The sequence below is a fragment of the Myodes glareolus genome, chromosome 13 (genome assembly GCF_982192425.1).
Source record: "Myodes glareolus chromosome 13, mMyoGla1.1, whole genome shotgun sequence".
NCBI classification, from domain to species: Eukaryota; Metazoa; Chordata; class Mammalia; order Rodentia; family Cricetidae; genus Myodes; species Myodes glareolus.
Genome location: NC_142038.1, coordinates 4,364,643 through 4,416,424, shown reverse-complemented (window position 1 = coordinate 4,416,424; position 51,782 = coordinate 4,364,643). Strand labels below are relative to the sequence as shown.

General features: G+C 45.0%; 1 protein-coding gene across 1 annotated transcript; it reads left to right on the top strand.

The window, feature by feature from the left end:
- The first annotated feature begins 12,281 nt into the window (after nucleotides 1–12,281).
- On the top strand, nucleotides 12,282–42,707 carry Cyb5a (cytochrome b5 type A). Its single transcript, XM_048419035.3, has 5 exons — nucleotides 12,282–12,512; nucleotides 34,499–34,627; nucleotides 36,136–36,165; nucleotides 41,173–41,207; nucleotides 42,340–42,707. Exons 1-5 carry the CDS (start codon nucleotides 12,384–12,386, stop codon nucleotides 42,419–42,421), a joined length of 405 nt encoding a protein of 134 aa, XP_048274992.1. The 5' UTR covers nucleotides 12,282–12,383; the 3' UTR covers nucleotides 42,422–42,707.
- The last annotated feature ends 9,075 nt before the right edge of the window (nucleotides 42,708–51,782 follow it).

Genomic DNA, 51,782 nt, shown 5'->3' with positions numbered 1-51,782 from the left:
GCCCTGGAATCTGAAGTGTTGGTGGACTTTACTCTGGTCACATCAACCAAATGCCTTCGGTTGTCGTTTGAGGAATGCTGGCCCTGAACTTTGGCTTGAACAAACATAACGTACTTAAACCACTTAAAATTTTCTTCAGTTCTGGATTCACTTATGCTTCCCATAAGTGAGTTCACAATAAGTTTCCTCCCCTCCTTAGGCTCCACTTTCTCAGTGACAGCAATACCTCTGAAGCCTTTAAAAACAAATTTAAGGTACTTCTAGGCATTTCTAATGCTCTAAAAATTGAAGCAAATGACACTGTTTTAACAGAATAATCATCTTTTCCTGGCCCTTAAGCTATCCCAGCAAACCCAACACGGGTTGTTTAACTCCGGGGTCTTCAGTCTGGTTCTTGGAAAGCAGCGCCCCAATTTTCTCAGGACGATCATGGCGGTCTCGCTCGACGGGCGATTCTGACCTCCTTCCTCCTCTCTCTTTCCTTGCTTCCTAATGATGTGGCGCCTCTGAGAAGCTCTTTCTCGGGAGGTGAGGAAGGCCAGGCTGGCATCAAAGCCGCCTGCAGCGGGTCCTCTCTTACCTCAGTCTGTCTGTCAGCCAGTCTCTGTGCTCTCCTCAGCCTCCGTGCTCACCTCAGCCTCTGTTCTCAGCCTCTGTGCTCACCTCAGCCTCTGTGCTCTCCTCAGCCTCTGTTCTCCTCAGCCTCCGTGTTCTCCTCAGCCTCCGTGCTGTCCTCAGTCTGTCAGCCTCCGTGCTCTCCTCAGCCTTTGCACTCTTCTCAGTTGGTCCTCGCGGACTACTAGGATACTACAGGAGCTAGTAGGATGCTCAAGCCTCGAGTTCCCCCCGTCAGAACCTGCTCGCCTCACACCTACCTCCTGTCGAGTCCCGCGCTCGAACTCCCATCAGGCCCTGTGCTCTGGGCTCCTGGGAACTCCCATGATGCCTTGGGCTCTGTGGTCCGGTCTTGTGCTCCTGGTCCTTCCACGCTCCTGTTACATCATTGACTCCCGTCAGCCCCTGGAGCTCCTGTCAGCCCTCTATCCCTGCAGGGTCTGCCCTGGGGTCCGGCCCCAGTTGGCCTAGTCCTCCACTCAGCCCGGCAGCCCCCACCTCACATCCTTGCCAGCCCAGCAGGAGGCTCCCATCAAGTCTCCCATCGGGTCCGGAGCTCCCAGAGGCCTGTGCTTCTCAGTGCCACCTTATGAGCCCTGGCAGCTGCCCCGCACAGTGCCCTCCACCGACAGATGCCATGGTACCTTGTCTGCACAGGGAGCCGATTTCAGCAAGGCCTTCTGTGTCACATGTCCGGAGGTGTCGGTTCCACCGTGCAATACATGCAGTACCTTCTGTCACCTCCCCAGCACGATCCATGGGCTTTTCCTGAGAAAATGAGAGTTTGCTTAGCACCTGGCAGGTCACCCAAACGCCCAAGTGCAGGTGGTTCCCGGGTCAGCGCGCAAGGGCTGTGTGAAGCCGCAGGCCACACAGTTGACTGAGATGAGTGAACCGCAGGCTGCTGACAGGAACCGTTTCTGCTCAGATTCTGGTTGCTCTATGCAACTTCCAGAACTCCTCCGTGGTGATGAGGCTCCACCGCTGTGATGCGCTCCTCGTACTCATTTGACAGGTAGTTATTAAGCACACGCCGCACTTAGGTGCTTTGCTAGGCGTTTGGCTATGAAGCATTAAACAGCATTTTCTACCACAGCAGGACTTACTTGGAGCAGGAAAAGTTACTGATCCCGAAGTGAACTCATTCTTGTCAGACCCACAGAAAACGAGAGTTGGGAAGTAACAAGAGTCGTTTCCTGTGTGTGATCAGCTCTTTCGCAAGATTCCAAGGAGCATTCTCCTTGCAGATGTGCAGGTTCCTGTGACAAAGCTCACCTATAATATTCTTCAAAACTGCAGCCATTCGGACACGATGTGCTTATTAGACCCTTTGTCCATCAACAGATGCTCCACTAGCGAGCTCACCCTAATTGCTGATTAAGGCCTCCGGTGCTAGTGAATTTTGTGTAGCAGTAGCTCACATGGAGTACTTCCGTTTTGCCATCAGGTAATCCTTTTCCTCGAGCCTCTTAAATAGGTCATCATGTACCATAACTCTGAATGGAAACAAATGCGCCTCAGAAGACTTTCGTGTGGCTGGCCCTGTTTTCTAAGCAAAGACAAACAATTCATTGGTGATGGCTTTGATTCTGAGGATTGCCTAGACAATTCCTTAACTCCTAGCCCGAGAGGCACCATCACCTCTACATCCTGGGACTGTCAAGGACCCTGAATGGTTTGCACAGTTATGTATAGTACCTGGATCTTTCCCATTCATATTATTTAAGCATTGTTCTTGCTAGTTGCAAGAGTTTCTGTGACCACCATAGCCAGCAGAGTGACAAGCCACCATAGGTAAGAAGGCAATGGTTTGGTTCAAACCGACTCAGTGGCTGGTGTTCAGACTTGTGGAGTCTGACATCAGCTAATTTATTTTAGGAAAAAGCACAGCACAATCCGGTGAAAACTAACTCTGATGATAATTAACTCAAATCCGTGTTTTATGTTGTGAACACTTATGTTCACAACAGAACGTACATAAATCTTTGTTACTCATTGTAAAGTCCACAAAGAGAGTTTCTATAGATTGAGAACAGCAAGCTTACAATAAGGGTCCAGGGGAATATCCAGTTCCAGAAAAGTCTCTAGCCACAGAGATGGAGCAGTGGTCAGCAGGCCAGTAAGCACATTTGTTTAAGCCTTTTGGGTGGATAATGGGTCTAGCATTTCTTCCTTTGAGAAACAACCCTGTGTGCTTAACACTACAGGTTTTCATAGTGCATATCTGTGAGCACAAAAACGCGTGTGTGACTCTTCAGATTATGCTGAATTCAGACAGAAGAATTGTAAAATAAATTTAGCACTTAAACTGTTCCCTATAACCGTTCATTACTTTTACTGTCCTAACCCTTCACGACGCACACACAGGCAAACATGGTAAAGATGGTTCTTAGGGTTTGAGACTGAAATGTTCACCATTGACTCCTGTGCAGTTGGCCCTCGATTGTCATGTAAACTTTAGTATTGTGAGCCTACCTGGAGGAAGTAGAACAGTGAGGACATGATTTTGGGCATTAGACCCCGGGCCCCAGTTCTTTCCTCTGTGCTTGATGCCTCTCATGAGCTGAGTAACCTCTGCCACACACTCCTGTCCTGTGATGTTTGGTTCAAAAGTGCAAGGGGCCATGTGATCATGTGTTGGCCTGTTTGAAACCGTGAGCTAAAATCAGTAACTCTCCTGAAGTATTTGGTTATTCTGTTGCAACTATGCAAAATTAACTAATATGAATGAATTGATAGCAAGATGTCCTGTATAAATTAACTTGCCATTGTCTGAAGTTATTGTCATAAATGGCTCTATGTTAACAATGAATTCCAGATGATTTTTACAAAGTTGTTTATTTTTGAGATTGTAATTTAATTACAATGTTTCTTCCTCCCCCCCCCTAAACCCTTTCTTATACCCATCTCTGCTCTCCTTCAAACTTTTTTCATTGGTTGTTATTAGGAACACATAAACCTAAATATAACCAGCTCAGTCCATATCATGTGACTTGTATGCATGTTTTCAGGGCTGACCATTTGGGATTGGACAACCGATCAGTGTACTCTTCCCAAGCAAAGACCAGATGCTTTTATTAGCTGTATAGCCAGATACGACAGGCTTGTTGCATTCCATTCCTCGTTCTGCACCTGAAAGAATCTCAGTAGCAACACTGGTATTTAACAATAGTCATGGGGTAAAACCACATCAAACCACAGAGAGATGCCTTATTCTTAAGCAGATGGATAACTGTTTAGATTTAACTAAATATGCACAAGAGACACAGACAGATATTTCTGGAAAGGAAAAGCTGTTCTGCATTAACATGATATTCAAAGGCCCAAATAGGATGTAGATTTCCCCATATCTAAAGTGGAGTCTTTTTGCAGAAAAGTTTATTTGATAAGGAAAGGAGAGAGAGAGAGAGAGAGAGAGAGAGAGAAGGAGAGAGAGAGAGAGAGACAGAAAGAGGGGAAGTTAGACATAGAATTGATATTCTCAATGCTTATTACAATGTCCCTGCTGTGGAAGTTAGGCGGCATTTGTAATATTTGTGTACTTTTAATTTCTTGGGTTTCTGTGTCTGTATTTGCCTGTTGGCATTAGCTTGTCGGGTAGGTTGCTTCCTCATACCTGGGTTTTAGAATAAGGAGAATAAGGAAGTCTTACTGAGTAATAATAACAATTGCTCTAGGTAAACTTGACTGGTTTCTCTATGCTAAACCCAGTGCTAAGCATGAGTTAATGCCCAGTTGCTAACTGGGCCATCATCATACCCTTGATCACACCGCTGATAAAATTAAAGATAGGATTCAGGTCGCCAATACAAACAAAATGGTTTTGTTTCTGCATGTGTATGTGTACTGGCGGCCATGCAGGTGTGTGCACTTGTGTGCCGAGGCCTGTGGTTGACATTACATGTCTTCTTCAATTGTTCTCCACCTTATTTATTGCAGTGAGCTTGCCCATTGAACCCAAGCTTGCCAGTCTGGCTTTGCTCAAGGGATTTTCTGTCTCTGCCTCTATGCCTCCTTTGAGCTGAGATTACAGAAGGACGGCCATACCCACCCAGGTTTTCAGTGGATTCCAGGGCTTCACCCTCCCATTCTCATGCTGGCACAGAACGTGTTTTGCCTGGTGATATAGCTGCCCAGCTCAAAGCTTTGTTTTGAAATCCATTGGGAGTTATTTGGAACCAAGGTCATTGGATTATAGAGGTTGCCATGACTTCAAGAGAAGGCTCTGCTGGAGGTCATAGGTCATTTAGTAGTCCTAGGGTGTCAAAGAAAAAGGTACATTATGGTTCACTTGTCAGTTTTTACTAAATCTCGATTGCTTGATTTCACCAATAAAGACTTGGGAGTCAGATGCTGGGGTGAAAGACAGCTTGCTGGCTCAGAGAGGCAGAGATCTCACCCAGCTGACCTTCCCTCCTAAGGTCCTGTATTATAATATTTCCCATCATTAATATGGGAAAGACTTTTCCCTTTAATATTACTTAATTTCTTCCTTGAGAATTTTCCAGGTGTCTTACCAAATCTGATGGCTTCTCAGTTTGTCCACAGCTGGCATGATTGCTCAGACTGTGTGACTGTGCCATGTGTTGGAACACCAAATATTGTTTTTAGCAAAATTTCAATTGTTTGATTTTACCAATAAAGACTTGGAAGCCAGATGCTGGGGTAAAAGCCCGCTAGCTCAGAGGGGGAGAGAAATCACCCATCTGACCTTCCTCCTCCTCCAGTGACCCAGAAAAAGACCTTTCTCCTACACTGTCTCAAACAAGAGTCTTCCAACTCAATGTTCTTCCCCTTCTGTGTCCTGCCCTCTTGACCCCCTCTTGCTCTCTGTGATTTTCTTCTTGTTCACTTCCTGTCCACTGGCTGCCTGCTCTGTCTCTTGATCTTTGGTTAACTTCATTTAATCCTGTTTATAATAAACAGAAATCTCTGGGATTAAAGGTGTGTGCTGGGGCCGAGTCACACTACAAGTATAAATGGTTTTTTTTCCCCAGTAAATAATGAAATCTCGGGGTTCACAGTGTGATCAAATATTCTGCAGCATTCACTAAATGCATCTATTTGAAGAAAGGAAAAGTCAGAAGTCAAAAACTAAAGGGGGGATAAAATAAGAAGAAAGTTATATAAAGATGCTTTTTTAAATCAATGAAATTCTAAGAGTGAGAGGAAAAGAAACTAAAGTTGATTGTTAGTCCTTTTGTCAAAATTAGAAAAACCTACAAACTTCTAGAAAAACTGAGAAACAAAAAGAACAACAAACCTATAACTAATGTCAAGCATTCAACAGAGGATGTAACTACAAGCCCTATATCGTTAAGAAGGCTCATAAGAGACTAATATGAGCAGGTCCACATACAGTGATTGACAACATACATTAAACGTTTAACTGGGGCTTGGATGATAACCCAGTAGTTAGAACACTTACAGCACACACCTGAGGACCAGAATCCAGAAGCCCCAGTCCCGTATCAAGCCACAAACAGGGATGCAAGTCCATAATCCCTGCTCTACCATGAGGAGATGGGTGTCGGAGACAGGGCAGTCTGCAGCTTTCAGACCCAAGCCAGGTAGCCTGGCTTACACAGAGGTGAATGCTGGGAGACGCTGCCTTGAAACAAGGTGAAGGGGAAGAGGAAAACCCAAGGTTGTCTTCTGGTGGCACATGGTATACCTGAATTCACACACACATGACTTACATACCTACCTCTCTCTCTCTCTCTCTCTCTCTCTCTCTCTCTCTCTCTCTCTCAAATGATCATAACTCACCCAGTATGAAAAATCCATCAAATATTCCTTTATCTAGTTAGAAAAGAACAAAACAAATAAACAAAAACAACCTCAAAAAAGAAGTCTGTTGACCCATAGTAGACCCATATTGTTTCACTAGGAATTCCAAGAAAACTTAGAATAAAAGTAATACACATTTTACCAATTACCCTCCCAGAAAGATATAAAAGAAGGCAAAAGGTCCAACATGCTATATGAAGTTATATTCCTTTAATATTAAATCTAGAAAACTATCATACCCAATATGAAATATGATAATGAGATAGCATCATATCTCGTAAATATAGACACACAATTCTAAGCAAAACATTATAAATAAGATCCAGCAGTGTATACAAAAAATTAAATACCACAAATAAATGAGGTTTATTCTACAAGCACAATGCTAGTTCAATATTTAAAACTCAATATTGACAGACATTTCTGTCCTGCCTGGTTCCACAGCCATTCAGTCCCAAAGAAACACACAGAGGCCTACATTAGTTGTAAAGTGATTGGCCTATTAGCTCAGGATTCTTATTAACTCTTACATTTTTCATTAACCCATAATTCTTGTCTGTGTTAGCCACATGGCTTGGTACCTTTTATCAGTGCGACATTCTCATCTTGCTTCCTCTGCATCTGGGTGATGATTGCAGACTGACTCTTTTCCTCTTCCCAGAAGTCTCCTGTTCTGGTCACTATGCCTATACTTCCTGCTTGGCTACTAGTCAATCAGCATTTTATTAAAACAATACAAGTGACAAATCTTTACAGGGTATAAGACCATTGTCCCACAGCAACTCAATGTATTCTATCATTGGAAAAGGTTAAAGAGGGGAAACCACATGACCATTTCTACAGATTTAAACAAGATTGAAGCCCTATGTTCCTTGTGTTAGGACCTGTCAGAAAGCTGGTGAACACTGAAAAGCAATTCAACTTACTAAGGGACATCCACAAAAATAATCAATCACCACCTACAGTGATCATTCTTAATTGTCCACTCCATGGTATTTGGAGTCACCTGGGAAGGAAGCTTCTGACAATGTCTGTGTGGGTTTCTCTGGACTAGTCTAATTGAAGGAGGAAGACCTGCCTGTTCCATGGCCTTGGGTCCTGGGCTGAATGAAAAAGAGAAGACCAGGTGAGCACCAGTGTTACGTCTGTTGGCTTTTCTTAAATTGCCTTTATTTGTATGTACAATGTCTTGTCTGCCTGTGTGTATGTGCCCCACATGCATGCCTGGTGCCTGTGGAGAGGGAAAAGAGTGTTGGATTTCCTGGAACTGGAGTTACAGATGGTTGTGAGCTACCACATGGGTGCTGGGAACTGAACCCTGGTCCTCCACAAGAGCAAGCGGTGCTCTTGACTGCTGAGCCATCTCTCCAGCCATTCTTCTGAGTTCTTACCTGCAGATACAACATGACCATCTGCCGGAAACCCCTGCAGCCATTACTTCGACAGTAGGTTGGACTGTACCCTCAAACTGTCAGCCAGAAAATCCTGCCCTTCTCTAAAGCGTTTTTTCCCAGTTTTTATTGCAGCGACAATCAAGAACCTGATCTAGTAATACAGCCACCTTTGAACATGGTTCAGTCAATGTGATAAGGGATTTATATATTAAAAAAAGAGGAAATGAAAGGGGTAGGTAATTATCAGGTGACATAATAGCCTATAAGACATTCTCAGCACACATGCAAAGAAGCTGAGTTACGAAAGTATAGACTCAAGGAAAGTGTAAAAATTAGCTAAGTAATTACATGTTGAAATGAATATGGGGTGGTATACAAGAAAATACAATACCATTTATAATTACTAAAAACTAATGTTTAGAACCAGCAAGATGCCTTGGTAGTAAAAAGCACTTGTCCAGCCTGGAGATGTGAGGTAAATGCCTCAAACCTATACAGAGGTGGAAAGAGGGTAGTGAAATTGTCTCTGACCTTCACAGTCATGCCATTGACATGTGCAAGCCACCCACATCACACACACAATAATGATAATGAATACCTAAAGTTTATGTAAAAACATTTAGATGTATATCCAATGAAGCATATAAAATTTGTGTGCTAAAATTGAAACAGCTGGTGGAAAATATCTAAGAAAAATCTCTGTGCTCATATCTTAGAAGGAGCAGCAGTATACAGTTTTTCTTAGATTAGCATATAGCTTTAATGAAAAACTGTCTTTAAAAAATGTGTATATGTGTGCATCTCTTTGTCCGTATGTGTGCAACTTACGGACAAATGGAGGTGACATTTGAGACCAGAGAGAGCTTCTGGAATTGGAATTACAAAAATTACAGTTATGAGCCAATCCCTATGAGTGCTGGGAACTGAACCCAGGTCCTTTGCAAGAGCAGCCCTTGCTGTCAGCCAGCTCTCCCGTCTCTTAGGGAATTCCTATTAAACTCTCAACAATACATTTGTAGACATTGTGGTGGTCTGAACGAGAAATGTTGCCTATGATCTTGGGCATTTCAATATCTGGCCTCCCCTGGTGGTGCTGGGGGTTTAGGGGTATGGCCTTGTTAGAGGGAGCACAGCCCTGGAGATATCTTTAATTTAAAGACCCATGACATTTCCAGTTCTCTCTCTGCTTTGTCCGTCTTTGTCATGGTTCTGTTGCTGTGAAAGCTGTAACTCTTACAAAGGGAAGCCCGCAAATGGGTAATCAGCATGACAGGAAGCATGGCAACATTCCAGCAGATATTATATAGCTGGGGAAGTAGCTGAGACTTCTCATCAGGGTCTGCAGGCAGTAGGAAGAGAGAGCCACTGGGCCTGGCTCAGATTTTTGACACCTCAAAGCCCACCTCTAGTGACAGGCCACACTTCCTTGGTGACTAAGCATCCAAATATATGAGTCTATGGGGAGAGGGATTCTTATTCAAATTACCACAGTGCTTTGGGTTCAAGATGTGAGCTCTCTGCTTCTTGCTTCAACCCCCATTCTGCTTCTTGCCCCAGCAGCCATGCCTCCCTTTGCTAATAGACTCTCATCCCACTGCAACCACAAGCCTGAATAAACTCTTTCTGCTGTAAGTTGCTCTGGTCATGGTGTTTTATCACAGTAATAGAAAAGTGACTGGGACTGACCTAAACATTAGCTACGTTTTTGTGTATGCGGCAAGACAAAGGAATGAGATTATCTGAAGCAGTTTTAGAGAAGGAAATAAAGCAGGTGTTGTGGAATATTCTTTTTGGGGCACTGTGAAAATGTGTCTCTGTTACTGGCTTAATAAAAAACTGAATAGCCAACAGCTAGGCAGGATTTCCAGGCATAAGGATGCTGGGAAGAAGAAAGGAGTCACGAGGAGTTACCAGCCAGAGTGAGAGGGAGCAAGACAGGAAGGAGGACAGGCAAATGCCAGGAGTCTCATGACAACTTGTAAGTGAATAAAAGTTTAAGTTATAAGAGCTAACGATAAATAAACCTAAGATATCGACTGAGCTTTCATAATTAATATGTCTCCATGTCATGATTTGGGAGCTGGTTGATGGGACATAAAAATCTACCTACAAGCAGGAGGACTCATTCTACCTGATCTCAGGAATTATTCCATAGTTACTGTTGTCAAGACTGTATCATATTGGTGGAAGCATAGACATATGGATTAGTGGAAAAGAGTATACAATTCAGAATTAATTCCACTAACTAATATTTTATAAATAAGCCAAAAGAATTTACTAAAGACTGGCTATGGCAGGAGTTTGGGACTTGTCTCCAATCATGTGGCCCTGACAGAGTGGTTATTTCAAGCTGAAACCTTACCTTTCTAACAGCAGGGGTAAAAACAGCCTTGCTCACTAAGTATTGTTGAGGGCAGCCATAAACCCACACAGATAAGTTCTTCACTTGACCTTTGCCTTCCTCTAGCACTTACCTTCATCCCATCTGTCTCCCAACGACCTCCCTTGAACTTACCAGCATAGCTCAGAGTCTGTCATTTCCTCACGAGTTGATTGTTCTTTATCTAAAACATATAAAAGCATCGTGCTTTGATTGTATTTTTACGTTTAGTCTCTCATAAAGATCTCCATGTGCACATACAGCTAACACTACTTCTGTGCTTTCTCGTGCTAACCAGCTCCTGTATTTGGTTGTTAGGTACAGTTAACCAATCCACACATGTATTACTGTATGGTATGCACAGGGTATTTTTGACTCCGTTCCTTTTCCTTTCAAGTCTCCTCAACAAATAATGCTTGAGGAATTTGATACAAGGAAAAGGAACTCCAATGTTAGTCTTTTACTTTACACAAAGAAAAGGGAGCTTGGAATGCATTGCAATTGGGACATAGTGGGGGTGTTCTGTAGTCCATGCTACTCAAGAATCAGGGACAGAAAGACCTCTCCAGAGAGGATTTTGAAGCCAGTGTAGGCTACACAGTAAGATCCCAGCCAGACTGGACCACACAGTAAGACACTGTCTTAGAAAACGTCAAAACAAACACAAAGAACCAAGCAAAAATGGGATGTCTTCAAAATTAAAACTGTTTACTATGTAGTCCAAGCTGACTTCAGGCCCATTGTCCTCTGTCTCCACTGTCTGAGTCAGAGTCTGCAGGTGTGGGCTGCCTTTCTTTTTCTTGTATTGTATAGGTGCATTATTATATTGCCGGGTGAGGGATACAGAGAATCTATCGTTACATATTTGAATCTTCCCATGAAGCTAAAAACTCCACTGAACTTCTTGGAAATTGTTCCTACTTTATATTTTAGTTGGTTAATATAAAATAAAATCCACACATGTTGTATGTGAATTAAACAGATTGCTGTCCTAATACAAACAATTTACCTTAGAAATACTTCTGAGTTACAATCGGAAATGTTTTCTTTTGGTTAAAAGAAGGAAACAAGGAGAATAGTTTGGAGTACTTTCCAGTGCTTTCTTCCCAGTGAGTAGGTCTTCCTGGAGAAGGTAAAGGAGAAGGAACTTACCTCCAAGCACCTACTGTGTTCAGGACCTTCCTACTCCCCTGGAAATCACGGATGTGGACAATCACTAATGTCATTTATTTATATTTATTCTTGGAGTTCATTACCATTGTTGAAAAGACTTAAATAAACCACTAAGGGCTTTTTAAATTAGAGTCTTTGTGCCCCTGCTGTCTTATATGGTATTTACTCCCTGTCAAAAGGACAGGGGAGTGCCAGGCAGGGGGATGTGGGGTACTCTTCACAGTGTACATCTCTGTTCCTTATTTAGGACTTAAATTGACAACATTGTGGAGGGTAAGAGAAAGTCCTTGCCATTTCGGGGTGTCCTGGCACAGAAGCTGTTTCAGGTTACAGAAATTATTGTATGCTTCTAATTTTTATGTAGTAATTTCCTTAGATTCTTTGTTTGCATGTTAGATGAGCCATCCCTAAAGGATCAGCCAAGTAAAATGCATGACTCGTTATTTGGTGCCACATATTCAATTCGAGGGTTTAAGCTGTGACACTTGCGTAAGAGACTCTTTCCTATCTTCTTACAGTCACTTTGTGGACTTGAACCACTGCAATTTTTGTTCTAATTGATTACCAGGACGCAGGGCCGGTTTGAGTAGTAAACACGCAAGGAATTAGCGTGGAGGTCAGGGCCTAAGGCTGGGGATGGAGTTTGCCCCGGCCCCACCGCTTCCTCTTCAGTTTGGTGTTTAGACCTCTGATCTTGCCTCATCATCACCCGGTGACCCCACCCGCTGCCTCCGCGCAGACTCAGAAAAGCCTCTCCCCGTCTTCCGCGCAGGCGGCGGGTGATTGTGAAGGGCATCTCTTGTAGCCAATCAATACCCGCATCCTGAGCTGAGGGGCGTGATTGGACCGAAGGAGGGCGTCGACCGAGGGCGGGAGCACCATATTCGCCAATCTCTGGAGGCCATGCGGTCCCTGCCCAGTTTGAGGCACGGTCCTGGGCACGGGTCCCGGTAAGGCTGGGAATGTCCCGGGCGGAGGCAACTCAGACTTGAGTAGCGCACCACCCTGCACAGGAGGCTCACAGTTCCGAGATGGCCGGACAGGGAAACAAGGGTGTGAAGTACTACACCCTGGAAGAGATTCAGAAGCACAAAGACAGCAAGAGCACCTGGGTGATCCTGCACCACAAGGTGTACGATCTGACCAAGTTTCTGGAAGAGGTGAGCTGGGCACGCGCGCTCCAGTAGGGGAGCGGGGAGGGTGAGCCCGGGCTTTGGGTCTCCCCGGCGTGACCTGGGACCGATGTCTGAATAGGCGTTATCTGTGAGTACGCATTTGTTTGCGTACGTTTAGGAGGGCCCTCCGCGTCTGCACACTTTTGTTCGCTTCTGAGCATGCTCACCTGCGTGTGCACACCTGTGTCTGTGCTCCTGAGCGCCTTGGGTTTGCACACCTGGGCATGGCTCCGGGAGGTCGAGAAGCATCCTAGCCGTTGTGAGCGGTTTTTGCAGGCTGCTGCGGGTATAGTACTTCCGGGCCAGAGCTGGGTTCCTAAAAGTGTTCAGGAGGGCCCTGAATAAATGAGGGTCCTGAATAAATGCTACCCACTTACTAAGAGAGGGCATAACCGCATACGGATTTTAAAAGATCCCCTTTTCTTTTTATTCCTTCTTGTGTTTGCATATAAGGCTGTCTCCTTGTAGAACAGAGATTTATGAATGGACTTCTTATACCAGCGGGTTGGAGACCGCTGGTCTGAAGAGGTGTGGGTTTCCAGAAGGTTCGTTAGGGTCGGAAGTCCAGTAGGGGACACCCCGGGGCCATTCTGAAGTCCAGACCTCTATGTTCACCAGTGTACAGTCAGCAGAGACTGAATGTTGACCACCTTACTGCAGTATGACTTGGGGCCCAGCGCCTGATTGGTGGGCATCCAGAAGACTCCCTAGCCTGCCCTTTGAGCACAAGGGTAGGCAGGTAGGCAGCACGGTAAAGCCAGAAAACTGGAGCTTCATCCTTAAGCTACTTCGGAAGTTTTAAATGGCTTAAAATAAATGGCTTAAATTTCCTTGGGCAATGCTGGTCTCAAGGTTGTGCATTTTGTAGTTTTAATCTTTATTGCCTCCGGACGCACATTTGCTTTGAGTCACAACACAACATTTACGCCCCACTTATTCCCAATTAAATAAGAATTCTGGTTGATGGGGATGGTTTGCCTGTGTTTTGCATTGTTTTGGTTGTGGACTAGGCAAAAGGAGAGGCTCAGTTTTAGATTATAATTTAAATCAAGAGACTTTTTTTTTTGCAAACAATGTTCAACACAGGGAAAGCGTGCAAGTTTGGAAGTTGGTGTCTCCTAGTAAAATACTTGACTGTTAAGGATAAAATGGGGGTGGAAATGGAGTGCAGGGTGGACTCATCTGCCTCCCTTCTGCTGAGCCCAGAGGAAATTTGCATCCTGGCTTCTCAAACTGACCTGCCTGCCTGACATTAGGAGCCCAGGCCCAAGTGACTGCCTCTTCACATGGAACTGTCCCTTTAACCCCTTCCCATGCCATGATATCTGTAATCATACAATGTGCCTTTTGACTTCATGCGTGCACACATGTGTGTGCGTGTAATAAAGTGTAGCATTTGTACAAAACAAAACATTGGGATATTTTATACTATGAAGCCGTTTTAACTTGTCCTGTTGTCCTCTCAAACACTGTCTTTAGATCTTGGTCCTGTTGACCTAGCTGTCCTAAGTACCCCGTCCTAACAATGACAACCAACACTGTCTCCAGATCCTGCCAAATGTCCCACAGGCCATGCAGATTCTCCTAGTGGATACATTGTGTATGACTTTTAAAAGTAGATCTTTGAAGTAGATAACAAGGAAGACATTATTAGATCCCGTTCAAAACTGTTTATTCTCTTGTTTTATTCTCACGAGGCAGGAAATGGGGGAGAGGATTCTGCAGGTTTTCTGGGCTCAGTTGGGAAAGAAGCTGGAAAGCAAACCCTTTGTTCTCTTGAAGTTATCAACACTCTGTCTTTGAGAATTGCTCGGGAAGAACACTTCTTGAGCAACATGCTCCCCAGAAGTCAGTCAGCTAGGGAGATGATGACGAGAATTGAGTTTGGAAATACACAACGGTTGGGTCCTGTTGACTTGAGGGGTAGAGGAACTGAGGTACCTGCCTGCCTTTCTTACCCCTGCTCTCACTGTGTATGAATGTTCTAGCATGTTGGAATGGAGCAGGAGCATTTCCTGTGACTTCTCAATATGTCCAGATTCTGCCTGGTGTCGACAGGTTTTTCCTCTTGACATCTTTGTAGCTTGCTTTTCCTAAGTGTGAGTTTGTTTCACACAGTGTCCTAATCATTGGCTTTTCACCCCCAGGGTAGTGTTGCCCTTACGTTCTCTGTGTGCACGGCATTGTATGGTCCCTGAAGACGATTGTGTCCGTTCGGGTTGCAGCTTCTCACACATCTCCTCCAGCCGTGCTGCGAAGACATGCCGCCAGACGGCTTTTCTCCTTCCTAGGTCGCTCCAGTTTCAGTTATCTTTGTTAGGTCTATGCAGTTATCACAGGCTTTGGCTTAAAACAGAAATATTTTACAAGACCAGAGTGTCTGGCTGTCTGACCCACTTTCTTGACCTTTCCCTCCATTCGTCTACATTTCAAGGCCTCAGAACTTTCATGAAGCAGGTGAACTGAAGACTAGTCTATCCTTGCTAATTTACAAATGGAAAAGGTGGGGGGGGCAGCCTCCTTACCCCAAATGGAACTTTCTGTCACCTGCAGCTGTGTCTCCAAAGCTCTGGATTCACCCCTCCATGCAGCCATGCTCTCCTGAGGTGGTTTTCTCCCTTTTAAAGAATCCCTCATTTCTGTTGGAGAAGCGTGTGTTGTGATGTTGGTGGGTTCCTGCTCTGCTCTCTGCCTTCTTCTGTGCCTTCGATCCCTACATGTATAGGGGAGACCGTGGCAGTGCCTGCCTGCCGCTGACACAGGACCTGAAGCATGACTGGTGTAATGTGCATGCATGTAATCTCAGCACTTCCAGAACTCAAGAGTCAGAGGCAGGAGAATTGCCAAGAGTGAAAGAGGCTAGCCTGGGCAACAGTGACAATCCATCTCCAGAAACCAAAACTAGAAGGAAAAACAAAACAAGACGTACAAACAAACGAACAGAACCCACTGTTTGCTAACCACAGAGCCGGGTGAGTGCCTGTGCATTTGTCAGCTGCAGACTTGGGCTGCGGTTTCCTCTTCGCATCGCCATGTGTGGTTGAGTGCTTGAGGTGTGTTTCTAGGTAATATGTAAATCCAGAAGGTAATCTTGAAATGGGAGAGTATTCGGAAAAATTATCTTTCTGGTCAAGAACACAGATTGAAGGTTACTTGTGCAATGTGAACTCTGTCTTGCTGGAATAAAGTTTAGAGGTTCAAAGGATGGGTAGAAACCCAAGAGGGAGGGGGGCAGGCCGATTGCAAAGGCGATCTAAACAGCCACAGGTGTTTGCTTCCTAGCTGGTGCCTGCAACGGGATTGTAAGTCTCATGACCTATATTTTGAAACCCCCTCTTTTTTGTTTTTCTAGTCCGACCCCTAGGCTTTTAGTTTATTTTTGTGAAATTGAGTCTTGTCCTATCAGATCATGTTATTAACCAGGTTAATGATTACAGAAATTTGAGAGATCAGTATTTGAAATGAAAACAGGTGTTTAGGGCCAAAGAACAAGTTTGCATTTCCCCCTCCTGCGGTTGGTCCTGGTTTTAACAGGCTGTGGAAGGGAGGGAAGGAAGCATCCTGTGATAACCCTGTTACCTTTCCGTCTAGGCAGCGTGGGTGTTGGTAACATAGATATCTCCTGGACCGTGTCATAAGGCAAGTTGACCCTCCTCCCCATGGAACATTTCCTAGTGACCCCGAGATGCCCCTGTTTCTAAACTGAGTCTTGAATATCCTTTGAAAGCATTCTGCCTTGCAGAAGCTCTTAGCTTCTGACATGCTTTGGCTTTTGGGGGTCTTGATGAAATCTGTTGTCACATTTAAAGGAATCCTCCGTGATGGCAGTGGCTTGTGCATCCTGGGTAAATAGGCCGCAATGTCACGTCCTGCAAGGCCACCTGGGTATGCACCTAAGTTTCTTTTAGCTATTTCTACTGTTTTGGGGAGGTGTACATTTTCTGAAAATAGATTCCAGCTTTGTTCTAAAACAGTGAAAACCAAAACAAAGGCTCCACATCACACTCAAGGCACCTAAATCTCGCTTTTTTGTCCTTAAGGTGATGAAAATTTTATAAATAAGGAAGTGAAACAGGTTATACAGGCCAGTGGGGGTAAATCAGGGACTAGGTAAGATGCTAATCACCACTTAATGTGGATATCTGTTATTCTAGAAGATTCCAGAGCCCTGGGAGACAACCCACAGTGCCTGTCTTGTGTAATAGAATCTGAATAACTCATGCGAGCATGTCAGGCTCTGGTGGTAAAGCTGGTTCTGGTCTTAGGACGCCGGGAAGAATAATACGTGTGAAAAGCGTGGAAAGAGGAGGTGTTCAGAGAAGTAAAAAGTTTGCGTTTTTTCTTGTTATTGTTAATTGTGCTTGGAATTTGTTTTGCTTTTGTACTGAGGTTTGAACTTCGGGCATGCCAGATGAGCCACTAAGCTATGACCCCACGTCTTGCTATTTTGTTTTACTATGAGACAGGTCTTGCGCAGGTTGGCCTTCAACAGATGGTCCTCTTACTGGGATGAGTACTGGGATGGCCAGCGTGGGCCACCATACCCGTGCCACATGATTACATTTGATTACTGCCTATTTGGGGTGAGGGTCCAGCTTAATGGCAGAGTATTATAGGGCAGGCTCAAGGCTGTGGATTTGATCTCCAGCACTTGAAAAAAAATTTCCTTATTTAAGTTGTCATTCATTTTTGCTATGTGTCAGGACCAATATTAATTTAATTTATAATTAGTGATTATCGTGTTCACCAGAAAAAGAAACTATTCCAACTACAAATATTCACCTGAAATACGATGTGCAATTAGAAGAAAATCCAGAACTCCACTCCCCTCGGGCAGCTGCACACGACAGCCCAGAGGATAGTCTTGTGTCAGTTCTCATGTGCAAGTGCACACCTGCCCTCGTTCACTTTTAGGACCCACCTGAGGGCCCCTCCTGGCTGCATCTTTATTATACTAGTAGATTTTAGCACCCCAGCCACCTCCCTCCTACACACTGTGTGCTTAGTCTACCTGTGGCTACTTCCTTAGAATGTAAATCCTTGTGATTAAAAAGTTGTGTGCTTTTTTACATTTGATAAGTACCCCTGGGGATGCTCTGGGGGTGATGGTCCTTGTGGCCACTCACAAGGGCTTGCATGCCAGAGGGATCTTTTTTCTCTCAGTCATTTTAGGTCTCTTAGTAACCAAGAAACTTGCTTATGATTTATCCACATTTTCTGAGTTATGTGGGTGTGCATTGTTATCAGAAAAACAAACAAACAGGAAAGTGCTTGGCACCTTTCGCATGTAAACTCTGTTAATATCGTAGTTTGAGTCATACACCGTCTGTCCTATGGGAGTGTTGGCCGTCGGCACCAGCACTATTCCGTGTCTTTGTGCAATGTGCAAGACCATTTGACAGGTGACCTGAGAAGTAACAGGGACCTAAAAACATTCCCTCTGTCTTAAAAGGGTGCATTCTTGGTGTCCCCTGGGATGTAGTTTCCTCGAGATTGGACCCTTAAGTGTACTTATGAGCTGATTCCTGAGCTTCTTGCTCTTATTGCAACCAGGGGAATGGGCTGAAGATCTGGGTGCACCAAGCTCTATGATAGGCGGCGTCCAGAACTTGGTCTTGGTGGCCTCTGGTCAGGAGGATCACAAAGATAAATTTAATTTCTTATACCCATAAAGTATATTCTAGTCAGGTGAGTGTCCAGACAATGGGGCACAAGCCAATGCAGAGCCCAGGGAGACTCTGGAAGAAGGCAGGATACTCAGGGGAGCTGGAGGAGAAGGGATAAGATGGTGTCAACATCCTCTAGGCCCACACTGTCTGGCTTGCTGGCTGGGGATGCAGCTGTTTGAGCGGCTGCAGGCTCCTTGGTACCAGAGTTCTCTCCTGCCTACTTGTTCTTTTGTTCATCAGGATTTGTACAGCTGTGGCCATCATGGGCTGGGACACAAAACACATTCTTCCCACTCTCCGTCTTTTTACCATGCAAGTAAATGTCACTTATGAATTCTCTCCTCCCCAGTGGGCTGATAAAAGCTATAGCAGGGGACATATACTGGACGTTTATTAACATTCATTATGTAGTAGGCTGTAATACTGAGGACAGTTTGGTTCTAAAACCCTTGTTAGAGTTAGATAACTCAATTGGTAAAGTGCTCGATCCACAAACATGATCTGAGTTAATCCCCAGGGCCCGTGTAAAAGACCCAGGTGTGGTGGTGCAGACGTGTACTCCCAGCACTGAGGAGGCAGAGTTGGGGAGATTCCTGAGGCTCACTGGCCAGCTAACTTATCCCACTTGGTTAACTCCAGGCCACCAGGAGTCCCTGTGTCTAAAACAAGGTAGACAGCATCTGAGGAACAGTCCCTGAGGTTAACCTTTGGCCTTCACACACGTGTGCACACACGCATCCATGTATGCATGCATTCCCGTGTGTGCTTGCATCTACAAGCACAGGTGCACGCATACAAACCAGACAAGGAACAAAATAGAACTTTACATTTGTGTTGTTGGTCACGACAACAGACCTCCCACATTATGGGGGGCAGCCTTCTCCTCTTAAAGACAAAGGCACGTGGCTTGGAGAGTCTCTCAGCCGGCTCGGGCGTACAGCCCGCACTGCGCTACCAAACCTGAGGCCTATAGGGTTTGGAAGATAACCAGGATAGTTTTCAATGAAATCATATCCCGTGGTAGGAGTGCCCTTACTTGCTCTGAGGTTCCAAGGCAAGCTGTGAAACAGATGGAAGGAGGTGAAAGGGCAGACTCCTGCCTTCCTTCTGCCCCTATAGCTTTCTAGAAGGGAAGGGAAGCAGACATTCCGTTTCTCACAGGAGCTGTTCAAGGCTCGTCCAGTTGGTTCTTGGCATAGGGATCTTTGCCACTGGGCCCGGCTTAACCATGAGTGATTTCCATCCAGAGAGGTGCAGTTCCCACGTGTCAGGCGTGTGTGAGGAGGCTCCAGAGTGAAGCCGCTGCTCTGACTGATCCCTGGGTGTGTCTGGCTGCCCTCCCGCCCCCTCCTCCTGTCTTCAGTCTTCAGCTTTCTCCTGCCCCACATCCTCTCCTGTGGGTCTGCCATGCCACCACGAGAGTGGCTGGGACATCTGTGTCTGGACTCTGACATCCTTGCATCTCCAGCCCATCGCACCGTGACCTCTGCAGCAGGCCTTTGGTTTTGTTCACTTGGTGGCACCATGAGCCTTCAGCTAGTTAACACATGCTAGCATTACACTAGGGAGTGCACTTTCCAGAAAACTAAGCTCCGGCTGGTGAAAGACTGTCACGTGGCTGTCATGTGACTCCTTCCTGGTGCGTCCCATTGCATTTAGAATCAAATCCCATCTCTGCCCAATCTAATGGTGATGGGTCCCTGCCTGTGGCCCTCTTCCACTTCAGGTAGTGACACTGTCTACCATGCCTTTGTATTGTCTTTCAAACCAGCTAGACTTGTTTCTGCCCGAAGCCTTTGTTCTTCTTTCCTCCCCGCTTGTCCTGTTTCCCTGGTCACTGCCCCCTTTAGGTGAGAGCTCCACAGAGAGGACAGTTCTCTGTCTCACCTTGTGTTTTATGTGCCTGCTAACCGTGACATCAGTCAGGACCGGGCATTTCTTTAGCCGCTGGGCTTTGTCTTCTAGACGGCAGACTGCACGTGCTGTCTGCCCCGGACATAGTAACTGCTCGACTGTAACCCTGGGGCAGAAAGGAGAGCCTTCTGTGGACCGCAGCTGCCAGCTCACGCTTCGCTGCCGTCGGGCTTCCCTCACCCCCTTCCCTCTCATGGTGCTTTGTGGTAGCGTCAGGATCTCTTCGTCACAGACACTTGGTGGAATTCTGCCCTGAGGGATTTATCACTCAGCACTAATGGGACTTGGTTGTGAAAATCTGGATTGTTATATAACCACACAGCAAGGAGCAACACTTGAGTCAGATCCTGTGTTGTGAGGCAGGATGGGGTTCAGTACACACAGAGCACATTCGGAGACGCTTCCCGGCTTCTTCCTGTCGAAGCCCACGCCGCCATGTTTCCTCTGGGCTCTGCTTTCTCACTTGGTGGTGTGACGTTTCTTCACCGCCACCTGTTTCTATTCTGCATGAACAAGGTCCAGCGTCCGAGCCTCACCCCCTGGACCATTCTCTTCCTTATTTAACATGGGGGCCCCCATGGCGTCTCCGGACAGCACCCGCCCGCTGTCTCCTCAGGATTTGTTCCCTTGCATAGTGCAGCCTTTGAAAGTCCTGTCAAACCTACCTCCAACCACTCCCCGCTTCTCTCTGTTTCATCTGCTTCTTTCTCTTAATTCCACGAGTGTTTTAAAACCGCTTCTGCCGAGGTCTCCTGGGTTGTTCCTCAAGAGTCATCCAAAAATCATGCAGTCATTTCCTGCTTGGCTTCCCGGATGATAGCATTTCGCTTCCTCCCATCTCCATGGTCACTCCTTTGGCCTCGTTCTCTTCCTTTTCCTCCTATCTCTGACCTTGGTACCTGAAACCCTAAGGCCAGGGGTTTTTGTTCTTCCTGGACCATCTTGTCCAGTGTCACAGCTTCCAACATGTGGGTGACTTCTGGATTATTATACCCAGGCCAGAAAGACCCCTTTGCTGTTCACGGCTTCACATATGGCGCCTGATTTCATAGCCCCACTTTGGTTTCTGATAGGCTTCTCAAACCTAACATCTGAGAAACAAATACCTGGTTTCATGTTCCGAAACTTCCATCTTTGTCCTTGCCTGCATTCCCCAGCCTTGAGTCTCCCACGTCCTATTAAGCCTACCAGAATATTCTGTTGCCTTATCTTCATATTAAAGTCAGACGTTGGTTAACTTTTCCTCTCTCTGCCACTGTCACGGGTCCAATCCTCTGACAGATCATGCCTGACCCGGTCTCCTGTGACCCTGAATTTGCTTACCACAGTAGATTGACATTTTAGAAGTAAAGCCAATTTATGTCACTTTGTTCCATTTAATCCCTTTGTGGATAATTACTTTACCTAATTAAAACACTTAGGGTGTATCTACAGTATTCCAGAGAGCATGGTGCTGGCAGAGGGACACATATGTAGATCAGTGGAACAGAAATAGAAAAATCCAAAAATAGACCTGCACAGATATTTCTCACTGATTTTTTTTTTTTGGCAAAAATATAAAGACAGTTTTTAGGGAGGAAGGGCAGTCTTCAGCAAGTGGTTCTGGAATGACTGGGTATCAGTGGCCAAAAATAAATCCTGTTTTACACTTCACATTTTATGGAAATTGGCTCAAAATGAATCACAGAAGCTTTTTTTTGTTTTTTTGTTTTTTTTTTTTTTTTAGAGGTTAGATTTAGGCAGAGTGTTCTTGGCACAGTACTGAAAGTATGACCCATTCTAAGAGCTTTGCCTGGGAAAAATATCCCTTGAAAATATCTATATGGTCCACTCCTGTGTCCTCTTCGAGTATTAACTGTTACCCCAAGGAGGCTCCCGCTCTCCACTTAGCTCCCCAGCACTTCAGAGGCTCTATCTCTGAATATTTGTTTTACATGACCCCAAAACACTAATTTGCTTGATTATTGTATCGTTGCACCTGTTTCCTACTAAAGATGTGAACCCTGGAGCTCCTCAGCCTTCTTCATAGATCTCTCCTCATCCCTAGAACAGCCCTGCATGGAGAAGGGACTCCGTATGTATGAGCTGACTGAATGAATATAATCTTAGAAGTATAAAATAGAAGAACGCTCCCAGGAATGGCTCAACAGCCAGATCAGACTGAGTAATTTCCTGCCAATCTTTAAAATTTTTTCCTTGCCCACCTGCAGATTTCAGCCCCATTTATTATGGTTTGTTTGTTTATTGAGACAGGATTTCTCTGTGAAACAGTTCTGGCTGTCCTGAAACTTGCTCTGTAGATCAGGCTGACCTCAAATTAAGAGATCTGCCTGCCTCTGCCGCTCAAATGCTGGGATTAAAGGCGCGTGCCACCACCTCCCGGCCCATTTATTATTCTTAACACTTAAGGAAGGGGCCCTGATGTTCTTGCTAAGGAGGGGAAGCAGGGAGGGTAGAATGGCGCCACTGTCAGCCCTCTGGTGCCCATAGCTTTGACTCTTCTGACTCACTCTGGATTTCAGGTAGACCAACAGCCCTTCTCAGGTCAGAGTCATCTACCGCTGGGCCCCTGGTTTTGGTAGCTTTACTTAATTGAAGTTGGGTGGTCAGTCAAGAAGTCCACTGTGACCACCCAAGCCTGATGGCATCTGTGCGTGGTTCTGTCCCTGGGAAGCAGGCCTTGTCCCTAGCCTTTCTTCCCTCTACTTCAAAGTCATTGCATCAGAACTTGGGGGCTTTGTGTCCTTCAGGACCCAGAATAATAGTTATGTCTCCACTTTCTTTGCTTGCTTTATTTTATCTATTGAGACAGGCTTAGTGATGGCGGACAGAAAACACTGGCCAGGGTGCGCTGACCAGGCTCGAAGTCATCATGGACTCATGGATATTTTAGTCCAAACACCTACTGTTTTATTTCTAAAAAGTGAAGTTTTGTTTACTTTTCTCAAGGAGGGAAAACCACTAGCTATCTGCCTGCTCACAGCTGACACCCATGTTACATAGGTGCCCTCCTCATAACTGACCTTAGAGAGTGAGGTCACCCTTTTTATGATGTTTCTGAGTGTGTGCCTTAGTAGAATGGAGAGACTAGGAGTTAGACTCCCAGGTAGGTAGATTTTGCCTCAGGTTGGGACGCTGAGGAAGAAGCTGGCCAATTTGGAGATTTGTCACCTTTGTTACCTAGCCAGGGCCTCTTTCCCTCTCTGTCTCCTTATCGGGGAGTCTGCCTACCTCCCAGTTTCTCAGAATCGTGGTAGCTGATTTAAGTTCATCATCTTGATGATGGTGGTGAGGGGGTGGTGGTAAGAACGGCTTTCTTTGGGCTGTGGTGCTAGAACTGGCTTTCAGTGGTTTTAGGGAATGGGGTCACGGGATAGGGAGAAATGGGCACTACATTATTTTTTGAACACTCTTAGGTGCCAGACTTCGTACTGTTTTGCTGTTTAATTTTCTGCAGTTTGAGGGTCTATTTTACGATTTTGATAAATGATCATGGGAAGTGATATCTGCTTTGTTCTCTTTTCTTTCTGAATGTTTCCTCAAAACACAAAACACCTAAGGAAACCATTAACCACTATATTTTTATACTTGTAAAATCCGGTTAAACCTTCAAGGGCAGCCTTGACATAGAGAAGAAGCCACCAGAAAACATCTGGAGAGGTTGGAGGGAGGAGGGCAAGCGGCCAGCAGATACGCATTGCTTGTGGCGTAGAAACCGTCCTGGACTTGGATTGTGGGAGCATCACTCACGGCAGTGGTGTGGAGACGTGGTTTGCAATCACCCTGCCCGGTAACCTGCCTCTGGTTCTCCCGGGGTGATGGTAGAAACATCTGCTTGGAGGCGTGTGGAGACAGCTGACATGTTCTCAGAACACTTCCTGACACGGCTGTCATTGGTGTAATGCAGTTTGTCACTGTCACTTGACTTGTCCTTACTTTGTTTTCCCAACTAACAGAAGAATGCTGGGTGAGTTTTCTCAGGGAGAGGTGAGGCAGTGTCTGTTCACCCCATGAAGAGCTTTGACAACAGGCCCGTGAAAGGCTTGTTGAACCGATGAATTTATTGGCATTACTTATAGGAATATGAGTGAAGGGGTTGCTTAACAGAGTTTGGGTGCCTGGGGCAGGGGCATCACCAGAAAAGACCACCCAGCATGAGTGAGAACTTAGAAAAGCTGTACCTCAGTGCAGTGCCCCTCCTCCGCTGGTGTCGCTCATCATGTGACCCCCTGGGGAGGGGCCTGTGAGTCTGTTGAGTTTCCTAAACCTCTTAGCATCCCCTTTCCCTCAAAGACGGGATGTTTTGATATGGAAGAAACAGCTATCTACTGGACTTCAGCTGTTACTCAGGCCTCAGCGCCTTCCCCTCTCCTCACAGGTCCTGCAGGCACCCCGTGGTGACAGAGCTTGCTGGTCCTCCCATCCAGCAGATGTCAGGTTCTAGGCTCTCTCACCTGGAGGAGTTTACATGAAAGTTGGTACCAAGGCCACACATTTGCTCTCCGCCTTCTGTCTGGCAATCAAAGAGCCTGACTGTGGGCTGATGTGAGCGCCGTCTAAGAGAAGTTGGATGAGCTCAAGCCAGCTTCAAAGCTTTGCCGTCTTAGAAAAACAGACCTCAGAAATGAAAGGAAGCATCTGGTTGGACTGTCTAGTTATTTTAAATCATACTGCTTTTTAAATTCTTTTGTATTTTTTATTTTATTTTAACTATTACAGATAATAATAAGTTTTTGCTTGTGATTTTTTGGGGGGCATTTTTTTTCTTTTTGTGAGTTTTTGTTGTCATTTTTGCTTTGTCATTGTTTTGGGAAATTTGTGTGTGTGTGTGTGTGTGAGAGTGAGTGTGAGTGAGTGTGATGAAAGAGCCTGTTTCAAACTCCAGAACTGGTGGACTTTTGGACCACATAGTTAGATTACATGACAAAGTGTATTTGTCCTTTGTAGTTGTTTTTCAGTCTTCTATCAGGCAAGCTCAGTGCGGACCCTGACTGGATGTGGTTTACAGTGTGGTGCATGCAGTCTGCTCAGTGCAGACCCTGACTGGATGTGGTTTACAGTGTGGTGCATGCAGTCTGCTCAGTGCGGACCCTGACTGGATGTGGTTTACAGTGTGGTGCATGCAGTCTGCTCAGTGCAGACCCTGACTGGATGTGGTTTACAGTGTGGTGCATGCAGTCTGCTCAGTGCGGACCCTGACTGGATGTGGTTTACAGTGTGGTGCATGCAGTCTGCTCAGTGCAGACCCTGACTGGATGTGGTTTACAGTGTGGTGCATGCAGTCTGCTCAGTGCGGACCCTGACTGGATGTGGTTTACAGTGTTGTGCATGCAGTCTGCTCAGTGCGGACCCTGACTGGATGTGGTTTACAGTGTGGTGCAGTCTGCTCACCTATGGGCTCCGCCAGTCCTACTTTCCCAGTGCCTTCTCACTTTTTTATAGGGCCATTTCGTCGTCAGTTAAGATCTCCGACATAAGAGTGTGAGGGGTGTGTGTAGTGTGTGTGTGAGGGGTGTGTGCGCGCACGCACATGTGTGTGTGAGGGATGTCTGTGTGAGGGGTGTGTATGTGAGGGGTGTGTGTGTGGTGTGTGTGTGTGTGCGTGTGTGCATGTGAGGGGTGTGTGTGAGGGGTGTATGTGTGAGGGGTGTGTGTGTGTGAGGGGTTTATGTGTATGGTATGTGTGTGAGGGGTGTGTGTGAGGGTGTGTGTGTGAGGGTTGTGTGCGTGCACGTGCTTGTGTGTGTGAGGGGTGTATGTGTATGGTATGTGTGTGAGGGGTGTGTGTGAGGGTGTGTGTGTGTGAGGGGTGTGTGCACGCATGCGCATGTGGATGTGAGGGGTGTGTGTGAGGGTGTGTGTGTGTGAGGGGTGTGTGTGTGTGAGGGGTTTATGTGTGTGGTGTGTGTGTGAGAGGGGTGTGTGTGAGGGATATGTGTGTGTGAGGGGTGTGTGCGTATGTGTGTGTGTGCGCGTGTATGCTATCCAAACTTCCTTTGGGTTATTTTTAGTTGGAGCATCTACGGTGGTAAGCATTTGGTTTTCTTGGGTTTAAAGGAGTGATTTCCTTCCAAATTCCCCAATGAGAAATTTATGAAGAAACTTGGTTTTATATATAAAGTTACTTGGTTCACACTTTTTTAAAAAGTAATCGATCTGCGTCAGAAAAGTGGCTGTGGCCCCGTCCTTTCTTCTGATTGTAGCCTCCGTGTCATTTGTCCGTCTGCTTTCTCCACTGGTAAATTTCATACGGGCGTTTTCCTTTTAATCTCTTCTGGGATTTTGACCTTCAGCCTTTTTGGAATCAGAATCTTTGGCCCAGATGGGTGTTTCTGGGCTGGGCTCAGGATTCAGAGGAGGCCAGACTTAGCAGGAGTCCAGGACTGGCTGCTGTGAGGCTGACTGCCCTGGACTAGTTCAGATCAAATGTGTGCAGTGTGTGACAGTTTTTATTCCAACACTGTCCTGCAGCATCGCTGTGATTTCCTGGAGTTGGGTTGCGATAGCTTTTAGCCTACTTGTGGCTGGGTCCTTCAGCTCCATGTGTTGGGTGGGGACATCTGTCATGCCGTGTTCTTCTGGCCTGGGAGTGACCCTTAGTTCTCGTCTCCTGCAGTGTGCTGGCTTTCAACACCCTATGTGCTTACTTACTTCCAACCATCTAGTCTTTCATAGTTTTTTTTAATTTGAACTAATATCTTTGTTAATAACAGACTTTGCACATATCCGTGAGTAACCTGTTATTTTTTAACCTCTACTCCTTTATTTACCAGCTCTTTGAACTTCAGTTTTTGCAATCCAGAAAGGACTTAGATTGTTTTTTTAAAAATCCCTGTTTTTCTATCTAGATGTCTAGTCTTACTGTTTAGTCAACAATACAAAAGGCTTCTTAATAATTCTCTAATTGATATATGTCAAGACACTTGTCCCTGAATTTGTTTGAGGTTTTTTTTTTTTTTTTTGGTTTAAAACTATTTGTGCTGCTAGAGATGGTATTAGACAAGCTGGATTTCTTAAGTAGGTAATTAATGCAGTTATTAGATTTAAAATCAAAGGAAACCCAAATAACCGTGCACACGTGAACTGAGAGTAGTTTTCCTGCCCAGGGCTATGGGTAAGCTGTTGTATCCTGAGGAGTCCACACTCTAGCTCCCTCCCTTTTCAGGCAGCTTGAGGAAAGTCCTTGTCCTCCAGCTCAGGGGCAGCAGGGGAGTGGAGGAGATAAAGAAGTAGGGCAAAGGAGGAAGACCTCTGGAAGATTCTACAGTCCTTTGCATCCACCTTCCATTAGTCAGAGGTGAAGAGTGAGCCTGGGGATTAGTTTTGCCGAGGAGAGAGCATCTCTGTAATGATGTCTGCAGTCTGCTTGTTTGAATCTAAAGTAATGCTGACTTCTCTGGCAGCAGCATTTTTTTCTCATCTGCGTTCATTGTCTCTATGTCAAGAATTATTAGTTATTATTCTTGCAAATAATCCATATCATAACTAGTATCAAAAATTATCAACTTTTGTAGATCCACAGGTCTCAGAAAATCCAAAGTAGATTTTCTGGATCCTGTAGAGCAGTGGTTCTCAACCTGTGCTTCACAGGGGTCACATATCAGGCATCCACACCAGATATTTACATTGCAGTCCATAACAATAGCAAAATTATGAAGTAGCAGCATAAATACTGTTATGGTGGGGTCCCCACACCATGAGGAACTGTATTAAAGGGTCACAGCATTAGGAAGGCTGAGAACACTGTTGGAGAGTCTGATATGTCTGTCTCTTATGACTTCTCTTTGGCCTCCTTCTGAAAAGGGTTTGAAGTACCCCTTCACTAATATCTTATCGCTCTTGTCCTCATAACTTGAAAAGTAACCCCACGTCACTAGTGTATAACAAATGCATTCCAGGGCTGTGTGAGATACTTGTGTTATTGTTCTCTGGAGAATGCTTTCTTCAGTTTTACTGTAGTATTAATTGTCTTCTGTGTACAAGAAATCCCACTCTCTTCTCCGCCGGCAAAGCCGTTGCAGAGTGTGCGCCGTGTCATCCTTACTCCTGATTGTGACTGAAGTGGAGACTTAACAAGGAGCTAGAGAAGGGGGTGAAGATAAGGACCCTCCAGGGACAAGTTTACCACGTGAAAAGTACTGGGTCACGCATACGGGCTAGCCAGCTTTGCCTGTAATGTTTGGGTTCATTTTGTATGGCCTGGGGCAAACCTTTGTGCACTGTAGTCTTAACAAGAGACATGCAAGTTCCTAGAACTTGGCTGTGGATGGTGTTATCATCTGGTCCCTTAGGGAGATTTTGCATGTGCCACTTTGATAACTTTGTCTCTCATGACGAAAGCAATCCCAGGAACCGATGATCTCTTCGCAGGCTGTGTACTTTTCATATTAAATTTTTTGGATAGGTGTGGGGTGGGGAGGGTCATGGCTGACTTCATAGCCAGATAAGCTGATATCCTGTGTTTATGCTTTTAACTGAGTTCATCTCTCACAGCAAGCAATTTTACTAATTACTTAGAAATATTAGGTTAGCATTATTAGTGAAAGATGGAACAAGAATCCGAGCTGACCAAGGGTCTGTAAATAGCACACTCACTTTGCTATGGATAAATGTTGCTCAATGAACAATCATGACCAAGTTTGTGATATTATCTCCTTTTTAAAACTCTTACTTTCTTTTTAGGAAACCAAAGATACACCTATTATGTTTTTGAATATCATACTAGCTCTCTGAATGCCACTGGCTGGGATGCCCAGTTAATGCAGTCAGGGGTAGCCCCACGTTTCCACTCGGTCATTCTGAATAGTGAGGGTTCCTTTCTTGTATATTCTCCTAGCTGAAATGACCTATCTTTGCCTGAGTTTATTGCTCTCATTCATTTAATGCTTACTTTCCTCCCTTACTTATATTTCTCATTTTTATAGGTAGGCCCTTGAATTCTAATTTATGATATATAGTTCTATATTTTTCATTTAATAATTTAACCCTAATTATTTAAATAAATCTTAAATGAGACGGTTAAGAAATCACTTCAGATACTTAGTGATTGCAAAGCAACGATTAAAGCTATAACTCTTAATCTATTTAAAGTTAATATGAATGAAATGTTACATAAGCTTTAATTCCACTGTACAAACAAGACTTGCCCAGAACCTCTTCAATGTCCTACAATTGGGAAGATTGTAAAACAGGTTTGGCTTGATCCTAATATCCATTCTGTAGTTACAGAAGAGTCCTTTGGTCCTTTGCCATTTCATACCTGCGCTTTTCCAGGGATGTGTCAGCTACGAAGGGTTTTCTTCTGAAACATTTTGATTTGTATTAGATTCTTCCTCCATTAGATTCTTCCTCCGATGGTTATTGCTAAGTGGAACGCAGAGTTAATAATTGCTGAGAGGGTGAATCTTAAATGTTTTTACTACAATTAAAGCCTGATGGGTGTGTGAGGTCATGGCTAGTTTAATTCGCTTGATTGAATCATTTCAAGATGTTTCTATATTTTAAAACATCCTGTTATAAACACGGAGGGAGAGAGCACCTATAAGCTAGGGATAGTTTGTTTTTTTTTTTTTTTCCCCTGCAGCTGCAGTGTGATGTGGATACCTGGGAGCCCACTGCTCATTCATGCTTGCCTCTAAGGGACATTGCCCCAAGTCACGCCTGAGGTGTAGGGCCTGCGGGCCATTCATGCTTAGTCAGAACTGAGGCTCTGTCAGTGCTTTTTCGTTTGTTTGTTTTCTGTTTTGTTTTTTTTAGACCAAAGGGGAAGTACATGCTTCTTCAGGATTGGAGTGTGTACTTTTTTTTTTCTTTTTATGATTTTTCTCCCATCCAATTATGAACAGGCTTGAGCCTGTTAACCTGTTCAGTCAGACAGGATTGGGTGTGTCCTTTCTTATATGCCTCATGATGCTTTGCACACAGTAATTTTAATTTAGTGGGTTATCTCAGGGAAAGGAGATTTGGATGAACCATTGGGAGTGAGAAAGTTCAGCTCCTCAGCTGGCAGGCATATGTACAATCCTAAAAGTAAAGGTCTGTGCTAATCTCATGTATTTAGTTAGCACATACTTGAAGGCATTGACGTAGGTGGCAAACACAGATGAAGAGAACAGGCTGAAGTCTGAGTCATGAATTTTGCAAACGAATATATACACGACTTGAAAGTGTAGCAGTGTGAGCTGAGAGGGAATGGGGAGAGGCTGTCGTGCAGGACGATAGGGAGGCCATGCTGGGAGTGGGAATTAAAGGATGGCGTCTGGAAATTGTCGGAGCAGCAACGAGATGACCATAGCAGTTGAGATCAAGGTAGCAACATTAACTGAGAGCCAAAAGAGTCGGAAAGAGTATATTTAGAGCAAGAGAGAGAGAGAGATATTATGCTTGAAATGGACATTGGTGATGTTTTCAAGTATATAGACGTGCTAGGAGCCTGGCACCATGAGGTCACAGAGGTTGTTACTCAATTGTCTTCATTAGTGGACGGGTGGTATGCAAACTGGAGATGCAATCACCAGGAAAGATACTGCAAGTGGATTGGGAGCAGGGCCAAGGACGGAGCCTCAGTGTTTGCACTTGGGTATCTGGTGGCTTTGGTGGGCTGAAGGACGGAGAGAACTTATCCAAGAAAGACAGCATTTCAAGAAGAGACCCATGATGAGAAACTTTGCTGAGAGCCAGCTGAATTTCAGGAGCAGGTAGCCAGTTAATTTCAGGAGCAGGTAGCCAACCTGAATTGTCTGTGATACAGTTTGGAAATGCTTGGTACCAGGAGTGCTTCCGGCCTCTGATTTTGGAATATTTGTGTACTTTATCGTCGCCTTTTAGGGACGGGACTCACCAGTGTGAGATCTATTTGTTGTACACACTTCTTTTTGTGTTTCATCCTAAGCCTTTTGTGTTGTCAAATACCACAAGTTAAGAGTTCTGCTCTAGGACCTTGCTTCTGTAGATGCATTGAGTCCCGTCTAGACCACTGCACCATTCCTTTTGCAAAAACAGATATCACCTGCATTTTTCTGTTGTCCTTTAAAAGCAACCAAACAAACAAAGCTGTTGTAGCCCTCTGAGTCAAAGCCAATAAATTTGAAACAAGTTCAGCGTCATTTCCTTCATCCATTATGAACTTATCTCTTTGGGCTTGAGAAGCAGAGCAAGCACCCCCTGTCTGCATCCGAACCCTGCAGATGTATCTTCTCCCCAGGACATTCTGGATTTGAACAAGAGACACACTGTCCTGAGTATAATAAGCCTTGGTGATGACATGAGCGTCCACAGATCTCGTAATGGAGGCCTGGTGCGCTGTTCATGGCTAGAGACAGTCTGCATAGTCATCAGCTTCCGATTTCCCTGCCATTGCTCCAACCAAGCCTCTCTTCCTGTCTAAGAAGACTGAGCTGTGTAGCGATGCACTTGTTGGAATTGGGGCAGGAACCAGGGCTGTCTTGGCTTACTCTTGAGGCTGGGTTTTGAGGACACAAGGCAGGCATTTAACTAGAATTAACTAGAGCCACAGAAAATGAAATATTCCTTTGGGATAATGGGAACCCTTCACAGAAGCGATTGGCTGTCTTGCTCTCCTCTGCCCCAGCGTCCTTCTCCACCTTTCCCTCTTTCTCTTAATCTACATGGTTTCAAGGAAAATACTGGCTATTACTAAGAGCTCGTCCCATATCTTTGCTCTTTTATCAGGACTTGAAGTTTATTTTCTCTTATAACAATTTTTTAGGCTTCGATTTTCTTATTGATTCTTTCAAAAAACTTTTAGGGTAGAGTTAAAATATCCAATATCAACCAGTTTATTTGATATTGTGTTTTTTCCTCAGTTATTCACACATACACACACACACACACACACACACACACACACACACACACTCGCTTAGCAGTGATCAGTGAGACCAGTAGCCCAAAGTGTTTTCTTCTTTGCTTAGAAAATTGCCTGACAAATGATTTAGGCCAGGTTCACACTGGAGACAGAGCTTCAGGTCACGTGCCCTTTGCTTCGTTTTCTGTTGGAGCTGAAGTGAGGGCTACCCCCTTGGCATTGCTCCTTCAGGTTAAGACTGCTGTGTAACTAGGATGGGACTGTGGTTTCTCCACCTTAGCCCCTTCAGTCCAGGATCCTCATGACTCCATAGCAGACCAAGGTGATGACATCACCTCGTTTGTGTTGTCCTGGAAGATAGGCTGTCTCTGGTGGACATCGAGACTCCGGGAGATCCAGTGAGGCTCACTTGTCCTGAGCAGGAATCCCAAGTTGAGGAACTTGTGAATTAGATCATTAGCCGAGGCGCAGTAGTGTGGGATCGGTCACCTCTGGGCTCTGGGGACTTTGGTCACTTCATATCTCCTACGTCCCTGCCTTTCTGCTCCTTGGTCAGATCAATGTTTGGCAGTTCCAGATTGTTCCACAACCAGAAAGTCTTGATTACTACTGCCACACCTGAGGAGCATCTAGAGCCTTCAGTGTACCCTTGATTCTTGCCAGTCACTTATTGTCAGAATGGCTGGAGCAGAGCATATCCCAGTGATGTAGAGGAATGTTTATGCAATGCAAGTCATGCTGAGGGCAGATACTAATATTGGGACCTGTTTATTAAGACACTGTTGTGTTCACTTAACATATTGATATGTGTCTGACACATTTTAAAATATATCCTCCAAAGTTAAGGAAGGGTTTCCTTCCTTGTTTATTTTATGTGTATGTGAGTGTTGTGCCTGAGTGTATGTATGTGTATCACATGTGTGCAGGTCCCCACCCACTGCAGTAGAATTGCAGGTGGTTTTGAGCCACCCCTCCCCCCTATGAGTGCTGGGATCTGAATCTGGTTTTCTGCAAGTGGCAAATACTCTTTCCTGCTAAACCACCTTTCCAACCCCCCAAGTCCTAGTATTTTTTCTGGTTCCCATCGTGTCTTAGTTGGTGTTCTATTGCTGTGAAGAGATACCATGGCCAAGGCAACTCATAAGAAAAAGCATTTTTAATCAGAGGCTTGCTTACAGTCCGTGGTTAGTACAGCAGGAGGAAGACACGAGTGACCCTGGAGCAGTAGCTGAGAGTTTTACATCATGAAGTCCAGGCAGCAGGCAGAGAGGGAGATACTGGTCTGGTGTGGACTTTTAAAACCTCAAAGCCCATCCCCAGTGATATAGGTCTTCTGATAAGATCACACCTCCTAGGAAGGAAGGCCTCATGGCCTTCAACTACACAGGGAGGTGGCTTATGGACCCTAAGGTAACTTATTTAAAGATCAGAATGAATTTGAACCAGGTGCATCTTCAAGCTTAATTTAAGAAGAATTTTAAGGGTGAGAGAGTTGGCTGAGCCATGAAAGGCTAGGCTCATAACCAAAAATACAAGAAGTGGGTTTTGTTTGTTTTGTTTTGCTTTGCTTTCCTGCCAGGGTGTTTTGGACGACTTAGCCGAGCGCGGTTTCCTTCTGCTTGTCTGAGAACTCTTACCCGGGAGCCTCTAGGCCTCATCCCCCAGGGTCTCTTTCCACTGTTGGACTTTGCTTCCAGAAGCAAGACTGTCCTTTGTTTTTCCAGTTAATGCAACTAAAAGCACTAAAATGCTTCTGCAAAATCAAGGGTTCTTCCCGCCGTCTCCATGTAGAAGCACACTGCCTTTTCTGTAGATGTTCTGGCTATACCGGTGGCGGTTACTTAGATCCCTCCAGAAAGAATACTGTGCTAGCCCGCACCTTCCTGCTCGTCCAGTGAGCAGCTGTACGGAGTGCATCCTGAAGGAAAGCTTTGTGTTCACCTCTCCCTGACCAATGGACGGTCTCTCCTTGGTCCAGAATCAGACTGGGAGTGTCCCAAGTCTGAGCCTTAAGTAGATGGCTGAAGAGACAGTTTAGGACTGGGTGAAGAAGGAAAATTTGGGGAATTTCCCAGAGAAGCAGAGCAGGCATTACCACATCTTTTAAAATAGTTTACTTGTTTTTATTTTATGTACATTGGTATTTTGCCTTCATGTATGACTGTGTGAGGGCATTGGGTTCCCAGGATTGTTAAAGACAATTGTGAGCTGAGCTGCCAGGTGGGTGCTGGGAATCGAACCCAGGTCCTCTGAAAGAGCAGCACTGCTCTTAACCCCTGCCATCTCTCCAGTTCCCACCACATTACTAAGGCCACCCGTATGACACTGTTGTTGCTGGGCCAGCACGGTGACAGATAACATCAGAGGAAGCTTCTGTAGTATCGTCACCAAGGAACTGGATCGTGAAGAAGCATGCTTAGAGTTCCCATTGTAGATACTTAGAGTCAGCCGTGGTCATCAGTGACGTCTGGGTAGGCTATTTGAGTCACTAAAGTAGCCATTTTTTTTTAACTCATTGACCTGAAAGATTTTAATGTTCATGTAATCTGTTCTCTGAGCAGCATCCCGGTGGGGAAGAAGTTCTAAGAGAACAGGCCGGGGGTGATGCTACCGAGAACTTTGAGGATGTTGGACACTCTACTGACGCACGAGAACTGTCCAAAACGTACATCATCGGGGAGCTCCACCCAGTAAGTCAGTTCTTTCTTTGTTTATGAGGCTAGTGTTTGACATTGGTAAGTCTAGATTTGCATCTACAAAAAAACTTTTAAAAGGAATAGAGCAAATTCTTCCGAGTTTAGAATACTTTGAGGCAGGGTCTAGTACGTAGTCCAGGCTGGTCTGGAGCTTCCTGTGTAGCCAATGCTGACATGGAACTGGCTCCTCAAACCTTATCTCTCAAGTGCTGGAATTATCAGTATACATCACCATGCTTAGCCAGGACACCATTTTGTCATAAAATAAATTGGCTCAACCTTTCTTTGCTTTGCATTTTTTGGTTATGGTTATTGCTGTACTCAGGGTCAGAATGCTGTGCTCCAAAGCTCTACCCTGGGGACACTCCCCAGTCTCTGAGAGCCCACAGAGAGACACATCCAAAGGGTGGGGAATCGGTCCAGTCAGTTTGTTCTCCTGCAGCCAGGGGAGTGAAGGGTGGCCATGAGTACACGTTCCCTGACGAGAGACAAACAGCCGCCCCAGCCCATTAAGCAAGCAAGAAACATTGAGGATAAGATAAATAAATACAGGCATATCCCTATTTTTATGTCTTACTGTGTGTGAATGGTGGTTTTTGTAAGAACCAAAGATGAAGAAAAAATAAAAGTAGGCTCTTTTTAGAAGTCCCAAAAATCCATTTTAGAGCAAATTCTGTTGATCTCTCTCTCTCTCTCTCTCTCTCTCTCTCTCTCTCTGTGTGTGTGTGTGTGTGTGTGTGTGTGTGTATGTATGTATGTATGTATGTATGTATCTGTGTCTATTTTTCTGCTTGTCTGTTGTCTTTTGGATTTACTGGGAGGTTAGGTATACTTAGACTCTGTCTCACTTCTCTGGAAGCTTTATCAGCCCACACATTTTCATATTTTCCAGAAGTAACATGGTTATATTGCATCGGCAAGGTCTGCCCTTGTGAGAATTCCTCCCTGTCCTGTTCCTTTAAGTTCTCTTCCCATGAGGAGGGAGGGTGGGTTCCATTTAGGTCACCTCCCCCTGAGGTTTTTCTGTGGTCAGCATTTAGATGCCCTTGGATTTTGACATCCTCAGCCTGAGGGTTGGAGAGTTTATAGTCGTATTTCTGGGAGATTTCAAGCTTCACTGAGGCCATCATAGCAGAAAGATGCATATCTCAGTGAACCTGAGAGCGGAGAAGGAAGGGAGGGATTTTGTTTTCAATTGTTCTCTGAATTGACAACTCTAGAAAGTCTCTAAACACCTCCACATATAACTAAGATAGTCATGGTCCATTCTGAACTCTGGGACTGTAGATGGAAGTGCCTCTAGTTCCTAAATCTACTGTGAATTTTTGTTGTCAAACCACACAGATCAAACTTTGTATTTAACTTTGCTGAATGCCAAATGCTAGTCATGGAATAATAATTTTTTTTAAATTCTCAAAAAATAAGTCAACCCTTTGAATATGAGACTTTTACAGATATCCTATTATTCTTAATCCCACCCTTTTCTTTTTTATCCCTTGCAGGATGACAGATCAAAGATAGCCAAGCCTTCGGTAAGTTTGCACAACCATCACAGAGAGTGGTGGACAGAGGTCACTGTGTGTCTTCATTGCATGTCAAACTGGGGCAAAGGTTACCGCCTGCACAGGTCTTTCTGGGTTAGGTAGATGTGTAATTTACTGCCTTTGCAAAAGTTTGCTTTGGGGTTTTTCCTCTATTTTTCTTACCAGTCAATGTGATTTTGAGGAGACCTTGTGTGTTACAACAAATACATTACTTTTTAAAACATCATAATTATCAATAAACAAAAGTCTGGTGTATAACTCGATGGAAAATACTTTTTTAAGTGGAAGCATGTTCTCCTCCCTGACTCAGAGAGGACTACTATACCTCTCCCTTCTCTGTAGCTTTGTGTGTCCTGGGCATTCAGAAAAGGTGTTTCACATTGGCATCCCCTCGTTCTTCAATCTGAGCTGACTTTCTTATTTAATTTGCTCATTAAATCTAGAGTAAGAATTTATGAGAACAGCCAGCCGAAGTTCCTGAAAAGTATAGCTAGGCAAAAGTTAATTCTGGCTCGTAAGTAGTGAAGGGCGAGGGAAGGTTTTGCTTTAAAAATGACAGCAAGGAAACCCAGCTTTTCCATTTTGCTCTGTGCTTCTGGCCTTAGTGGAGAAGGCACACAGGGCGAGCCTCTCTGAGCTTGCGATGAGAACTGGAAAGCCTGTTGTACTGTCTCTGCTGCCGAGATGCTGTTTACGGTACATAGTGTACATAACCCAAGAGCGTGCGTGCAAAGGCCGTGCTCACTCCGAATCACACGGTGCAGGAAAAGCCATGTGCGAGCGTTTCAGTGCACACTTAATACTGGTGATAGGCGTGCTTCAGGGAGAGTTTAAAAAATGAAATGGTGTTTAGAATCTGAATGCTGTCTGTGACAGCGGCTAAGATTCTGACGATTAGGTGGGTTTTCTGGCTGCTTTCTAGGCAGCTGACCTGCTGGAGCACCTGTGGTTGTTTCCTCTAGAGTATATCAAAGAAGAGGTCTGTTTCTGTCCTGTTAGATGTTTAGTATGTTACTGGTTTATTGTGAGTTAGTCACCTGCAGGAAAACAGGCTTTGGGGAGGCTTGTTTCCTGAGCTTTCATCTGCTGCAGGCCAACCACATCCCTAACCGTAGTGCCCATGCAGGTGTGTTTGGTGGTTAGCCTGTTGCATACCCCAGACCACTGGAGGCCACCCTCATCCGTTTGTTCTTAGAACATGTTCGCTGTGCAGCTGTGGGTCTTGGAGAGCTTGCTCAGCATGCACGAGGTCCTCAGTTCAATCTCCAACAACTGGCCGTTATTCTGCTCTCCTGTAATCCCAAGTCCTTGGGAAATGATTACAGGAGCACCAGAAATCATCCCTGGCAACATCGTGAGTTTTAGGCTAGCCTGGGATATATGAGGCTCTGTCCCGAAGGGCAGTGTTGAGGGAAGAGCATGTGCGTGTGCCTGCTGTGTTTGCTATTCCCTGTGGGTGTTTAGTTTCCTGTTTGAGCTTGTGATGTATGGAATAGCTGGTGGACGGAGCACACGTAGCAGAATGAATTCTGGGACTCACACTGTCAGCGTTAGTGAAAGACCTCCTGCCCATGTTTACAGGAGGGAGCAGCTCCCTCTCAGTCAGACACTGGGCTCCAGTTTATCAGTCGTGGCTCAGTGGCTGTGGAGCCTCTCACTGGACCTACTCACTGTGCAAAGCAGATACTTTTACTCTCAAGATTTTACAGGTGGACCAGCTTTGGGGTATTTTATTGTTTTAAAACAAACAAACAAACCAACAGCCAAAAGAATCCCTTTATTTCCTGTTGTGATTTCGCTTAAACTGGAGCGGAGCTGGGAGAAAGAGGGTGACCCTTGCTGGTTACTCCAGAGGCTGGAAGCTAGTGACATGGAAGAAAATGAGTTGCTGATTTTCCAGGTGCTTTGTTATTTCTGCCAAACAAAATTGTTTCTTAGGGTCCCATGTTATTGATAGGGGTTTCTGTCCTGCCCGGTTCCTGCAGTCCTTAAGTCCCAAAGAAATCACACAGAGGTCATTAATTGTAAACTGATTGACCTAGTAGCTCAGGCTTCTTATTAACTCTTATAACTTATATTAGCCCATTGTTGTGGTCTGTGTTAGACATGTGTCTTGGTACCTTTTGCGGTGAGGCAGTCACATCTTGTTTGCTCTGTGTCTGGCTTCCTCTCTGTTTGGGTGACAACTACAGACTGAAACTTCCCTCTTCCCAAAATTCTCATTGCCCCGCCTCTACTTCCTGCTTGGCTACTGGCCAATCAACGTTTTATTAAAACATGCTACAAGTGACAGGATAAAAGACCATGGTCCCACAGCACCATGTGGTCATCCTTAGGCTGGAGGATGTGTTCTGCAGTCTGATGGTTTTAAATAATCATCATACCTGGAGCCAGAGCTCAGTGGCAGAGCTCTTCCCAAGTCTGCATAAGGCCTGGTGTTAGTCCTCGGTGTTGAGAAAAAATACTGCTTACCTAAAATACCTAGTTTAATTTTGAGAAATATGATGGACTGGAGAGTATTCGCTTGAACCTGCCCAGAAGAAGCTAAACTGCCAATTTACAGAATCGGAATTTACAGAAATTACACATCTATGAATGAATCCCCAGCAACCAAATTTGCTTGCATAGAAGGTAGTAATAGTATTGGGTACTTCCTTGTTAATACTTTTCAGAGCACCATGATATACAAGGTTGTATTTGTCTCTGAACTCCTCAGACCTCGAGGTCCTGAAGCCCTGGTGAGCTGCCGTGAAAACTGTGAAAGTCACCGACGTCTGGCTTGTCAGTTGGCCTCTTCAGTTCCCGGAGTCTTCTTAGGAAGACTCCACTTTCAGGACTTCCGATGAAGTGAGCTAGGTTACATGAACTTCATTGAGATAATTGGTTTACAAAGGCTTTAGGGACTTGTATATTTTTTTATATGAAACTAATCATGATTTATGCTGACTCACATGACCTTTGAAAATTATTATCCGTGCCATGCCGGTAGTTTTTACTGCCCCTTGGAAGTCCTCCAGGTTGCACAGAAAACAGGTGGCAGAGAGTTCATTGCTGGTTCCCTAAACCCAGCTGATCCTCTCAGAGGACGGGCCACTAGAGAAAATGGGCTTCTTTATCCCTCTGTGAAGTGAAGATTATAGCTTCAACTCCCAAGCATTTTGGGTTTTAAGTCTATAAAGAAAGTAGACAATCCAAAAACTCTGTTTTTTTTTTTTAAGTTCTACCTTTTGGAATGTCATTGTTACTGGTGATGGTGGTGGTGAGGATAGCTAGGACCATTTTATTTACTTCTATTTAAACTTTAGAAATAATTTATTTTGTGTGTGTATGCACACATGCTTGTGTGCCACATACACACACACACACACACACACACACACACACACGCAGGTCAGAGGACAACTTTCAGGAGAACTGGTTCCCCTTCCATCGCATGGGTCCCAGGGATCAGGAGAGCCCGGGTTGTCAGGCTCTGAAGCAAGTACCTAAGCCTGCTGAGCCAAGTTGCCTGCCCTTAAAACCGTATCTTAAATGGCGTGGGCCCATTTGAACCTCAGCAATATTTTAACTTTACATTGGTGCCTTTGCGCTCACAATACAGACACCAAAACAGGGCGGGGGGGGGCAGGGAAGGCTACCTGAGGTTGCACAGGGTCTCCTGAAATGCATGCACCCCTGCCTGTATCTCAAGGGAGTGGTCCTTGCTCCCTGCGTCCTCACACTGTCCAGCATGCGATAGTATCGCGCCTGCAGCGGGCTCTTTGGTGTTGTCTGTCATTGTGTTTCTTCCAATAACGGAATAATATTGTTTGTGTATTTAATTGTCTCTCACATGAAAATTAACCTTGTGCTGGTTATGAATTCCTGTCATTACCACTATCTAAAATTGCTTAAAAGGGTAACAGATGTGACATTTTCTTTTTAAATGATTTGTTTTTCTTCCCCTACTATGTCAGGATTCTTAAAGGTGATATGTCAAGGTTGGTGTGTGTTGCTGGGCTGCTTTGCTCATGCACCCCTAAAATGAACTTGCTTTTTGGGGGGTTTCCCTAACACACCTCTCAGGGCCACTGCTCTGCCTTGCTGTGTCAAGCTACTCGCCTGGCTGATATTTTCCAGCTATGCTGCAGGAAGCTGCAGACATGACTCTCTGACGGAGCTGGCCTGTCTGTGGCTGCTTTTGCTGGCGCACTAACAGTTTCGCTGGTGTGGAATATTACAAGTGCTTCCTAAAATGTGTTAAAACCTAAATGTGTCTGCTTCGGTGGGTCGCAGTTCTTGAACTGTCTGAGAAAATATGTGGTGATGTTTTTTTTTTTTAAACGGTCCTCCTGAGAAGGCCTATGCTCAGAAAGTGCTGGAAGGTAAATGATGCCATTTGTTGGTGAGGCAGAGAGTTCCTGAGTTAGTCTGCTCTCTTTCTGGTGCCGCTCAGTGAGCCGAAGAAGTCTCAGAAAAGGTGGTGTAGCATGTGCCATGGCAGTGCTTACCATGCTGGTCGGCACGCTTGTAACGTAGCGTAGGCGCACTCTCGTGCCTAGCAGGTGTAGCTGACGTAAGGGACACTTATAGTTCATACTCCGTGCTGTGAAGAGTTAAATTTCCCTTCCTAAGGACAGTGATACGGCCTTGCATATGTGTCCACGAGTACTCTGTTTACAGTTTTCATGATGAAGTGCTTAAGTGTTAAGTGTGGATTATTATATGTATTCTATTAACATTTTCAAATTAGAGAATTTATGTTCTTCAACGATTTAAATATAGTTCTTTAAATTTCATTTTCTTAAAAAATGGTGAAATCAGTCTTTTTAGTAAGAAGAATTTGGACAATTCTTTTAACAATTATTAAAATTATTAATAATTATTAAAATTATTCTTTTAACAATTTTTAAAAGATAGAATTGAATAAAATGGTGATTTTTTTTTAAAATCTTAAACAAGTTTTGAATCGGGGATCATGCTCAGATGTTAACTTCATGGTTTTTTGTGTTCCAGGAAAGTCTTATCACTACCGTGGACTCTAATTCCAGGTACGTGCTTTTGTCTTTTCGTTTGTTTTGTTTTGAGACAAGGTCTCCTGTATGACTCCGGAGCCAGAGTTAAGACACCTCCCTGTAGCAAGTTAGCTTGATATGGTAAATAACCAGGCCAGCTTAAGAATCACAGTTATATTTTTAATGGTTGTAATGGGAAGCTCACGCCACAAGAATGGGGAGTCCAACTTCCTCTGTGTCTGTGGGAATAGCGCAGAGAGAGAGCACACCTGGGTCCTCCCAGTGTTTCTTCCTGGGGTCTAGGTCGCCACGCCTTAATTATATGTGATTGGTTGACAGAATTTCCCCATCATCTCCCCCTTTTGTCTAAACAAGATTGATCCAAATCCAATACAACTATATACAATAGGAACAGATACCAAATATAAAATTACAAACAATAAACAATATTAAGCAAGGAACTCATAAAAGTTTTACCAAGCATTCTATTTTAAGGAGTCTAAATATTGTATTGAAAATAAGCTTGTCTAAATAATGAGGAAAGTAATACCCTGGGTATGTTTTTTCTTGACAGTTTAAATCCATATGGCATAGGTATAAAGTTTGGGTCTTTGAAGAAGTATCTGAGAATTTAAAGCTGAGTTTCAGTGGCAGCATTAGTACTCGGGGTTCAGGCTCCTGACTTGGTGACTCTGGGGACAGGGTCTGCCCTCTGCTGTAGAGCTGGCAGACAGTGTCCTCCACACGGGAATGCCAATCCTCTGATTCTCATCGTAGTGCTTAGTGGGTCCTGCAAGAGGACAAGACACATCAGGAGCATTCCCCCGTGTGGTCTGTGATTTCACGTCAGGAGAAAGCCACTGCTCCGAGGCAGCGCCTGTTGAGAGAGCCAACGCAGCTCTCTGTGTAAAGAGTATGGGGATAGCTGGAAGCAGAGCAAGGGTGTGAGTTTTCTCATGGTGACAACAGGAGACAGCAGCGATGGCAGCATTCTAGAGTGTGCACTGTGCTCAAGTTACGTTTAGCGGAGCTGAGCTGTCCTTTTAGCTCACATGGTTCTAGAAGTAAGAAAACTAGGCTGTGGGAGTTTTCCATCCGAGGAGCGCGGGGGTTGAGGTCTCTGTAGTGAGGAGCATTCAAGCATCTTGTTGCGCTTGTATTTTTCTAGTTGGTGGACCAACTGGGTGATCCCAGCCGTCTCAGCCCTGGCTGTTGCCCTGATGTATCGCATCTACATGGCAGAAGACTAACTCGCCTCTCCAAACCAAGGAAGGGGAAAGACGGCCCCTCAGAAGGGAGAAAAGAAGCCAGTGTTAATCATGTCCACTGACAGACACCTTCCGCTGAGAACGTAATTGTAATATATCTGTTTCCCTTTCCTTCTGTGTTAGTGGAACCAACGAGGAACTCTTTGTACTTACTCTTCAACTCCGCAAATGTGCCTTTTTTTCATCAACTTCATTTTCATGTTTCTTCACTACATAATTTACTTATTGTAAGCACGATCTTTTTAAAATATATCTGGCTTTTAAAACATGCCGCCGTGTGTGTCTGTTTGGTAGGATGCCTCCAGTGCTTAGTGTTTTGGTTTATTTCACAGAATTGTTTAGTGTGTCGATTATTCAGACCCGGGTTGTCTGTGTCATGAAGGCTTGATTGTCCTTGTCTTGCTGATGTGGTGATGATAGCAGTTAACACACACTGTTACACGGCTTCATATTAGCTTCCTGACGAGCGTAACTGGCTGCAGCAGTGGAAGGAAGAGGAGAATGTAAGTCTCCACCATGGCAGGAAGGCCTAAGGGGTAGAGTGCAGGTCTATGACAACACTTTTGGATCAGGAAGCAGAGCGCTAAGACTGGAAACAAGTGGATTATCATCTTTAATGACTCATTCCTGCTAGCTAGGCCACAGAGGCAAAAGTTCCTCAACTCCCCGAGACAGTGCCACCAAATGGGACCCAGATGTTCAAACATACAAGCTGTGGGGACATTTCATAGCCAACCAGTAAAGTGCCAGTGTTGCTTCCTTTTCAAGAAGATTAAGATTCAGAAATTATATCTCAAAGATTGGTGATTTTTCTACTTGAAATGCGTGGTAGAGTATGGAAGTGACCTACAAGATGTAGAAAAGAGGCGCCACATCCTCTGTGTGACAGCAGTGTAAACCAGGTCGTGGACTGAGGAACGCTGTTGTAACGGCCCGTTCTCTGTTTAAAAGTCCTTCCCCAGAGACTCACGGTTTCGTAACTTGAAGTTCTACAGACTCCCCATCCAGAGACAATAGCAGAGTATGTTCTCATCTTAGGAAATACTGATTAAGTGACTCATCTGAGCACAGATCTTGATGGACTTGCTGCTTGCTCTTTTGGCAGAGCCTTGGATGCTGAGTGATGAGCCGTGAGAAGTTTGGTGAGGCTCTTCTTATCCCCCGCCCCCCCCCACCTCTCAGGAAACTTTCCTTGTTATCCCCTGCCTGGTGCGTTATTAGCATCCATGACTTTCCATTTTAAATGCAGAAACCCCAGGGGATAATTTGCTAGGTTGTACTTGTACTGAGCCCTGACTAGGTGACCAGAAGTGGCGTTCTTAAGAAATAGCACATCAGAAAGGAGCGTTACCATTGTTACAGAGCACGGATTGTTTCTCGAGGATCCTTTTCAGTTATTTTTATCGTATGTGTGTGAGTGCAAGCCTACGTGTATGTACTGCGTGGGTGCCTCGTATCCACAGAGGCTAGAATGTCGGATGATTGTGAACACGGAGGAGAACTGCCACGTGGGTGCTAGGAAATGGGTCCACGTCTTCTGCAAGATCACCATAACTTAACCGAGTCATATTTCTAGCACCGGTGAAGAGGGATTGTTTTATAGTCAGTGGCATGCATTGCCCTTTCCCGTTATTTCCCAGGGTGCTACGCGTCATGCTCAGTATATGCTGTGTCACCGAGTCACGCTTAGCCACTCTTCCTCATCACAATTCTTGTCCAGCAGGGGAAGGGTCAGGGTCGGACGATAGCATCTTCACCCTCTCCATATTGTGAACTCTTCAGAGCTTGAGACAGAAGAATGAGGAGCTATGAGCTGCAGTTGACAAGGGCATGCACATTTTAAAATAAGTTAAACACTTGTTAAGATGGTAATATTTTGCTAGAAGCTTCCAATTTTAGTGCATGGTAAAACATCTCTCTTACATCATCTGTGAAGTGAATTACATGGGTATGTCATATCCTAGATGGTATCGGAATTAATTTATAAATCAGTTTTACCATCTGCTTGTTTGGGAGGGAACGTGTGTATGTATGTGTACACATTAGTGTGGAAGTCAGAAGTCATCCTCGGGTATTAGCCCTCAGGTGCTACCTTAGTTTTTGAGACAGAATTCCTCACTTGGCTTGGACACGAGCCCCAGACATTGCTTGTCTCTGACTCCTTCATTGATGAGATTAAATATGCGTCAGCACGTCCTGCTTTTACACGGGCCTGGGGATTGAACTCAAGTCCTCATGTCTGTGCAACCAGCATTACCTTCCCACTGGGCTCTCGCTTCAACTCATGCCTGTGCCCACACTGAACTTGTCCGTCGGTATTTCTTCAGGTGAGAACAGTGTTGTACAGAGAAGAATTAGTTTTTATTGTATTTTGAACACTTAGAGTTTGTACAGCTAAAAGTAAAAGAGATGAAATTTTTGAGTTGTGTGTGTGTGTGTGTTGCGTGCACAGAAGACTGTGGCTACGAATGCCCATGCGTGCTCATACAGAGACCAGAACAGTGTGTCAGGTGCCTTCTCCATCACTCTGCCGTATTGCTCTGAGGCAGAGTCTCTTATAGAATCAGAAGCTTGACATTTCTTAGCCTGGCTGGCCAGTGAGCTCTTTGGATCCACCTCTACCTTCCAGAGCTGAGGTTACACTCACTAGCAGCTGTGAATTTGAACTCAGGTCCTCTGCGTGCAGAGAAAGCACACCTACCGACTGAGCTGCCTCCTCAGTCCTCCCATGATAGTTTATAATATTCTCTCTGCTGTTTGTTAGGAGAGTTTATGGCTTCTATGGCTTCCCATTGTTCCTTATTACTGTGCCATGATGGAGAGAGGACAGAATTATGGGAGATGCCCTGTGGCCTCCCCATTCCCAGGAGGAACCTGGTCCCTGGGTCAGATACAGCACATGATCCGTTCCTCTGGCCCAGTGGCCTCTCATGCATACTGGACAGAGCCGGTCAGTCTCCTGGTCAGGCAGCTGTCTAGACAGTGCCAGTGGGTGCTCCAGGTGACAGCTCCCTTAGAAGGTATCCCTTTTGAGGAGTGTTTGGATTCTTTCTGAATTCTGAGCTTCCGTATGGGACTATTTACCCTAGGGGCTGGAATGAAGTTGCTCAAACTCTAATTTAAATCAAATTAATTCTCATAGCTCTGGAAACCAAGCCTTGACTGAAGGTTCCAACTGGGTCTGGTTCCCTCTGAGACTCGAACTTTTCCCACTTCTTCCCACTTCTCACAGTAGCTTTTAGCCCTTACAAGCCCTTGGCCGACATATCTATCATTTTTATCTCCATCTCAGTTACCAAGTATGTCAAGTTTAGGGTCATGCTATGCTAGCATTGCCCATCTTAGTGTTTCTGTCTGCACATCCTGCATCCACACACAGTCACAGGACTTCTGTCTTCCGGGCACACAAGTGAACTTGTGATATAATCTCCTCTCTCTTTCCTTCCTCCCCTTTTCTTTGTCTCAACATGGGTCCCAGAGTCTCATAAATTTGAACCAAGTGTTTTACCACTGAGCTGTAGCCCCAGGCCTGATAGTTTAACCTGTGACTTAAATAAAGAACATTGTTTAAGGGAGGAAGGTGGGTCTTTCTGCCTCTGGATGGATTTGTTGGCATGTGTATCTGTGTCAGTTCTGCATCTACACATTCTGGGATCTCTTGAACCGGATTGGCCTAAAAACAAGTCTACTCAATGACAGAGTTACCATTAATGCCATCAATTCCATCCTCCATAAAGAAGAAAGAAGTGAAATAACTATGCTTGTGCTAACAGACTAGGTCCTCCTAGGGATGGGGGGCACAATGCAAAGTATGCAATTGAGAAAGTATTATCTGCAATCTTGATAACACCAACACTTGCTATGAAAACATGAGGCCCCAAGTTCAAACCCCCAGAATCCAAATACAAAGCTGGGTGTAGCTATGTGCTCTTGTAACCCCAACACTATAGAGGTGTTCGAAACAATCACTGGGCTCCTCCAGGTTCAGCGAGAGACCCGGTCTCAAGGCAATAAAGTGGAGAGTGACGTTGTGATGTTCTTCATTCTCTGACTATCACAGTGTGTGGACGTGCATGCGTACACACATGTATACACTGCACACTTGAACATACACACCCATTCATAAAACAAAAAGCATTAAAGTGACACTTGGCCATTTTTATGTCAAAAAGCTCAACTAGTTGTAATGTTCTTGGGACCACATAGAATTCTGGAAATGGCCAGATGAGTGGAAGCTTGAGTAACGCTTGTATCTCATATAATAGCTGTGTGGCCATTATCCTGTGGAGTGCCTACTCTACTTCTGGAAGCACTGGTTTGTGATCCTCATACTTCGCTGCTGAATTGATTTCCCCTCTATGATTGCACCTATCATGTGTTGGAACCCAATAACAGTTTACGAACCGTCTCTTTGAGAACAGTTCTACCTAAACTCTAATGTTGTCATGAACGTTCTCTTCACGTTCACAGTCTGACTCCACCAATTCAAAGTCTCGAGAAGGTTCATAAAGTTCTTGGAAGAAAAGTATAAATCTGAATGATCTGGGGTCAGACAGTGGTTTCTTAGGTAAAAACAGCAGGAGCACAGATAACAAGAGAAGAAATAGATACCCTGGAATTTAAAACAAAAACCATTTGTGTTTCAAGTGACGCCATTGACTGAGTATGAAGGAATTCACAGGATGGATGGAAGCGCTTGGTTCTGCATCGTGTGAAAGGGACGTACATTTATCGTGTATTAGAAAAAACTACCACTCAGAAAACACAGAGACTCACAACTGGTATAGAGAATAAGTGACTGGAACACGGAACCCTACTTGGGATATCATATCCCCTGTTCAGGGCTCAGGGAGCATTGAGGAAATGAGCGGTAGAAAGATTGCAAGAACACGACTGAGGTTGAGAGGATTTCTGGGCACGTCAGGACTGTTGCGTTCATGAGCTCAAGATTCTTGTTTCCTGGACACAACCCACAGGAGATCAAGTTAAAGTTCTAGCGTTGATAGGGAGAGCTCACCAGGCCCTGCCCCCTAGCTGAGGCACTATTGGTGGCTTCTGTGGGCGGGAGAGGGGCGTGGCCTCTATCTGGTTGCCCATGTTCTAATGGGTAACTCCGTGCCTGGGTGCATATGGAGAGCACTGATTGGCTTCAGTGAGTAATGAAAAAGAGGGGAACATGAAACTATGAGGAGAATGGGGGTAATCTGAGAAGAACTGGCTAGGGAGGAGAGTAAGATATTCACGCAAACTGTATGCCTGTATGAAATTACCAAATAATGAATAAACTAAAAAAAAACAAAAACAAAACTTTCAAGATAGCCAAAAGACCAGTATAGACTGCTGTCACTTTAGCAGGCTCAATGTCATTAGTTGTTAGGGAAATGCAAATCAGAACCTTAGTGAAGACTACCTCACCCCCACTATGATTACTATAATAAATTCAGAAACAAGTTTTGATGTGGAGAAATCTTGCCTTTTGGGTGGGGATGTAAAGGTGTGAACAGCATGGCCTCTGCAGGAATGGCAAGTTCTTCAAAGTTAAGTATAGAGCTTCATAACCAGCGGGCTCTTTGCTGGGTGTATGCCCGGAAGTAAACATGGGTGCTCACACAAAGACTTGTCTGTGAACCTGGCGGTGGTGGCTCACGCCTTTAATCCCAGCACTTGGGAGACAGACAGAGGCAGGCAGATCTCTGTGAATTTGAGGCCAGCCTGGTCTACAAGAACTAGTTCCAGGACAGGCATCAAAGCTACAGAGAAACCCTGCCACAAAAAACAAAAAGCAAAAAACCACAAACAAAACAATAAGAATAACCACAACAACAAAAAGACTGGTATGTGAATCCCCATTCATAAAACCACCAACTATAGACAAGTGGACTTGCCATCAAACTTGGTCCTTTGGGTTAGATCATTAGGTCATAGTAGACACAGAGCTGACTCTCACAAGTTCCTCTGACTTTCATATAAGCTATACTGTTAGCACCCACACCCCCCACACACACACGTGTAATAAGATACAATCTAATAGTCCCACCAGTGGTTGCTACAGCATGTCTCAAAATTTGAAAGCACACTAAGTAGAAAATGCCATTCCAATAGAGTGCATTTTGTGTGATCCCGGTATTCAGACCAGGCAGTTCTGTAGACACCATGGTTTGGGGCCTTCAAAGGAGGGCTGGGGACAAGGACAGTGACTAGAAATGGAAACAGAGTTTCTTTGGGGAATAATGAAAATGTTCTGATTTGATTATGGTGGCAGCTCGGTTGACTGCGTGGTTCTGAATAATCCAAAAGTCACTGATCTGTTCTGCATGAATTCTATCTCAACAAGGTCCAGCTTGGTCAAGATACCCTCACATCTGTGCCCTAGAACTTCAAAGTCTCCAGCTTTTATCTCCAGGGAACCAGTCCCTTTCACAGCAGAGTGGAAATCCTCCTCTATGTGGCCCGCTTCTCTAACTTTGCTTCCTGCTGTCAATACCATTTGAATTAGCCCCTTTCATGGCTGTATGTGGAGCTGGAGAAGGGACTTTTCTCTCTACTTTGTATTGCCTACTTTAATTATGTTTTAGCTAAATAGATGACTTTTGTCATTGAATATAAACTATCATCTGTATGTAGTATTTGTTTGCAGCTAGTCCGTCTAATGGCCATCCCTCCACCTCTACCTCCAGGGCCACAGTCTTCTCCCAGGCCTGCAGTTTTTCTCTTTGACTTGTTGCTACAAGAACTGCTAACTAGTCTCCCCTGATCTGCCAGGCCATGGCGTTTGTTAACTGAGTAGCAAGGCTAATGGGTGACTGATGCCTCCTAACTGCTCTTCCATCTTTAACCTGTATTTCTGATCCTTTGCTGCCATCATCTTCGAGTTATTCTTGGTTGACAGCATCGGGATATGACATTTGCGGCAAGCCTTGGCGAAGGCACCAAGTTCAGGGCCATGCCAAACTGCTCATCACCCATTTAGGACAGGGTGTTCTGAGAATTGCAGACAGATGGTTAGGTCTGGGTTTTGCTTGTTGGAGTATAAGTATGTTCAGCTCCAGTGGTTGTCCAAACCGGCAAGAAGAAAATCCTGTCTAATATTCCTAGCTCTCCAGATCCTCTTGGCTTACGAAGTGCTGTGGAGACGGACTTCTCTTCTCTCTTGAAGTTCACCCAAAACTCCAGGGCGAGGGATGCTAGGAGTTTATCAGAGGCAAACACAGAGGGCGGGGCCAGCCTCATGCTCTTGAGACCAAGGAAGTTCTGTTATCTTTCCTCAGCCACAGTGACTCGCAATAGCAACTGGCTGAGGTTCAGGTAGTGAGTTCCTTGGGGCCAGGAGAGTTCACATTGCGAGTAACATGTTCAGTTCTGACTTCCCTCCGTTTGTCCCAAACCTGAAAGTGACACTCTCCTCCTGGGAAAAAGATGATTAGTCTAGCACCCAAAACTTCCCGCTGAGGTCTGGCAGTAGGAGAGGACACATTCTTGTTTCTTTGGGGTAGGGAGCATGTGATTCATTCATGTGCCTGTTAGGAAAGACGGGCCTCTCCGCAGACGTAAAGAACTCCAATCAAACCAGATTAGGCCAAATTTAAAATGCCCACATTTAATAAATGCAGCACTCTTTGGTGGCCGGGAGCATTGGAGGTGGGGGGGGGGGATAGGAAGAACACAAGACACACAGAGGAAATGCACAAGCAAAACCCAAAACCTAAATAGCCAGTGGGAGAGGTCCTGGCCCTCCCCAGGGAGGGGTCAGCGCTTGGCAGGCTGGGAGTTGGAGTCCGGAGGTGGAGTCTGGCCCAAGACAACTCCCAGGGGGAGGGGACTTTGGATGAAGCTTTAGGCTCCATTAGGGCTCCTTTGGCGCCCCTAGGATGGATGTCAGGGACTGGGATGATGCTTCCAATCAGTGCCCACACTAAGCACCTGGTCGGTCCCAAAAGATTGGTTATAGTTGTTGATGTTTTCATAAATCACAGAAAACAAAATCATGGAGGGAAAACATGTGGCAGTGCCACATTAAAGAAGAAAGACTAAATCCTATTGTGTAGACACGTGTAAAATAGTGACCTGATTTACTTGTAGGAGTTTGGTCTTTCTTGTCATAAGCCAAGAGGGTCTAATCTAAGAAGTAATAGACATGGGCAAAGGCACTCCTCTCGCTCTATTGAACAGCACAGCAAATACAGTAGCCAAAAGGCACGAGGGACTTTTGTCTTTATCTTTTCTTTTTTGCTGTTGTTTATTTTTTTAGATTGCAATTTAATTTCAACATTTTCTCTTTCCTCCCTCCAAATCCTCACATGTACTTTTCCTCACCTTCAAAATTATGGCTTCTTTTTCCATCAATTGTTATTGCATGCATATTTGTATTTGTATAAACATATATATATATATGCATATATATTTCTAAATATATGTTGAGTGAAGGACCCCTCGTTTTAACCACAATTATACCGTTTTGCAAAGGTTCACAGATAACTAGCTCAGGACCTCCGGAATGCTGAGCAAATAACAGGCTTAATTAAGGGCCTCTGGAATTCAGGGCCTCCGGAATGCTGAGCAAAGATACCTGAGAATTAGAGCAAGGACAGCCTTATCTGGCTGCAAGACAGGGATTTATGGACTGGCCATAGAAACAAAGAGAGAGGATTGCGAGGCCTGAGTCACGTATAAAGCGGGGCTCTTACGAGTCAGGGTCTGTGCAATCAGACATCTGGTCGCCAGCCAGGAAAGGGGGGGGCAGGATAAGAGGAACAGTAAACCGCTGGGTAGTCCCCTCATTGTTATTTAGGTTAAGAATTTACCACCCTGCATCTCGCTTCTGTAAACCTTGCTTTTTGCTCTCCTATAAAAACCCCTCACCCCCAACCTGCAGGCGCGCAAGTCCTCTGAGAGACTTGTCGCCCCAGGTACCTGCGTATCCAATAAACCTCCTGCTGTTTGCATCCGGCTGCGTGTTTTCGACTGATCTTTGGGCACGGGGTCTCTCCCGAAGGAAGACGCCCACGGGAGTCTTTCATTAGCACGCATAATGTTCATGTGTATGTGTGTGTGTGGTGTGTGTGAGTGTGTGTGTGTGTGTGTGTGTGTGTGTGTGTGTGTCTGTTCTCAGAGCTGATTGACAGGGATAACCGATTGGTCACCAGTCCCTGGGGAGGATCACTCTCAGCGTTCCTCCGATGCCTGTAGTTCTTTGTGTAGGGTTGAGGTCTCATGGGTTTTACCCCCATCCAGTTTGTCATGTCCTTTAGTGTCCTTCTTGTTCAGCACACGTTTGGGCAATCATGTTGGTGGGACTTTAGGGGTGAGGCATCTGACATCCCTAGGAGACTGTCTCACAGCAAAC

Bases quoted from the DNA above. Each gene is read 5' to 3' on its own strand.
- Cyb5a (XM_048419035.3), top strand. From the start codon at position 12,384: ATGGCCGGACAGGGAAACAAGGGTGTGAAGTACTACACCCTGGAAGAG. The intron at 36,166-41,172 runs GTAAGTTTGCAC...TTTGTGTTCCAG, and splicing joins CAAAGATAGCCAAGCCTTCG to GAAAGTCTTATCACTACCGT. The intron at 41,208-42,339 runs GTACGTGCTTTT...GTATTTTTCTAG, and splicing joins ACCGTGGACTCTAATTCCAG to TTGGTGGACCAACTGGGTGA.